The 70820-nt window shown below is 47.9% G+C and overlaps 1 protein-coding gene across 1 annotated transcript; it reads left to right on the top strand.

The window, feature by feature from the left end:
* Positions 1-10268: 10268 nt before the first annotated feature.
* KCNA6 (potassium voltage-gated channel subfamily A member 6) lies at positions 10269-49738 on the top strand. Its single transcript, XM_064142358.1, has 3 exons — positions 10269-16609; positions 16901-16987; positions 45947-49738. Exon 1 carries the CDS (start codon positions 10518-10520, stop codon positions 12075-12077), a length of 1560 nt encoding a protein of 519 aa, XP_063998428.1. The 5' UTR covers positions 10269-10517; the 3' UTR covers positions 12078-16609; positions 16901-16987; positions 45947-49738.
* The last annotated feature ends 21082 nt before the right edge of the window (positions 49739-70820 follow it).

Below are 70820 nucleotides of genomic sequence, written 5' to 3' on the forward strand. Positions count from 1 at the left end.
AGAAGGGTGACAAAGCTGGTGAGGGGCCTGGAACACAAACCCTATGAGGAGAGGCTGAGGGAGCTGGGAGTGTGCAGCCTGGAGGAGGCTCAGGGCTGACCTCATTGCTGTCTACAACTCCCTGAAGGGAGTCTGTAGCCAGGTGGGGGTTGGGCTCTTCTGCCAGGCAACCAGCAACAGAACAAGGGGACACAGTCTCAAGTTCTGCCGGGGGAGGTCTAGGCTGGATCCATGTTAGGAGGAAGTTGTTGTCAGAGAGAGTGACTGGCATTGGAATGGGCTGCCCAGGGAGGTGGTGGAGTCACTGTCCCTGGAGGTGTTCAAGAAAAGCCTGGATGAGGCACTTAGTGCCATGGTCTGGTTGACTGGCCAGGGCTGCTGTTAGGTTGGCCTGGATGATCTTGGAGGTCTCTTCCAACCTGGTTCATTCTATGACTCAATGTAAGTTTTCCACCTTCATTAAAGGCCTTTCCATGCCTTATAGTGATTTTCTGGCCCTTCTACACTTCTCTAGTTATTATTTTTGCAGAACCCATCACCCTTCAACTCTACATTGTTTGCCCTTCTCTCTCCCTTTCTCAATTTTTTTTTTTTTTTGGCTCTTGTAATTAATCATAGATTGTCAGGGGTTGGAAGGGACCCTGAAAGATCATCTGGCCCAGCCCCCCTGCCAGAGCAGGATCACATAGAGCAGCTCACACTGAAACACATCCAGATGGTTCTTGAATATCTTAAGAGAGAGAGAGACTCCACAACCTCCCTGGGCAGCCTGTTCCAGTGCTCTGTCACCCTCACAATGAAAAAACGTCTTCCTCAGGTTCACATTGAGGCACTGTCCCTGGAGGTGTTCAAGAAAAGCCTGGATGAGACATTTAGTGCCATGGTCTAGTTGATTGGACAGGGCTGGGTGCTAGGTTGGAGTGGATAATCTTGGAGGTCTCTTCCAACCTGGTTGATTCTATGAGGTTTGTGGAACTGAGCCAAACTTGAGAGAGAAGGAATAAGAGTGGAAGGGGCTGGGAAATGAGGAAGGGTAAAACAGTGAACTGAAATGGTTGGGAAAGGATAGAAAGTGGGAACAGGAGGATGGAACATAGGCAGCAGGCAAGGCACTGAGTGACAGTATAAACACTTGGACCAGCTCAAGGACTGTAGGACAGAAATCAGTTAAGAGATGGAAACTGAATGGTGAAGCAGAAAGGGTTGAATAGAACCAAAAGAAGACAAAGTCTAGAGGAAGGATGGGCAGACATCTAACAGTAGTTAGTTCTGTTGGACACCACAGAACCTGAAGTTAGAGAGTGTTTGCACAACTCAGTAATTTTAAGCTGCCTAGCAAATAGTTGCAAAATCCTCCTTTTTCTGGTGGTGGGTCTGCATAATGCTACTATCTTCTAACCCACTCATTCATGTGCTTTCACAGCACAGGGTTGTGTTGTGAGCCTAAAATTGTGACCATCTGGCAGGCCAGTATGCTTCCCGTCCTATGATAAAAGAGGTTTAAAAGTTACTCATCTGTTGGGTAAAAATGTGAGGAGTTTATTTTCAACGGTTTTGGCTTGTTTCTTTCTTTGCCCCTTTTGTTTTGGTTTGGTTTATTTGTTTTGTTTGGGAGGTTTTTTGGTGGGTGTTGGTTTTGGTTTGCTTTATTTGTTTTGTTTGCTTCTTTGGGTTCTTTTGGGGTTTGGTTTGGGGGCTTTTGTAGGTTACTGGTTTGGAGTTGTTTTGGTTGGTGTTGGTTTTGGTTTGGTTTATTTGTTTTGTTTGCTTCTTTGGGGCTTTTTGGGGGTTGATTTGGAGGCTTTTGTAGGTGTCTGGTTTGGTTTGGAGTTGTTTTGGTGGGTGTTTGTTATGGTTTGGTTTATTTCTTTTGTTTGCTTCTTTGGGATCTTTTGGGGGTTGATTTGGGGACTTTTGTAGGATTCTGCTTTGGTTTGGCAATTTTTGGTATGTTTCTTTTGGTTTGGTTTATTTGTTTTGCTTTCTTCTTTGGGTTCTTTGGGGGATTGGTTTGGGGGATTTCGTAGATTACTGGTTTAGTTTGGAGTTTTTTTGTGGGTGTTTGTTTTGGTTTGGTTTATTTGTTTTGTTTGCTTCTTTGGGCTCCTTTGGGGTTTGGTTTGGGGGCTTTTGTAGGTTACTGGTTTGGTTTGAGGTTGTTTTGGTTTGAATTGTTCTGATTTGGTTTATTTGTTTAGTTTGGGTTCTTTTTGGTTTGGCTTGGAGGTTTTTTTGGTGGGTGTTGATTTTGGTTTGGTTTGGTTTGTTTTGTTCGCTTCTTTGGGCTCTTTTGGGGGTTGGTTTAGGGGATTTTGTAGGTTTCTGGTTTGGTTTGTTGGGTTTTTGAAAGCTACTCACATGTAGAATAAGTCTGGGGGGATTTGTTTTCAGTTTTATTTTCTTGAAAGCCCAAGGCAAACACAGCATTAAGGGCACTTTAGGTTTACAGAGATAAGCTCGTGGAAGCTAGGGAAGGCTTGCATGGAAGTTTCTGGCTTCTTCTTTCCCTATCTGCTTTCCCTTGCCTTTCTCCCCTATATTTGAGTATTGTGACACTCTTTACTTACACAATGGTATATTTTTACCAGCACAAGAACCTATCCTTATTCAATGCACAGCAAAGATAGGGCTCGGGGAACAGAACTGGATGATAGAGTGAATGAAGCTGTACTCTTCAGCTTATCATGGAAGTGCAATTCTTCCTCCACCAGTGGTGGCACAAGGATCCTACCCAAAGCATAGTGTAGACACAGCCTGTGTAGTATTTCACAAGTGTGCAAGTATTGGAATCTGCAGACCATTTTGTTATGAAATTGCAGCTGTCACTGTAATGGTACCAGGAGACAATTGATTTGAGAGTGTCAGCCAGGTCCTGCACTTGGGTCACAACCACCCCATGATTAAGCTACAGACTTAGGGAAGTGTGGTTGCAAAGCTGTGACTTGGAAAGGGACCTCGGGACGTTGGTGACAGTTGACTGAATATGAGTCAGCAGTGTGTCCAGGTGGTCAAGAAAGCCAATGGCATCCCAGCTTTGGTCAGAAACCCTGTGGCCAGCAGGGACAGGAGGTGATCATTCTCCTGTGCTCAGAACTGGTGAGGCCACACCTCGAGTGTTGTGTTCAGTTCTGGGCTTCTCACTACAGGAAGGACACTGAGGGGCTGTAGCATGTTCAGAGAAGGGCAACAAAACTGGAGAAGGGCCTGGAGCACCTGGGCTGTGAGGAGCATCTGAGGGAGCTGGGGGTGTTCAGTCTGGAGAAGAAGAAGCTGAGGGGATACCATACAACTGCCTGAAGGGAGGATGGAGCAAGGAGAGGGAAGCCTCTTCTCCTTGGTAGCAAGTGACAGGACTAGAGGACAAGTTTCTGAGATGTGCCAGGGGAGGTTCAGGCTGGATGTTAGGAAATATTTCTTCACTGAAAGGGTTCTCAAACACTGGAATGGTCTGCCCAGGCCAATGCTGGAGTCACCATCCCTGGAGGTGTTCAAGCAGTGTGTGGACCTGGTGCTTACGGACACAGTTCAGTGCTGGATTGAAAGTTGGAAGTGGATGATCTCTGAGGCCTCTTGGAAGCAGATATATTTTGTGATTCTATGTGTGTGCACACATGTGAATTCATCGTGCTGCAGCTGATGCTGGGTGAGTACAATAATATCTCTACTGAGATTGCTGCCTTTTCTTGAAATGTGTAACTGGTGGGGAAAGAAGGGAACTTTGTATGGAAGAATGAAAGCACCTACAGGATGGCCAAAGGATCAGGCCCAGCCAGCATGGGTTTAGGAAGGGCAGGTCCTGCCTCACCAACCTGATCTCCTTTTATGATCAGGTTCCCTGCCTGGTGAATGTAGGGCAGGCTGTGGATGTAGTCTACCTGGACTTCAGCAAAGCCTTTGACACTGTCTGCCACAACAAGCTCCTGGCCAAGCTGGCAGCTCGTGGCTTGGACAGATTCACTCTGTGTTGGATCAAGAACTGGCTGGATGGCAGAGCTCAGAGAGTGGTGGTGAATGGTGCCACATCCAGTTGGCAGCTGGCACTAGTGGTGTGCCCCAAAGATCAGTGCTGGGCCCAGTCCTGTTCAATATCTTTATTGATGATCTGGACGAGGGGATTGAGTCCAGCATCAGAAAGTTTGCAGATGACTCCAAACTAGGAGCAGGTGTGGAGCTGTTGGAAGGTAGGAGAGGCCTGCAGAGGGACCTGGACAGGCTGGATGGGTGGGCAGAGGCCAACGGGATGAGATTGAACAAAGCCAAGTGCAGGGTTCTGCACTTTGGCTGCAACAACCCCAAGCAGCACTACAGGCTGGGGCCAGAGTGGCTGGAGAGAAGCCAGGAGGAAAGGGCCCTGGGGGTACTGGTAGAGAGTAGCTGAAGATGAGCCAGCAGTGTGCCCAGGTGGCCAAGAGAGCCAATGGCATCCTGGCGTGGATCAGGAGCAGTGTGGCCAGCAGGACAAGGGAGGTTATTCTTCCCCTGTACTCAGCACTGGTCAGGCCACACCTTGAGTGCTGTGTCCAGTTCTGGGCCCTTCAATTCAAGAGAGATGTTGAGGTGCTGGAGCATGTCCAGAGAAGGGTGACAAAGCTGGTGAAGGGCCTGGAACACAAACCCTATGAGGAGAGGCTGAGGGAGCTGGGGGTGTGCAGCATGGAGAAGAGGAGGCTCAGGGCTGACCTCATTGCTTTCTACAACTACCTGAAGGGACATTGTAGCCAGGTGGGGGATGGCCTCTTCTCCCAGGCAACCCGCAATAGAAGAAGGGGACACAGTCTCAAGTTGTGTCAGGAAAAGTATAGGCTGGATGTCAGGAGGAAGTTCTTCACAGAGAGAGTGATTGGCATTGGAATGGGCTGCCCAGGGAGGTGGTGGAGTCACTGTCCCTGGAGGTCTTCAAGAAAAGGCTGGATGAGGCACTTAGTGCCATGGTCTAGTTGACTGGATAGGGCTGGGGGATAGGTTGGCCTTGATGATCTCGGAGGTCTCTTCCAACCTGCTTGATTCTATGATTCTATGAATACAGATACCAGCTCAGAGAAAGATGGATAGGTGTTTTCCCATCAGAGAGTAGTCAGGGTTGCTTCTATTTTCGGGATAATTGGGAAATTTATCATTATCACTTCCCATTGAAGCAATAATGGAAACTGTGGAGTGATGGTACATGGGTATTGTTAGATGCCATCCGATTCTTTGATCTCTGCAGGTACACTAATTCATAGAATCATAGAATGGACTGAGTAGGAAGTGATCTCCAAATATCATCTAGTCCAACCCCTCTGCAGTCAGCAGGGACATCTGTGCTAGTTTGAAGCTAGCTAGAATGTTTTGGTGAGAAGGATTAGATCATAGGCTGTGAAAGAGAAACAATGGTGATGCCTGCTTCTCTCATAGGCTTGCTGAGATGTACAAGAACAAGAGTATAAACATAGATAAGGTATTCGGGTGCTCGAGCACTGCCTGGGCTTTGAGCTGCATTTTTCTCTCTAACCTCACCCTCTGGCTCTCTGATTAATCCACTTGCTTCCTAACTCCCCTGGCCAAACCTCCATTCTTCCTTGGAGCACAAGGCAACTTCTGGGGTAAGGTTGAGGGGTGGGAGAAGGTGGAAGGGTGGTTGGGAGCCCCTCCTGAGGACTCAGGTTTCTGGGAGGGCTGTTGTGTTTCTGCATTACCTTTTACCTTGTCTATTTCTGTCTATAACTGTATATACTGTAAATATCTGCTTGTCTATTGAGCTAAGCTGTAAATATAAGCTTCATACAAATTTCCAGAGCTGGCTGATTCTAGTTTGGGTGATTTCCAAAGTGTGAGGGGGCAGGGAACACCCAAACCACCACAACATCCTTCACTAGATCAGGTTGCCCAGAGCCCTGTCCAGCCTCACCTTGAATGTCTCCAGGGATGAGGTCTCAACTGCCTCCCTGGGCAACCTGTCCCACTGTTCCACCACCCTCATAGTAAAGAATTTGTTCCTTACGTCCAATCTAAATCTGCTCTTCTCTAGTTTGAAGCCATTGCCACTTGCCCTGTCACTGAAGGCCTTTGCAAACAGTCTCTCTCCATCCTCCTTGTAGCCCACTTCAGGTATTGGAAGGTCACTATTAGGTCTCCTCAGAGCCTCCTCTTCTCCAGGCTGAACAACCCCACTCCTAAAAAGTTCAGAAGATGGAGTGACTGGGAAACCCAGAAAGGCAGGAAGTGGATAAGAAGTTCTGCACATGCTAGACACAAACCTAGATACCCACTTGGGATATCTTAGCTTTTAGCTGAGTGCTTATCCTTGAGGGCCTCTTAGCCTTGGCTTTGCTGAAGAAAATGCTACATGCCTACAGTGCTGTGGCAGATGCAGTGCTGAGCACAACAAAGCCAGCAACAGGGAGCTAAAAGTAATCACAGTATCACAGTATCACAGTATCAATCCAACAGGTCATGGTGTTACCCAAAGTGCTGACTTGCATTCAGGGGTGCCCTGTGGTGGTTTGGGTGTTACCTGCCCCCTCACACTTTGGAAATCACACAGACTAGACTCAGCCGCTCTGGAAATTGAATGAAGCTTATATTTACAGCTTAGCTCAATATACAGGCAGATATTTACAGTATATACAGTTATAGACAGAAATAGACAAGGTAAAATGTAATACAGAAGCACAACAGCCCTCCCAGAAACCTGAGTCCCCAGGAGGGGCTCCCAACCACCCTTCCACTTTCTCCCACTCCTCAGCCTTACCCCAGATGTTGCCTTGTGCCCCAAGGAAGAACGGAGGGTTGGCCAGAGGGGTTAGGAAGCAGGTGGATTAATCAGAGAGCCAGAGGGTGACGTTAGAGAGAAAAAATGCAGCCCACAGCCCAGACAAAGAGTGACTCCCTTATCTATGTTTAGATTCTTGCTCTTACACCTCTCAGCAAGCCTATGAGTGAAGTAGACATCACCATTGTTTCCCTCTCACAGCCTGTGATCTAATCCTTCTCACCAAAACATTCTAGGTAGCTTCAAACTAGCACAGGTGCATATGGAAGTGTTTATCTTGTTGAAGCTGAGTGCCCCAGATTGAACCATGTCTGTAAGAGCCAGGCTTAGCAGAATGCAATGTCCTTCCAGCTTCTGCAGTAGGATGTGAGCACATAATCAGGCATCCTGTTGTGCTAGAGCCAGCAACAACTCTTTCCATGTGTCCCTTGAAGGGTCTCTTGTGCACCTTGGCATTAAGTGACTGGGGGAGGATGCAGTCATCCCAAAATCTTGACCCATAGCAATGTGCCATCCCTGAGCTTGGACATGTGAACATATCCACTGCCTCAAAGAGAAGCTTAGTGGCAGCTTTAGGTAGCATTAGTCTTGTGGAGCTGGTTTCAGATCTAGAAGCCAAATCACTCTCTAGAGAGTTTTATGGTACTGCTATGTCGCTTTCTGGAGGACCGCTTTGGGATTCACCTCTTGTCCCTCCCTGATATATCTGGATCTGCCATTGAAACGTTTGATCAACTGGCCAAAAGGTGAAGCTGTTCAACCTATCTTACACATTGGTGATGCCACCAGATGTGGCAGGCACTACAAAAAATAGAGAGGATGGAGCAGGTAACAGGAGAATCTTGATTTTTAAAACAATTTACTTGTCTATGGTTTTCAGTCTGTTTACTCTCTTAATGCATTGCAGACTATAGGGAACCTTATCACACTCTTCAACTACCTGAAGGAAAGTTGTAGTAAGGTGGGGGTCAGGCTCTGCTCCCAGAGAACTTATGACAAGACAAGAGGGCATGGCCTGAAGCTGCACCAGGGGAGGTTTAGGTTGGATGTTAGGACACACTCCCTGATGGAAAGGGGAATTACACACTGCTCAGGGAGGTGGTAGAGTCACCATCCTTGGAAGTGTTTAGGGAAAGACACTTAGTGCCATGGTCTAGTTGATGTGGTGGTGTTAGGTCATAGACTGGACTTGATGATCTCAGAGGTCTATTCCAGCTTCAGTAATTCTGTGATCATCCTTGCTGTTGCTCTCCAGCTTTGAAAATTGTGTGCTGTTGCAAGATGCTGGCCAAGCAAGATCCACATGGAGGCTGAATGGTGGCAGCTGGCATTGCCTCTTAATATAGAAGTGAGGGGTGCGGCTGCACAGGCAGCATAGTGTGGATCAGGTTGGGAACAGGCTGTGTGCTAAAAAGAGTTTAGCTGCAGGTTGCAAAGGCTCATGGGTTTAATACTGAGTCTGAGGTGCAGCACAGAAGGAAACACAGTGACTTCTTCAGGGCTTCCAGAAGCCAGCACAGGTGGTGCCTACTCAGAGATGGACTGTGGTAGGAGGTAAGCAGAGCGTGTAGACGTGGTGGGCTGGGACTGCAGCCTGCATGCAGGCACCTCAGTTATAGCTCAGGTAACGTGAAGACCGGAGCTGTGCCAGCACAAAATGTCTGTGTGGGCTGGAAAATCATCCTGCAAACCATTGTGGAGCTCCACACTGTCTGCTACACCGCTTGAAGCTTCCTCGTTTAAATCTAGTGCAGGATGAGCCCCGTCAAAGCAGTGATTGCAATGTAGACAATGTCCTGGATCCTCTTATAAACCTCAGGAGCTTTTTCCATCCCTCTTAAAAGGTGATGGGTTTTTTTTTTTCTCAGTAGCTAACCATGTGAATGAACAAACCATAATCACATTTCAAATAATCCTGCCAATGAGTAATTCACAATAGCTGAAAAAAAGAATCTCAGCAAGAAGCAATTTACTATAACAAAACCAAGCATTGATTTTTCTTTTAAATGGTATTTTTTTAAAAAGAAAAGGTGTATTTTCCCACAAAGTATTTTTCATCTGGCTGCCATATCCTAATTACGTATAAGATGAAGACAAATGACAGCCATGTTCATATAAATGAAAAAAAAAAAATAGGCTTCCTCTTGCACCAGCCATCTTCAGTGCTAATGAGTGAGGAAGGAATAAAAGGATTTAAGGGATGTTTAAATCATATTCACCTCCTTTCTGAGGACACAGCCAAACAAGGCAGCCACAGGCAGCTGGTCAAAATGTCCAGAGCCTGAACTAACTGACTATTTCCAGCTAGTTAGAGAGGAATTGGGAGGAGAGGTGAAGAGGAGAATGTTTTCTTCTAGGTCTGTGCTGCTAAGAGGTATTGTAGGCTAAGCATATGGCTCACAGCCAGGAAGAGGCATTGAATGCTATGATGATAAAAGCCTGGTTAATAATTAGCGCTGACAAAAGGCTTTCAAGGGAATGAAAGATTTTTTGTCCTGGAAAGGATGGAAGCAGCTTCACCTGTTAGTCCCATTTTCAGAGGCAGAAAGTACACTGTCATGGGTTTCTCTTTGCTTTGAGTTGCCAAGAACGGCAGAGCTGTATCAATCCACAGGCTTCTAAAGCCAAAAGAACTGGTAGCCTGTCTGTGAAATGCAGTTTTGGCTCTCAGGGAGACTAAGTGCTGAGTGTGTGGCGGGTGAAACACAAAAATGAGCAAGTTCACCTACTGAAGTACCTGGAAGAAGGGGCAAGCTCTATCCACCGCAAATGAGAGGAGAGAAACTGTATTTACCTGCACCCTCCCCAGATGCACTGTTCCCCGTGTGCCAGGTTGCCTCCATGAGTGGATGGTCCGATGTCACTGCCGTGCTTGCATCCATGGCAATGACATTTATAAATGGTGGTCCGCGAGCCACAGGCACGGAGCGACTGGCTCAAGGTCAACTACAGCCTGCGGCAGGGACGGGAACAATACCGAGGTCTTCCTAGTCCCACTGAAGAGCTCCAAGCACTGACCGGAGCCGGCGGCGTGTGACAGCACCCGTCAGAGTTTTGACTGAAGGGGCAGGGGCAAATTTTCATCTTGGAAAGGTGGGAGAAAGGAAGGGCTGGGGCGGTGCCACCCCCTGGGCAAGCTGTCGCGGAGCGCCTGGCCAGAGAACTGCAGCTGGCAGCGGGATCCTCTCTGGGGTACCTCTCCCGAAAGCCGGACACCCCTGAGCTGGGGCTGCTGCGGCGGGGGGCGAGCTTAAGTCTCCGTGCACGTCCACGGGTGCGTGCATGTGTCTGGCTGTGTGGGAGCGGGCGGCTGCCTGGATCTACGCGTGTCCGTGGGGGTGCTGCCTCTATCTGCCTGTCTCTGTCTGTCTGTCTGTGTCCGTGTGTGCCTCTGCTCACGGGCGCCAGCGTCCCCGTCCCCCAGTCCCTCTGTGGAGCTGCGTGTGTGCGTGTGCTCGCACCCCTCCCTCTCCTCCCCGTTCTCCCCCCTCCCGTGTGTGTGTACGCGGCGGGGAGGGCAGAGCCGGGCGCGCCGTGCAGCAGCGCGGTGCCCCGGCGCCGAGCAGAGCACGGAGGAGTCGGAACCAGGAGTCCCGCGGAGCCGCTGGGCGATTGCGGCCGCACCGAGGCGCAACAGGCGGGGCTCGGGGCGGGAGACGGTGGCAGCAGGGGCGGCGGGCGGATGGCGGCGGGTGGCGGCGGCAGCGGCGGGCTCTGAAGGCGAGGGGGCCGAAGGCTGTCGCGGCGGCGGGGCAGAACCGGCAGGATGCGGGCGGAGGAGCCGCTGGCGCTGGCGGCCCCACGGGCGGGCGGCGGCGAAGCGGAGGCGGAGGCGCCGGGTGAGGAGCGGAGCGGCGGCAGCTGCTGCAGCAGCGAGCGGCTGGTGATCAACATTTCCGGGCTGCGGTTCGAGACGCAGCTGCGGACCCTCTCCATTTTCCCCGACACGCTGCTGGGAGACCCCAGTCGCCGGGTCCGCTACTTCGACCCGCTCCGCAATGAGTACTTCTTCGACCGCAACCGGCCCAGCTTCGACGCCATCCTCTACTACTACCAGTCCGGGGGCCGGCTGCGCCGACCGGTCCATGTGCCCCTCGACATCTTCCTGGAGGAGATTCGCTTCTACCAGTTGGGCCAGGAGGCCATCGAGACCTTCCGGGAGGACGAGGGCTTCATTCCAGAAGAAGAGAAGCCCCTGCCCCAGCACCACTTCCAGCGCCAGGTCTGGCTGCTCTTTGAGTACCCTGAGAGCTCCGGGCCGGCCAGGGCCATCGCCATCGTCTCCGTGCTGGTCATCCTCATTTCCATCGTTATCTTCTGCCTGGAGACCCTTCCCGAATTTCGACAGGAGCCCAAGGGCACCCAGCCCGACTTTGGGGAGACGGCGCCGCTGGGCGAGGAGGCGCTGCTGCTGCCGCCGCCACCGCCACCGAGTGGGACTCCACCGCCCCTGCGCCCCGCTGCTGGCGCCGGCCCCTTCTTCACCGACCCTTTCTTCCTCATAGAGACCCTATGCATCATTTGGTTCTCCTTTGAGCTCCTTGTCCGCTTTTTTGCCTGCCCCAGCAAGCCCGAGTTCTCACGCAACATTATGAACATCATTGACATTGTGGCCATCATCCCCTACTTCATCACCCTGGGTACTGAGCTGGCCCAGCAGCAGCAGCAGAAGCAGCAGCCTGGCAGCAGCAGCAACAATGGGGGCCAGCAACAGGCCATGTCTCTGGCCATCCTCAGAGTCATCCGCTTGGTCAGAGTCTTCAGGATCTTCAAGCTCTCCAGACACTCCAAGGGGCTGCAGATCTTGGGGAAGACTCTCCAGGCCAGCATGAGGGAGCTGGGCCTCCTGATCTTCTTCCTCTTCATTGGGGTGATCCTCTTCTCCAGTGCTGTCTATTTTGCAGAGACTGATGATCCCGACTCCCTGTTCACTAGCATCCCTGATGCTTTTTGGTGGGCTGTGGTGTCCATGACCACTGTGGGCTACGGGGACATGTATCCCATGACAATTGGTGGCAAGATTGTGGGTTCCTTGTGTGCCATCGCGGGTGTGCTTACCATTGCCTTGCCCGTCCCTGTCATCGTGTCCAACTTCAACTACTTCTACCACCGTGAGACTGACCATGAAGAGCAGTGCCAGTACACCCACGTCACCTGTGGCCAGCAGCAGTCACCCTTCTCTGAGCCCAAGAAGGGGGACAGCAACCAATCCCTCAGCAAATCTGAATTCCTGGAAGCAGAAGACCTGGAGTCCATGAAATACTCCAATTTCATTCCTCCCAACAACCAAGGTTATAAAGAGAGGAAAATGCTGACAGAGGTGTGATCAATTTTGTTATGCTGGGTCCAGGCACAGAGCTGCAAGATGCTGCACAGCCGTCTTCCTACTAGCAGCTAGATCTGTTCAGCATTTACATGCCAGACTGTGAATTGTGATACCGTAAACAAAATGATTGTGGTGATAATGGGCTCTTCTGCCCTGATTTGCTGTTTCTCATTACCGTGTGCAGCCGGAAATGTTCTCGCTTTATTCCATGGAGTGCTAGCTGTCATCCCCGTGAATTTCTTTGTCTTGTTTTGGAAGACTGCTTTAAGGCAATATTTGCTCTGAAACATATAGCCTTTCTACTCCACTGCCGGAGAAGCCCTTGCCACTACTTCAGCTAAAGGATTCAGCAGGGACTAAACAGTTAAAGGGGCTACAAACATCTGGCTCAAGCTGTGCCCTTAGTTCCTGTGCCAGCGCAGTGCCCTTGGCTCTGTGATCAGTCACGCCTGCCATGCCATTGCCTTTGAATAATGGAAATGCTGTAGCCAGCATCTCAGTGAGGTCTGCAGCTGTAGGGGAAAGTCGGCAAGCAGATGCCTGCCTGCCTTCTTTGCAGCCTTAGACATGCTAAAGAGCCACTCGGTGTTTCAAAGAAGGTGCATAGTTCTGAAAGCTCTTTGCTGCTTGCTACTATATACCATTTACCAATCCCAGGCTTGTAGAAAGCAACAGGCTTGATGAAGATTCTCTGTGCTTTGAGCTTATTTCAACTTTATTTGTGCCAGTGCTGTGATGTTAACTGGCTTTCGTTGTACCAGCTTAGTTTTCAGAGTGGTGCCTTCTGATGCAAGGCACATCGGAGGAAAATTTTCTGTTATCTCTGCAGTCTGTCCCTGCATAGTAGCATTTAATGAGACGTTCTTCATGCTTCAGATATCCAGTTCTGTATTCAGGCATGTGAGAGCAATTGACTCCACTGTGTTTGTGTTGAAGCATTTCTATAGCTGAGGGAAGTTTTGTTGTCGCTATTTGGTTGATGTTGCTGAAGGACCCTGACCACAGACAATTACACTTGGTGCCGTCTGAAAATTGCACTGATTTAGCAGGGCACAGGCATAAATTGCCCCGGGGTGAGCGTGTCAGCATTTGAAGTTTAGACTGGAACAAGCTTCCTTAAGCCATCTGCACAAATCCCACTGGCATACCCCAGGCCTTTCAAATGAGAGGAGAAACAGCTAGCCTTGAAGAAGTGCTTTGTTGTGCCACTGATCTAGCCAGTTCTTGATATTTCATGGCTAGAAGACAGAGCAATGTGTTTTGTATGAGCTAGAAGACACAGCAACGTCTTCTGTGTGCTCTGGGTTGTTTTGAGAGCAGTTTATGCTAGCAATGCAAAATGCACAGTTTGGCCTGCAGTGCTGAGTTTTCCCAGGGACCAGAAATGTTCACATCTTGAGATGCACATTTTGATTCCCAGATCATTTATATATTTTTTTTTTCTTAAATCAGCTCTGCCTTACATCTTGAAAACGTTTCAGATGCTGCCAGTCCTCGACAAGGGGAAATGGATGCTTTCAGATTCCATTGGCAGATTTTCCTGCAAGGAGAAGTCTTTCCTGTTTTTCTTTTTTTAAATCCAAGTGTGTTTTCTGCATTCACATGTATGCATGTGCAGGAAAGCAAAGGCAGCCATTAATGCCTTGCGTCATGCTGTGTGATACGCACGTTAGAATGTACTACATATTGCATGTGACACATGTAATACATAAAGCAGGCATAATACCGAGGTGCAAAATGAATGCATTTTATTTATATGTATATATTATGCTTTTTTGAACCATAAAGCTAAGAAGTATGCTGCAGACATACACCTTCATGTAGACAGAACTGGCTACAGAGCTGATTGTGAGACAGGATCTGTTTGCATCTTTGTTGCTCTATTTGGTTTTTGTTGTCGTGAGATCTGGCTCCATGCCTACAGTGCTTTTATTGTGGCCTCTCCCCATCTGGGCCCTTGTCATACAGTAGAAGTTGTTTGTGTAAATCCTAACTGCTGCATTTCTCCAGAGTCCTGTTGTCTTCTCTAAAGATTTCTAATGTGCAGGGATCTCCCTTGGGTTCAGTGCACAACCATTACGCTAAAATCTCTGCTTTCTCTGTTGCTGAAATCTGTAGCAAAATGCCACTTGTCTCGTTTACTGCAGGTCAGTCTAGGAGAAACAAGTGTGATGAGGTGAGGGTTCTGTGGCTGAGAGGAGTTTACTTGAATGCATAGATGCCTAATTCCTCTTTGGTTCATAGCAACTGAGGCAAATGTCTGTCTGGACCTTGGGAGCCACTCTACATCCCTTGGTGCATGTAACTAGTCAGCAAGTTAGAGATCCTGGTGGTGTAAGTGGGACTGAGGAAGGATCTGCATGTGGCATCTCTGTTGATTTTGTGCATAAGGTTGGCTTGGTCGTTGAGTTACTTAAGTAAAAAGCTGCTGTTGTTCTTAGTTGTGTTCCAGGGTCTCTAGAACGAAGTCTTTTCTGTGGGCGCAAGAGAGCGACTCTCAGATTTTGTGTTGCTGTACCAGATGCGCTAGAAACTAGCAAGAGAAGCTGCTGTGTATGGGGGGTGTTTGAAGGCTGCTGCTGTCTCCTAGCAGAATGCCCATGTTTGGGGTTATTTTATGCCTGACCGTATCAGCTGATCAAAGTTTCCCCAAAGTTAAGATATAAAAAACTCAGGTTAAGCACAAGTCTGGGAGGAAGTGTGAGGTACACTAAGCCTATGTCAGAAAGTTCCTGCGCTTGTTTCTTCCCTTGGGCCTGACCCCATTGCTCCCTCCAGGCAGGAGCCCTGCCTGCTCGGAACAGGTTGTTCTCCCAGCTGAGCATGGAGTCTCTGGCACAAAAAAAGATGTGAGACAAAATGATTGGTGGCCCAGCATGCCTTGTAAAGATGTTCTTTTAGAGGGATGTCCTGCTCTCAGGTGATGTTCAGCCGTGAGCCTCTCACTGGAGCGCTGCCTGGATGTGGGCACGTGTATGCGTGCACATGCATACCCTAAGCGCTGCTGTGAAGGAGCCTTGCTGCAGACAGCTTTGTGCAGTGTTTTGCCATCCACGTTTTCCAACTGTGAGAAGAAGGTGTAAATGAAAATGTGTAAAACAGGAGTGGTGTTTGCTCCTTCTGAGTTTTCTGCGCTAGAAAGCAGCATTAAAAAAGCCACTAGAGGCTTGGAAGGTGTAACTGAGGCATGTAAATTCTTATCCAAGCATCTCCTTGAAAAGCAAGGCAGTGAAGTCCCACTACACATTACAGAACTTCTGAAATCTGAAGGTTTTTGATAAGGAGGCTTCAGATTTTTTTTTCCAAGTGACTAAAGTGGCATCCATGGCATTGACTTTAAGGAGGACTCGTGTCACCAAATCAGAGATGCTTTCAAAAGTCTTACCTCAAGTTCTCAGCATTTAGCTCCTAGATGTTCAAAATACTAATCTGTCTAGCTGTTTCCTTTTGAAGGCAGAGCACATCCTTGTGAAGCAAAGTAGGCACCTCCGGGGACTTGTTTCCATAACAACCTCCCAGACTGTTCCCTCTCTACCCGGTGACTTTGGCTACAAGCAAAAGCACTCGTTGAATATTTTCACTTCTCAGCTTATTAGTACCTTCTCTTTCCAGCTTCCTGAAGATAATCCCATCCCCTTATGTCATGTACAACTGTCCTGTCCAGCTCCAGACAAACAGTTACCATCACTTGAAAGCAGAGAATGCAAACCAGGAGATGGGGAGACATTTTATCTATATATCCTTGCACACAGAGAGATGGGGAGTGTGTGAAGGACACTCTGAGCACCCACAGTCAAGCATCTGAGGGACAATTAGTCTGTGAGTGTGTAGTGTCCTCAGGGTGCTTGGTGACAAAGAAATAGAAGCTAAAGCTTCACGTTAAAAGGAAAGCAAACTAAACCAAACCATACCCAGTTTTGCTGTAGAAGAGACTATTGCTCCTTCCTGAACCTTTGGCTTTTCTGTGACAATCAGTTCCGCAGAAAATTTTCCCATGTGATGTTTTGCACAAGAGCAAGACAGGGCAGAAATCATCTTGTTGGATGTAGGGAAGGAAAGAAAGGAAGAATTCCACAGAGGACATTTTATTTTTATCAGCAATTCATCATTCATCTAAGAGACCATAAGCATGAAAGGCTTGAAGAGCTGTTTTGCAATATTTCAGTCTGCATTACCAGTGCATTCCTGCACTTTCCTCCAAGATGAAATTCCTATTCTGCTGTTGTTTGGAAAATGTGGCAATTTGGGATTTCTGAGCCATTTCTGGTTTGGCCCTGTTGCTTTTGATCCAGCTTTCGTGGATAAAAAGTCCCTGCAATGGCAGCTGTGGGGGTGAAGGTGACCAGACTTGATATTCATTCTTAGGCTTCCTTGTTCAAGTGTACAGAGATCCATGCAGAGACAAAGCAGATGAGCATAAAGGAAATTCAGGGCATCAAGAGACATGGTAAGGATTGAAGTGTTGGAAAGATCATCAACCCTAAAAGCAAAGGAACAAACAGCTCCACTGTCTGCTGCCATAGCAGAAAGAGGTAAGGTTTCTTTCTCTTCTGTGAAATCAACAGCTAAAAGAGTTTCTTGCAACTAACGAGGAAGAATTTCCTAATTAAGATTTGCAGCCTAAAGGAAGAGTCTGATTCTAGGTGAAGAAAGAAAGATAATTACAAACTACAAAAATATAGTATGAGCCAGATCCTCACCATCTGCTGATTCAAGTTGGCAAAATTCCATTTAATACAACTACCTTGGTTTATATTGGGCTGCAGCTTCAATCTTCTGTACTGTTTCTTAAAATGCTTATTTTTGTTTATTCTTTTCTTGAGGTCCTGTTTTCATCAGGGAAAAGTCTGCAGATTCCAACAGGAGTTAAACACAGCGTTCCCAAAAGCTCTCATCTGGCTTGATTCCAAGTAAGTCAACACAACTCAGCAAAGTTAACCTTCTCTTTCAGTTTATACTGACAAAATGAGAGCAGCAGCATTTAATTTTTTAAATTTTAATTTAATTTACTTAATTTTATTGTACTTAATTTTATTTTACTTCATTTTATTTTAGTCTATTTTATTTTACTTTTACTTTATTCTATTTTATTTTATTCTACTTTATTTGATTTTAATCTATTTTATTTTACTTAATTTTAATTTTATTTTATTTTATGTTATGTTATTTTGTTTCTCAGTGGTGGAAATGTGCAGGCAACTTGGGCTCCCCAGTTGAAGAGGGACAGGGATCTGCTGGAGAGAGTCCAGCGGAGGGCTGTGAGGATGATGAGGGGACTGGAGGGCATGGCTTGTGAGGAGAGGCTGAGGGACTTGGGGCTTTTTAGTCTGGAGAAGAGAAGATTGAGAGGGGATTTGATAAATGTTTATCAATATCTGTGGGCTGGGCAGGAGAGGGGGAACAGGCTCTGCTCACTTGTTCCCTGTGATAGGACAAGGAACAATGGGTGTAAGTTGCAGCACAAGAGGTTCCACCTCAACACAAGGGGGAACTTCATTATTGTAAGGGTCACACAGCACTGACACAGGCTCCCCAGAGAGGTTGTGGAGTCTCCTTCTCTGGAGACATTCAAGACCTGTCTGGATGTGTTCCTCTGTGATCTGTGTGAGATAGTATTATCCTGCTGTGGCAGGGGGTTCAACTCGATGATCTCCTTGGATCCCTTCCAACCCCTAACATCCTATGAGCCTGTGAACTTCATAGAGAAGTTTAAGACTGAAAGATTCTGCCCTCAGCTGCAGCCCTGTAACCTTGCTGTTAATGAAAAAGCACAGTCTGAGCTCTTCATCTTTGCTCTTTGGAACTCATTCTCCAAACGAATCCTGTTCTGAAGACGTTTGTAGCCTTATTAGCAACAGGGCCACAGTCAAATCCCTGACTTGAAGTCATCTGCTTTGCACATAAGGAGGAGAGCAGGTGCTTGCAGAATAAAAAGTCTTAGTCCTCTGATAAAATGAGCCAGTGAATGCTGAGTGTCCTTAGCTGCCACCACAGACAGTTGGTGATGAAGTTGCCTGCCAATTACAGGAGCTCTTCTTGTGCAGGGTTAGATCTCTCAGTAAGGAAGGTAAACACAGAGGAATATTTCTGGAGGGAAGCAGACAGGGACTGCAGTAGCACTGATTTCTGGTGTAGCTTATGCTGTTGGTACATCTTAAATCTATATGCCTTGCCTAACTGGGTGGTTTGTCACTTGCTCCAGGAAATCTGGTCCTTGTTGGCTGGCACAAGAACATAGTTTGGGAAGCACATAACTGATCAGTGTGGGTTTTACATTCCTAACACATAAATATTCATTGATAAGCAGGTTGCCCAAGGAGGTAGTTGAGGCTCCATCTGTGGAGATATTCAAGGTGAGGCTGGACAGGGCTCTGGGCAACCTGATCTAGTTGAGGATGTCCCTGCTGACTACAGAGTGGGTTAGACTAGATGACCTTTGGAGGTCCCTTCCAACCCAGACCATTCTGTGAAACACTCAGCACAGGACATATCCCTGTTATCTGTAGACCAAAATAAGAGGGGCTGAAACTACAGATGAAACTTGCCTGACTGCAACTTTTTCTTGGTAAAAGAAAGGATTTAAAGGATTGAAAGGTCTCATTGACTTCCATGGTCACTTTGTTACCTATTCATTAGGGACAAGACTCAGGGGAAACCTTTGTCTTCATGCAAACCATCACTGAAAGGTCATTAAATCCTTCAGCTTCACTTTCACTGAGTGAATATAAATTTATTTAACCAGTGGTATAAAATTTTGGAAGACCCTTAGTCAAAACATGTTGTAAACCACAAATGTATCAGTTTATTTACCAAATTCAATTGACAGGGTTAATTGGTATTGTTGACATTGTTTAAGGAAAACAGGAGTCTTGATTCTGCTCTCTACCCAAGGTTAGATAAATGTATCCTTAAAGATATGGAAATGGTGTGACTCCTGATTTAGCTATTTACCTACACTGGCACAAGGTCCTCAATGGTCTGCAGATGGATATCTCCTCCCAGGCTGGACATCAGGTATCTACCATAGCCACTCTATCACTGTCATAGCCACTCTATCACACCTGTATCCAGGTGGGGGTTGGTCTCTTCTGCCAGGCAAATACCAACAGAACAAGGTGACACAGTCTCAGATTGTGCAGGGCGAGGTCTAGGCTGGATGTTAGGAGGAAGTTGTTGTCAGAGAGAGTGATTGGCATTGGAATGGGCTGCCCAGGGAGGTGGTGGAGGCACCGTCCCTGGATGTGTTCAAGAAAAACCTGGATGAGGCACTTAGTGCCATGGTCTAGTTGATTGGACAGGGCTGGGTGCTAGGTTGGACTGGCTGATCTTGGAGGTCTCTTCCAACCTGGTTGATTCTGTGATTCTGTGATGATTCCTCAGATAGAGAGGGGAGAGAAAATACAATAAAAAGTTCTTGCATCAAGATAGGGGCAGTGAGGACCCTCTGCAGTTACTGTCATGGGCAAACCAGATCTGACCTGGGGAAAAATCAGAGAAGAATAATGAGAAATTAAAACCAAACACTAAAAACACCTTCTTCCTGTCCCTTCTTTCTTGCCAGGCTTAACCTTTCCCCCATTCTTCTCTACTTCCTTACCCCAAATCAGTGCAGAAAGATGGGGAATGGGGATTGTGTTCAGTTCATCACACATTGCTTCTGCTGCTCCTTCAACCTGAGGAGGAGGACTCCTCACACACTTCTGCTCCAGTCTCTCCTATGTAATATGACAGTTCTCCATGAACTCCAATGAGTCCTTCCTGCAGGCTGGAGTTCTTCAGAGGCTGCTCCAGTGTGGATTATTTCACAGGGTGCAGTCCTTCCAGTACAGACTGTTCCACCACAGATTCCTTGCTGATTCAAACCTACCCCAGCATGGGCTTCTTCCTCCATGGGTCTGCAGCTTCTGCCAGGTGCCTGGTCCAGTGTGAGCTTGTCATGGAGTCACAGCCTGCCTCAGGAATATCATCTGCTCTGGCATGGGATTGTCCATGGGCTGCAGGTGGATATTTGCTTTATAGGCTGCAGGTTTCAACCTGCCTTAGTGTGGCCTTCACTACAGGATGCAGAGGAATCTCTGCTCTGGTATCTGGAGTACCTCCTCCTTTTTCACTGACCATGGTATCTTCAGAGTTGTTTCTCTCACATATTCTCACATCTCTCCTGACTGATGCAGCCTTTGCACAGCAACTCCTCCCTATTTTCAAACATGTTATCACAGGGGTTCAACTACTGTTGTTGATTGGCTCAGCCTCGGCTAGTGGTTGGTCCAGTTTGGACCCATCTGGCATTGGCTCTACAGGAGATGGGAGAGGCTTCTCAGAGAAGTCACCTCTATAGCCCTTCTGCTACCAAAACATTGCAGTGCATAGCCCAGTATGTCATGAGACAAGAATCATAGAATCAGCCAGGTTGGAAGAGACCTCCAAGATCATCCACTCCAACCTAGCACCCAGCCCTAGCCAATCAACTAGACCGTGGCACTGAGGGCCTCATCCAGGCTTCTTTTGAACACCTCCAGGGATGGTGACTCCACCACCTCCCTGGGCAGCCCATTCCAATGCCAATCACTCTCTCTGCCAACAACTTCTCCTAGCATCCAGCCTAGACCTCCCCTAGCAGAACTTGAGACTGTGTCCCCTTGTTCTGTTGCTGGTTGCCTGGCAGAAGAGACCAACCCCACCTGGCTACAGCCTCCCTTCAGGTAGTTGTAGACAGCAATGAGATCACCCCTGAGCCTCCTCTTCTCCAGCCTGCACACCCCCAGCTCCCTCAGCCTCTCCTTATAGGATTTGTGTTCCAGGCCTCTCACCAGCTTTGTTGCCATTCTCTGGACACTTCAACATCTCTCTTGAATTGAGGAGCCCCGACCTGGACACATTACTCAAGCTGTGGCTTGACCAGTGCTGAGTACAGGGGAAGAATAACCTCCCTTGTCCTACTGGCCGTACTGCTCCTGAGCCAGGCCAGGATGCCATTGGCTCTCTTGGCTATCTGGGCACACTGCTGGCTCATCTTCAGCTTACTATCTACCACTACCCCCAGGTCCCTTTTCTTCCTGGCTGCTCTCCAGCTATTGTGGCTAAAGTGCAGAACCCTGCACTTGGCCGTGTTCAATTTCATCCCCTTGGCCTCTGCCCACCCATCCAGCCTGTCCAGGTCCCTCTGCAGGGCTCTCCTACCTTCCAACAGATTGACACCTGCTCCTAGCTTGGTGTCATCTGCAAACTTACTGATGCTGGACTCAATCCCCTTGTCCGGATTATCAGGGAAGGTATTGAACAGGATTGGGCCCAGCACTGATCCTTGGGGCACACCACTAGTGACAGCTGCCAACTGGATGTGGCACCATTCACCACCACTTTCTGGGCTCTGCCCTCCAGCCACTTCTTGACCCATATCAGAGTGAATCTGTCCAAGCTATGAGCTGCCAGCTTTGCCAGGAGCTTGTTGTTGCAGACAGTGTCAGAGAAGGAGACCGAGAGAGGAGGGTTGTAAGTGCAGATGCCTGGAGCAGATCTCTTCAGGTGCTCTAGATACGCATCAGTCCATTCACCTCAAAGACTTGATAAACTTTTACACCATCAGAAGTACAAATTGGTTTCTTCTCCTACATTCTCTGGAGAGAAATTAAATGGTATTTTACAAGAAAAGTGGAGCGTTGCTGTCTCCTCTTGCTTGCTCCTTGGTGCATCTGTTGTTTTTGGTTAGCCTGATGGCATCCACTTTCAGGAAGCAGATGCTGCCCTCTTTTGCACTAGTGTCATTCTGGAATAACTCCACTGACGTCAGTGAAGTGACTCCAAATTTATCCCCAGTGAATGCAGAACTGGACCACAGTCCTTTTGGTTTGCTTTTCTGCTCTCAGGAAGTTGCACATTACCATGGGGCATAAGGGAAGGGTAAGCACCTGTTGACTGTGCCACATTCAGCTCTTTTATGTCCTTGACATCACACTCGTGCCCGGCTGGGGTGAGGTGTGTGCTGTCACCAGATTCTTTGTGTTGAATGGAGCAGTTGCTGGTCCTAGATTCATGACCACTTTCCCATTCTTAATTTCCATCAACTTCCTCTTGCTTGGATAGGAGACAGAGCTTTTTAAGCTAGCAAAATGTAATTGTAAGTCTTTGAGAGTATAAGAAGGGTAGCAGAGTTAGACATGGAGACAAACTTTACTCCTCCTACATTTTTTTTTGCTCTTATGGCTATGTGAAAAGTGTTGCAGCCCTAGCAGGTTGGCTGGCTATACATCTGCTGGGTTCAGAGTCTCCATTTTCAGAGCATCCTAAGTTTAAACAGATTGGGCTACTTCTTTCTAACACTGCTGATCTCAGTCCTGCCTGCTCTGAAACTGGACTAAAAGCTTAATCCAAAAGCCTTTAGTGTGCTGCATGGAAAAATACCACTTAAGATGAGGAAGATGAAGATGAGTAGAAGAAACAGAGTCAGTCAAGGACAGAGTAAGCGAGCACTGTGAGGCGGGAGGGAGGTTCTTAAACAAGTTCCTCAAGGATTGGGGGTTGGAGTAAATGACCTTTGGAGATCTCTTCCAACCCATACTGTTCTGTGTGATTCTGTAATTAGGCCTAATACTGTTTGTTAGCAGCAGAGCTGAGACTATGTGATTTAGCAATGAAGCAGCCTAAGCAAGAGCATTAAGGCTACAGTTTAGGGCACAGAAATAGAGTACTTGAAAATTTGACTTCAAGGAACGTAAAGATACTAGATAACACAGAAATGGAAGATGGTATAGGGATTTTGGTGACAAGCTTATCAGCTGGGGAAGGCATTAAAGTAAAAAAAAGAAAGACTGGGGGTGCCAAGGTCAGCCAGAGTGCCAGTGGCACTTAGTGAGCCACCAGAGCAATGCAGCCATCCAAAAAAAAAATGCAGGTGCAAGTCCTGGAAAGTCTCAGAAGGAGCATGTTGGGTACCACCTGGGAGATGTTAATTGTGTAAAGCCTCATCTGGAATGCTGTTTGCATTTTTTGGGCAACCTAAATTTGGTCAGGAAGGATGCAGGAAGGAACAGCAAGAATGATCAGGTGAATGGGAGCTGCTTTGCAAGAGGAAGCTGGTGGAAGAGCCTGATTTTTCTAGGCCAGCAAAAGATTGGCAAGACCTATAGTTAAAAAATGTGGAGGGCAGAGTAGACAAAAGAGTTAAGAGCTATTTATGCTAAAAAGGCAGTGTTGGTATTTGATGAGTAAATTTGCTATAAGTAAATTTACCCTGGAAAAAATGAAGATGCTTTTTAATGTAACAGACAAAAAAGAAGTGAAAGCTGATTGCAGATTGAATAGGAGAAACAAATGAATCTTGAATACCATGTTCAGTTTTGAGCTCCCCAGTTGAAGAGGGACAGGGATCTGCTAGAGATGGTCCAGTGGAGGGCTAGGAGGATGATGAGGGGACTGGAGGGCATGGCTTATGAGGAGAGGCTGAGGGACCTGGGGCTGTTTAGTCTCCAGGCTAAACAATCCCAGCTCCCTCAGCCTGTCCTCACAGGGCTTGTGCTCGAGGCCTCTCACCAGCCTCATCGCCCTTCTCTGGACACGCTCAAGCATCTCAATGTCCTTCCTAAACTGGGGGGCCCAGAACTGAACACAGTACTCAAGGTGTGGTCTAACCAGTGCAGAGTACAGGGGCAGAAATACTTCCCTGCTCCTGCTGGCCACACCATTCCTGATGCAGGCCAGGATGCCACTGGCTCTCTTGGCCACCTGGGCACACTGCTGGCTCATGTTCAGGTGGGTATCAATCAGCACCCCCAGATCCCTCTCTGTCTGGCTGCTCTCCAGCCACTCTGACCCCAGCCTGTATCTCTGCATGGGGTTGTTGTAGCCAAAGTGCAGCACTCTGCACTTGGAGCTATTGAACCCCATCCCACTGGACTCTGCCCATCTGTCCAGGCGGTCAAGGTCCCGCTGCAGAGCCCTTCTGCCCTCCAACCCAGTCACATCTGCCCCCAGCTTGGTGTCATCTGCAAACTTGCTGATGACTGACTCCATGCCCTCATCCAGATCATCTATGAAGATGTTAAAGAGGATGGGGCCCAGCACTGATCCCTGAGGGACACCACTAGTGACAGCCGCCAGCTGGATGTGGCACCATTCACCACCACTCTCTGGGTCTGGCCCTCCAGCCAGTTCCTAACCCAGCACAGAGTGTTGCCATCCAAGCCGTGGGCTGACAGCTTAGCCAGCAGTTTGCTGTGGGGGACAGTGTCAAAGGCCTTGCTGAAGTCCAGATAGACCACATCCACAGGCCTCCCCACATCCACCAAGCGGGTCACCTGATCATAGAAGGAGATCAGGTTGGAGAGGCAGGATCTGCCCTTCCTAAACCTATGCTGGTTGGATCTGAGCTCTTTGCCATCCCTTAGGTGCGCTCTTATCACCCCCAAGATAACCTGTTCCATCAGTTTCCCTGGCACTGAGGTCAGGCTGACAGGTCTGTAGTTCCCAGGTTCCTCCATCAGACCCTTCTTGTGGATGGGGACCACGTTGGCAGTTTCCAGTCTCCTGGGACCTCTCTGGTGAGCCAGGACTGCTGGAAAATGATGGAGAGTTTTTGTTTGTTTTTTTTTTAAATTGTCCCAACAGTGCAGCAAGACCTCCTCAGAGGTCTCATCCTGCCTGGAGGCAGCAGCTGTGCTCCATCATCCTACATGGTCATGCCACAGGACAGCAACCACAGTACAGCCTCATCCCCTGCTCTGGGGATCCTCTACCCCAGCTTACAGCAGCCCGAGGTGCAAAACTGGTGTTGAAACAAAGCCTGGATGAGGCACTCAGTGCCATGGTCTAGTTGACTGGCTAGGGCTGTGTGCTAGGTTGGTCTGGATGATCTTGGAGGTCTCTTCCAACCTGGTTGATTCTATGATTCTATGATTGGTTCTATGTTCAGCATAGATCTTCAACAGCTTCTGCTGACCAGCAAGTCAGAGCAGATGGTAACGATGGTGACGGTGACTCTGACCTGACGATGTTAGAAGAATCATTTCCTGTTCCAGGCACTGTTCTGGCAGATACAAAATAAAGCTTCACATTTCCTTCATTACCTCTTTCAGTTAATGTCACCCTGTAGGAATGTAAAAGCAAAATATCTGCTTAAGCTTGGCAGATGGAGCAGAGATTGACTAAGGTGGAGTCCATCCAGCTTTGTGTCAAAAAAAACCCAAGTAGATTCTCTCTTTATACTTTGTCCTTGAGCCTTCTAGCTTGTTGCTGCTCTGTGTTCACTTCAGTGAGGAAACCGTGACACTGTGACTTGTATCTGTATTTTTGTCTAGCTAGTTCTGCTCTTTTAACTTTGAAATGAGTGCTTTAAGTAAGGAAAAAGAAACAAAGCTAAGGAAAATGTATGAGTATCCATGCACATTATGAAAGCAGGGGAATGTGGACACCACTTAAGCTTTGTATCAGACATTAGCAAGATGGTCCTCACACATCTGATTGTCCATAAGTTGTCTTAAGGGCTTGTCCTAAGTGTTTGGTACAATTTCATGAGTTATGGGAGTAAGCCGAGTTAGGAAGGAATGATACCAAATATAGACTGAGCCAATGGGTTTCATTTGGAGCATGAACACAGCATTGCCTCTGTTTCTGAGCTCAGGTTGCTTTGAGATTGATGGAAGAAGTTGCCATCAGCATGTTTATGGACTTCATTTACTGCTGTCACTGAATCCTAGAATGGGTTGGGTTGGAAGAGACCTCAGAAGGTCATCTAGTCCATCATTCCAGTAGCTGGGGTCAAGATGACCTTGGGTGTGTTTAAAAGTTGTTTGGATGTGGTGCTTAGGGATATGGTTTAGGGTGAACCTTACAGAGTAGGGATATGGGTTGGACTTGGTGATCCTGAGGGTCTTTTCCAACTGGAGTGTTTGTGATTTCTGTGATTCCCCCTGCAGTCATCAGGGCCATCCTCCACTAGGTCAAGTTTCTGATAGCCTTGTCAAGCCTGACTATGGATATCCCTAAGGATGGGGCCTCAGCTACCTCCCTGGGCAACTTGTTCCGGTGTTCTACCACTCTCATGCTAAAGAACTTGTTCCTAACATCCAGTCTAAGTCTGGCCTTCTCCTGGCCTTCTCTCATTTCAAGCCATTGCCATCATCCTGTCACTGCAGGCCTTTGCAAACAGTCCCTCTTCAGCCTTCTTGTAGGTCCTCTTCAGGTACTAGAAGGTTGCTGTTAGGTCTCCCCAGATCCTTCTCTTCTCCAGGCTGAACAACCCCAGTTCCCTCAGACTGTCCTCATAGCAGAAGTGTTCCAGCCCCCTGATCATTTCTGTGGCTCTCCCCTGGACCTGCTCCATCAGCTCTACGTCCTCCCAATGTTGAAGACTCCAGAGCTGGATGCAGCACTGCAGGTGAGGTCTCAGGAGAGCAGAGTAAAGTGGCAGAATCACCTCTCTCCACCTCTGGCCACAGTCAGGGTTGGAAGGGACCACAAGGATCATCTGGTTCTAACCCCTCTGCCATGGGCAGGGACACCCTACCCTAGAGCAGGCTGCCTACAGCCTCATCCAGCCTGACCTTAAACACCTCCAGCCATGGGGCCTCAACCACCTCCCTGGGCAACCCATGCCAGGCTCTCGCCACTCTCATGCTCAACAACTTCCTCCTTACATCCAGCCTGAATGTCCCCACCTCCAGCTCTGCTCCATTCCCCCTAGTCCTGTCACTTCCTGATATCCTAAAAAGTCCTTCCTCAGCTTTTTTGTAGGCCCCCTTCAGGTCCTGGAAGGCCAAAATAAAGGTCACCTGGGGGCCCACTCTTCTCCAGACTCAACAGCCCCAACTCTTTCAGTCTGTCCTCATAGCAGAGCTGCTCCAGCCCTCTGAGCATCCTCATTGCCCTTCTTTGGACATGCTCCAGCATCTCCACATCCCTTTTGTAATGGGGGCTCCAGAACTGCATGCAGTACTCCAGGTGGGGTCTCAGCAGAGCAAAGCAGAGGGAGAGAATCACCTCCACCGACCTGCTGGCCACACTTATCCTGATGCAGGCCAGGCTCTGGTTTGCCCTCTGGGCTGCAAGTGCACACTGCTGGCTCATGCTGAGCTTCTGGTCCATCAGCACCCCAAGTCCCTCTCCTCAGGGCTGCTTTCCAGCCAATCATTGCCCAGCCTGGATTTGTGCTTGGCATTGCCTCGACCCAGATGCAGGACCCTGCACTTGGTCTTGTTGAACCTCCTGAAGTTGGCTTGTGCCCACCTCTCCAGCCTGTCCAGGTCCCTCTGGATGGCATCCCTGCCCTCCAGCTTGCCTGCTGCACCACAAACCTTGGTGTCATCAGCAAACTTGCTGAGGCTGCACTCAGTGCCACTGTGCATGGCACCGACAAAGATGATCCCAGGAGTGATCCCTAAGGGATTCCAGTTGTCACTGGCCTCCACTTGGGCCCATTGTCAGCCACTCTTTGGGTGCGGCCATCAAGCCAGTTCTTTATCCATCTTGTGGTCCACCCATCAAACCCATGTGTCAGCAGCCTGGAGACCAGGATGTGGTGCAGTACAGTGTCAAAGGACTTGCTCATGTACCTGTAACCTTTGGTTGTTCCTGATTATCAGCAATCTCCCAAGACTTCCTCTGTTTGTTCAGATGCTCCAAAAGGGATGAAAAGACAAACCAAAAAGTCTGGTTACTACAGCATGCATTAGCAAGTGACAGAAGGTATCACACACAGAATTACAGAATGGTAGGGGCTGGAAGGGACCTGCCAGAGAAAGATCACACAGGAACACATCCAGACAGGTTTTGAATGTCTCCAGAGCAGAAGATTCCATAACCCCTCAGGATGTTCTGGTATTTTCACTGTTGCTGAGGCAAGCCAGTTGTTCTTTTTTGGCAACTGGATGTGAGAGATCCTGTGTTGTTGTAGGCCTCATAGGCCCAAAATAGGCTTGTGCATGTCCTACCTTGCCTAGGCATGCTTTTCTGCTCCACCAGAGAGGCAAGCACAGAAAGGGACACAAAAGAACCTGGAGCCACTGAGTCTGGCCTGCCCAGGGTCCTGTGGTGTAAGGTACACACACTTAGCTTGTGCCTGCCTAGTGCAAGGCCTGTGCTTTTCCCAAATTAGGGAAAAGTGAGCCTGTGGCTTTGCCTAATATGGCATGGTTTGGCTAACTGCCATCCTGATTGTCTATTCTTGTGTTAAGGGCAGTTAATCTCGGCCCACATTGATAAAAGGAGATACGCAGGTGAACAGCCTGCTTTTGCTTCCCTACTTTGCTTCCCTGCTCTATGCTGTGCTCTCTCTGCTGTGCCCAGCCCTGCTGCTACTGCACACTGCCTTAGTGCTTGCCTGCTAAACTCCACTGCCGCCAGTTACCAGGAGCAGACCCTGGATGCCTGCATGCAATCGGCCTGTGTGGCCAGCGTGACATCATGCTGAGACTGCACAAGATCCTGCCTGCTGCACCTGAAGGTCCTGCCTGGAATCCTTGGACATATACACAGATTGTCCAGGAGAAGCCAGGAGAACAAGGTCAGAGATTGTCTGCGTCCTTTCCCGAGAAGCCAGGAAGATTCAAGCCTCAATGTCCAGCAAGAAAGAGTCCCCTGAAAGCATTTGGGCACTGTCTGGACTGTGGCTAGCCCCTGCGAGTGGGTAATGACAATAATCTATGAGTAAATGCTTAAATGCCTCTTGGTAACTCTCTACTGCCTTCTGCCATAGAGCAGAAAGAGCTTGAGCCCAGCTACTGGGCAGACAGGTGGCATATTGACCGCCAGCAGCATTTGACTGCAGAAACTTCTCTTCCAGTTCAATTCATGTTTCTATGTTTTGCTGGTTATTGCTAGATCTAGAGATTATCCAGAGAATGATTCCATGACTGTGTAAGAACCAAAATATTATTAAAATTAGTGGTTGGGGTGGTGAGAGTTCTGAATTGCAACATTAAGAAATAATATTAGTTTTGGAAAATCATCATCTCTCATCAACTGATTTCCCCTTAACAACATTCTGCCAAATCAATAATCTGTATTAATTCTGATCTCCAGACGATGATTGTGAGTAACTATGGAAAGTGTTTATTAACATTAAAACTCACCAGAAAACTTATTCACAAGGTTCAAAAATGCTCAGGTTGGAAATTTATACAGGCAGGGCACAGGTAAAACCAGAGCATTTATTTCTTCAAGTGGCAAATGCAAATATGATACTGGAAGAGGCTTTTAAGTATTTACTCACAAAATTATTGTTACCTGACTTGCAGAGGCTAGCCACAGTCCCAGACAGTGCCCAAACGCCTTCAGGGAACTCTGTCTTGTCAGCCACTGAGAGCTGACTCTTCCCAGGCTGCTGGGGAAAGGAGGCAGGCAATCTTTGACCTTGTCTCCTGGCTGCTCTGGACGATCTGTGTGTCTCCAGGACTTCTCATCTTGGCAGGAGACTTTCAGGTGCAGGCAGGATGTCTTGTGAGGTGCAGTCTGAGCACAATGTCACGCTGGCTATGCAGGCTGATCGCCTGCAGGCATTTAGAGCCTGTTCCTGGTAAGCTCTCCAGGCAAATTCAAGATGCAAAATGAGGCAGCAGCAGCCCCCATGCTACCTGCCTATCTCTTTTATCAATATTCAGCCTGAGGCTAATGGGGCATGGGACATAGATTAGCCAATCAGAGTGTCACTTTGCCAAACCTCACCAGGTTAGGTGAAGCCAGGGCTTTCGCCTTCCCCTCCCATGGTTGCCTCCCCCCAGCACTTAGTGCCATGGTCTATTTGATTGGCCAGGGCTGGGTGCTAGGTTGGACTGGATGATCTTGGAGGTCACTTCCAACCTAACTGATTCTATGATTCTGTGTTTGCCCTATCAGGCCTACCACCACACTGGAAGATGTCCGCAGTTGAAAAAGTAAAAGTTGTTTAATGAGTCCAGCCCGCTTTTACAATGCAAGTCTGACCTGCTAGAGCCTGATTTTCTACCAAGTCTGACTCACTAGAACCTGCCATTGTGAATTCTGAGCTCCCTGTGTTTCCAGTCAGCAGATAGCCTTTTAGGATCTTTTTACTCATAGATTATGAAATAGGAAAAAAGAAATGAGAGAAAAAAAAATATACCAACCAAAACCAAAACCAAACCCATCCCAGATTATTAGTGATAATTTTCTGAGTGTATTGGGAAGATTGGAAATAGAATGTGCTATGGCTTGTATCAGAAATAGTGTGGGCAGCAGGACCAAGGAAGTCCTTCTGCCCCTGTACTCAGCCCTGGTCAGGCCACACCTTGAGTGCTGTGTCCACTTCTGGGCCCTTTAGTTTAAGAAAGATGTTGAGGTGCTTGAATGTGTCCAGAAAAGGGCACCAAAGCTGGTGAGGAAGCTGGAGCACAGCCCTGTGAGGAGAGGCTGAGGGAGCTGGGGGTGTGCAGCCTGGAGAAGAGGAGGCTCAGGGCTGACCTCATTGCTGTCTACAACTACCTGAAGGGAGGTTGTAGCCAGGTGGGTTTGGTCTCTTCTGCCAGGCACCCAGTGACAGATCAAGAGGACACAGTCTCAAGCCATGCCAGGGCAGGTTTAGGATGGATGTTAGGATGAAGTTCTTCACAGAAAGAGTGATTGGCATTGGAATGGGCTGCTGGGGGCTGGAGTTGTTTAAAAGGAGGATGGATGAGGCACTTAGTGCCATGGTTTAGTTAATTAAAAGGTGCTAGCTGGTAGGTGGGTCTTGATGATCTCGAAGGTCCTCTCTAACCTATTTTATTCTGTCATTCTGTGATGTGCAGCTTGCTGTAGTTCACTTTCTTTTGTTGGCTCTTTAAAAGAGGAAGCTGCCCAGATTTGTGAACTGCCATTGACACTTAAGTGAATTTCAGGAAAGATGAGTAGTGAGCTCTTCTTTGCATTGTAACCATTAATCAACATTTCCATAGAAGATGTCTGAATACATACTGATGGAGCCAGCTGCAGCTGTGATATAGCTGTGTTGGGTTTGGGAGGCTGATGCAGCTTTCCTCTCTGCCATCCATCCCTGAATCATGTAACCTATGCAGCAGAAAAAAAATCACTCACTGGTACTTCTGGCCCTGACATTTCTTCTTGTTAATGAGCTGCAACAAAAGGTTCCTTTATTAGTTAAGAGACAGTAAGGTGAGATTCAATAAGACAAAGTGCAAAGTCCTGTAGCTAAGTTGGGCCAACCCTTGATATCACTGCAGGCTGGGGGTTGAAGAAATTGAGAGCAGCCTTGCAGAAAAGGACTTGGGGTTGCTAGTGGTTGAGAAGCTGGGCAGGAGCCAACACTCTGCATTTGCAGCCCAGAAGGCAAATGGCAGCCTGGGCTGCATTGAAAGCAGCATGGCCAGAGATGGAGAGAGTGAGTCCTGCCACTTTACTCTGTTCTGCTGAGATCTCACCTGCAGTGCTGCATCCAGCTCTGGAGCCCTCAACACAAGAGAGGCATGGACCTAATGGAGCAGTGCCAGAGATGATCAGAGGGCTGGAGCATCTCTCCTGTGAAGACAGGCTGGAAGAACTGGAGCTGTTCATCTTGGAGAAATGAAAGCTCTGAGAAGACCTTAGAGCAGGTCCCCTTCTTCCTGGCTGCACTTGGCCTTGTTCAGTCTCATCCCATTGGCCTCTGCCCACCCATCCAGCCTGTCCAGGTCCCTCTGCAGGGCTCTCCTACCCTCCAACAGATCCACAGCTGCTCCTAGCTTGGTGTCAGCTGCAAACTTACTGATGCTGGACTCAATGCCCTCGTCCAGATCATCAATAACGATACTGAACAGGACTGGGCACACCACAAGCACAGCTGCCAACTGGATGTGGCACCATTCACCACCAATCTGGGCCCAGCCTGCCATCCAGTTCTTGACCCATATCAGTCCTGCTGTTACCTAGCTCTGTGTTGGTTTTGGTCCAATGCTTTGGCCATGCTGGTCTGATTTTCAGGCTCAGACACAAAATATTCAGTGCAAGCCCCTTCCTTGTCACTCTGCCGCCTTGCAGGCTGCCTCTTAATTAAAGGCCTATGAAACATTTCTATCTGACAAAGCCCAGAGCTGACTTAATTCAAGGTAAATTGAAAGCCCATTGAATGTGCTATGGAGATAAGAGGCTGACATCAAATTTTCACAGCAAGTCCAAAAGAAGTAAATTTATGCAGAGATTCTTTGGGTCTTTCTTTCTTTCTTTCTTTCTTTCTTTCTTTCTTTCTTTCTTTCTTTCTTTCTTTCTTTCTTTCTTTCTTTCTTTCTTTCTTTCTTTCTTTCTTTCTTTCTTTCTTTCTTTCTTTCTTTCTTTCTTTCTTTCTTTCTTTCTTTCTTTCTTTCTTTCTTTCTTTCTTTCTTTCTTTCTTTCTTTCTTTCTTTCTTTCTTTCTTTCTTTCTTTCTTTCTTTCTTTCTTTCTTTCTTTCTTTCTTCCTTCCTTCCTTCCTTCCTTCCTTCCTTCCTTCCTTCCTTCCTTCCTTCCTTCCTTCCTTCCTTCCTTCCTTCCTTCCTTCCTTCCTTCCTTCCTTCCTTCCTTCCTTCCTTCCTTCCTTCCTTCCTTCCTTCCTTCCTTCCTTCCTTCCTTCCTTCCTTCCTTCCTTCCTTCCTTCCTTCCTTCCTTCCTTCCTTCCTTCCTTCCTTCCTTCCTTCCTTCCTTCCTTCCTTCCTTCCTTCCTTCCTTCCTTCCTTCCTTCCTTCCTTCCTTCCTTCCTTCCTTCCTTCCTTCCTTCCTTCCTTCCTTCCTTTCTTCCTTCCTTTCTTTCTTCCTCTCTTCCTCTCTTCCTCTCTTCCTCTCTTCCTCTCTTCCTCTCTTCCTCTCTCTCTTTCTCTCTTTCTTCCTTTTCTTTCTTTTCTTTCTTTTCTTTCTTTTCTTTCTTTCTTTTCTTTCTTTCTTTTTCCACCCCTTGAATTACTATCAGGGACCAAAGTATTAAAGCAGCAGGAGCAAGCACATTGGAGATGGGAGGAGTTCACCATCTCTCCATGGATTTGTGTTAGCTTCCCAAGCATGGCTGTGATTGGGATGCTGGCAGCTCAGCGGTACTGAGCAGTCAAATCTGCACTTTGAATCTGGCAAGATTTTGTGCAGATTTTTCACTGGGATTGTTAAGGACTAATCCTCCTAAGGCATTGCTGGTTTTTGTTCCTTTATAGTCTTCCAGAGGAGTATGAGGATGCACAGAACAGGTCCTTGTGATTTATATAGTCATGTATCAGTGATTCAGAAGCAAGCAGACCTGTCCTGGCCCCAGCCCTGTTCAGTGTCTTTATTGATGATCTGGACCAGGAGATTGAGTCCAGCATCAGTAAGCTTGCAGATGACACCAAGCTAGGAGCAGGTGTGGATCTGTTGGAGGGTAGGAGAGCCCTGCAGAGGGACCTAGACAGGCTGGATGGGTGGGCAGAGGCCATTGGGATGAGATTGAACAAGGCCAAGTGCAGGGTTCTGCACTTTGGCCACAACAACCCCAAGCATTGCTACAGGATGGAGTCAGAGTGGCAGAGAGCAGCCAGGCAGAAGGGGACCTGGGGGTGCTGGGAGAGAGTAGCTGAAGATGAGGCAGCAGTGTGCCCAGGTGGCCAGGAGAGCCAATGGCATCCTGGCCTGGATCAGGAACAGTGTGGCCAGTAGGAGTAAGACAAGGGAGGTTATTCTTCCCCTGTACTCAGCACTGGTCAGGCCACACCTTGAGTGCTGTGTCCAGTTCTGGGCTCCTCAATTCAAGAGAGATGTTGAGATCCAGGAATGTGTCCAGAGAAGGGCAACGAAGCTGGTGAGGGGCCTGGAGCACAAACCCTATGAGGAGAGGCTGAGAGAGCTGGGGGTGTGCAGCCTGCAGAAGAGGAGGCTCAGGGGTGATCTCATTGCTGTCTACAACTACCTGAAGGGAGGCTGTAGTCAGGTGGGGTTGGTCTCTTCTGCCAGGCAACCAGCAACAGGACAAGGGGACACAGTCTCAAGTTGTGCTGGGACAGGTCTAGGCTGGATGTTAAGAGGAAGTTGTTGTCAGAGAGAGTGATTGGCATTGGAATGGGCTGCCCAGAGAGGTGGTGGAGTTGCTGTCCCTGGAGGTGTTCAAGAAAAGCCTGGCTGAGGCACTTAGTGCCATGGTCTGGTTGACTGACTAGGGCTGGGTGCTAGGTTGGCCTGGATGATCTTGGAGGTCTCTTCCAACCTGCTTGATTCAAGATTCTGTGATTTTATGAAAAAGGCCCACATGGATCCACTTGCAAATTCCTTCCTGTCCTATAGTGTGTTTAGGGGCCTGAATCACCTTCCTGGAGATACTCCATGTCATGTCTGACTGCCCACCATGATGCATTAAGGGCTTTCTTGATGGACAAAGCATTTCAGCACCCTTACAGATTCAGATAGTTGGTTCCAGGCAAGCAGAGCCAAATTCTCATCTGATATTCCTCCATCAGCACATTGCTCTTCTGTGGTAGCACAGGGTGCTTCAGCAGTCTTTTGTGTTTCAGCTGGCCAAATTTCCCTGTGGTTAGGAAAAGAAACCTGTGATCTTGAATATTCAGCATCTTGAATATTCAGCATCTTGAATATTTAGCATCTTGAATATTCAGTATCTTGAATCACAGCTGAAGTTGTCCTTTGAATGTTTTTGAATTGTGAGTGTCAGATCTGCCCAGGGTGGTGCCAGTCTGTGGCCAGACTGATGCTCACGGGGACATTATGGAAACACAGAATTGTCAGGGATGGAAGTGATCTCAAGAATCGTCCAGTTCCAACCCCCTTGCCTTGGGCAGGGACATCTCCTGCTAGATCAGGTTGCCCAGAGTCTTAAAACCCATCTGAGGTTTGGTTTCCACCAGCTCCCTGGGCAACCTGTTCCAGTGTTTCATCACCTTCATGGTGAAGAACTTCTTCGTAACATCTAAACTAAATCTCCCCTCTTCTAGCCTGGATCCATTCCCCCCAGTCCTGTGACTACCTGACACCCAAAAAATTCCCTCACCACCTTTCCTGTCGACCCCCTTCAGATACTGGAAGGCCACAATAAGGTCTCCTCAGAGCCTTCTCCAAAGGTCTGGATCTGGTATAGAACTGACATTGCATATTTCTCTAAGTGTGGAGGGGAAATAAAGTCTCTCCTTAGTGTGCAGTTCAGTGTTTCTCAGTAATAAGAACCTATAGGAACAACCAATGGATTAATTGTTGAACTCATTTTTCTCCAGCTGATGCAAGTGACCCTTTTTCCTAGAGAGGATTACGAGCAGGTTGTGTGAGTCACAGGATCACAGGATGTTAAGGGCTGGAAGGTATCCACGGAGATCATCGAGTCCAACCTCCCTGCCAGAGCAGGACCACACAATCTAGCACAGATCACAGAGGAACACACCCAGGCAGGCCTTGAAAGTCTCCAGAGAAGGAGCCTCCACAACCTCTCTGGGGAGCCTGTTCCAGTGCTCTCTGACCTTCACAGTAAAGAAGTTCCTCATTGTGTTGAGGCAGAACCTCTTTTGCTGCAACTTACACCCATTGCTCCTTGTCCCATCCCAGGGAGCAAGTGAGCAGAGCCTGTCCCCCTTCTCCTGCCCAGCCCTCAGATACTTATAAACATTTATCAAATCCCCTCTCAGTCTTCTCTTCACCAGACTAAGCAGCCCCAGGTGCCTCAGCCTCTCCTCATAAGCCATGCCCTCCAGTCCCCTCCTCATCCTCACAGCCCTCCGCTGGACCCTCTCCAGCAGATCTCTGTCTTTCTTCAACTGGGGAGCCCAGACCTCCTGGGAAGTTGAACTTTTTGCAACTGGGGCAGGCTGGTTACTATGGGACTTTGAGTCAGTTTCTCTGTAAGCCTCTTCCTGATTTCACAAGGTTCTAACCTCCAGAAAGAGCATTGTTACTTTCACAGCGGAGATAAAAAGAATGTTGACTCTCTTTACTTGATTCAGGGACATTGTCTCTGTTAGGATTTCTTGGAAACATTTTGGTTGCAAAAGACTTCAAGATCATCAACACAAGAAGGACATGGATCTGCTGGAGTGGGGCCAGAGAAGGGCCAGAAAGATGATCAGAGAGCACTTCTCCTATGAAGACAGGCTGAAAGAATTTGGACTGTTCAGCTCAGGAAAGAGAAGGCTCTGAGGAGACCTTAGAGCTGCATTTCAGCATCTGAAGGAGACCTACAGGAAGGGTGGGGAACAACTATTTAGAAGGGCTTATGGTGATAGGATGAGAGGCTGTTGTTTGAAAGTGGAGCAGGGGAGATTTAAGTTGGACAGCAGGAGGAAGCTCATACAGTGAGAGTGGTAAATACTGTCACAGTTTGACCAGGGCTGTGGTTGAGGCCCCATCCCTGGACACACTGAAGATCAGACTTGCTTCAGCCCTGGCAGGAGCCATTCCAGGACGGTTGGGGCTGTTCCTACTGACTGCAGGGAAGTTGGACAAGATGACCTTTGAGGGTCCTTTCCAACCTATTGCAATCTGTGAATCTGTGAATCAAGTCCAACCAGTATCTAACTGTACCAAGCCTGATGCCAAACCATGTCCCTCAGCACCACATCTGTGTCTTTTAAACACTTGTGTGGGTAAGAATTCAACTCTTTCCATGGGGAGCTTATTCCAGTGTCTGAGAACCCTTTCAGTGAATAAGTTTCTTCTAACACCCAATCTAAACCTCCCCTGGTGCAACCTACAACTCCCTGTGCCACTTCATCTCTTCCACACTTTCCATCACTAATCATAAGCCTGACTACTGGGTCTTTAGGTGAGTAGTGGAAGTATAAATGCTTAACTCATCAGCTGGGAACTCAGAAGACACTAAAACTCTGATTCCCAGAAGTTTGGTGCATTAGAAAAACCTGCCTATTAAAGCCTAACCACACTATGACCATGGAGAGGTTTCTCTGGTGGTGATTTTCCTGAAACAGAGTTGAACCAATGTAAGCACATTTGAAAATCCTGCCTCTTGCTACCAGCTGGAGTAGTTCTTGACAGTGGTAAAGTGACAGGAGGAAGGGATCCTTTGAACCTAAATCATCCACTGGTACTGGTGAGCTGCTAATGAGGGCTATGAGGATGATTAGGGGTCTGGAGGGCATGGCTTATGAGGAGAGGCTGAGGGACCTGGGACTGTTTAGTCTGGAGAAGAGAAGACTTAGAGGGGATTTGATAAATGTTTATAAATATCTGAGGGCTGGGCAGGAGGAAGGGGACAGGCTCTGCTCACTGCTCCCTGGGATGGGACAAGGAGCAATGGGTGTAAGTTGCAGCAAAAGAGGTTCTGCCTCAACACAAGAAGAAACTTCTTTATTGTGAAGGTCAGAGAGCACTGGCACAGGCTCCCCAGAGAGGTTGTGGAGTCTCCTTCTCTGAAGACTTTCAAGGCCTGCCTGGGTGTGTTCCTCTGTGATCTGTGCTAGATAGTATTGTCCTGCTCTGGCAGGGGGGTTGGACTCGATGGTCACCTTGACTCCCTTCCAGCCCCTAACATCCTGTGATCCTGTGAGCCTGTGAACTTGCCACTTGTATTTGCATTGTTTGTCTCCAGACGATTGTTGTTGTGGTGATCCCTTCACTGTATGACCTTTCACACTCTCACATGTGCCTTCCTTCGTGGTGCTTTCTTGTAACTATGACTTTATTGAAGCAGGGTAATTCACCTATTAATTAATGCAGTTGGCTTTCAGTTTATTAAGGCTTTACCCTCCTGGATGCATTCCTGCGCAAACTACCCTTGGGTGATCCTGCTTTAACAGGGGCATGACATTGAGGGACATTGAGGTGCTGGAGTGGTGCAGAGAAGGACGTCGAGGCTGGGGAGAGGTCTGCCAAACATGACCTATGAGGAGTGGCTGAGGGAGCTGGGGGTGTTTAATCTGGAGAAGAGGAGGCTGAGAGAGGACCTTATTGCCTAAATGCAATACTACCTAAAAGGAGGTTGTAGTGAGGCTGGAGCTGGTCTCTTCTCCCAAATTACTAATGATAGGACAAGAGGAAATGGCCTCAAGTTGCGTCAGGGGAGGTTTAGGTTGGATGTTGGGAGGAAGTTCTTTCCTGAGCAGGTGGTCAGGCACTGGAACAGGCTGCCCAGGGAGGTGGTGGAGTCACCATCCCTGGAGGTGTTTAAAAGGAGAGTGGATGTGGTGCTTGAAGCTATGGTCTAGTGACTAAGGATGCTGGGATGAAGGTTGGACTGGCTGATCCTGGTGGTCCTTTCCAACCATAGTGATTCCTAGTGCTTAGATGTTGTGCTGAGGGATTTGGCTTAGTCAAGGACTTGTCAGTGTGAAACTGATGATTGGACTCAATGAGCTTGAAGGGCTTTGCCAATCTAACAAATTCTGTGATTCTGTGATGATTTCTGAAGGTCCCTTCCTAACCTCTGAGGTTCAGTGATTCTGTGATATTGTGCCAGCCTGATGTGTCCCAGCTGTGGAGGCAAAATTAAATATCCTGCATATATTAGGCCAGAGCTAAGGAACAGAGAGAAAGGTTGAACTGAGCCAGAGCAGCCCTAGAGACCCTTGGGAAGAGGTAAAGAGTGGAGATGGCTGTCACCAGTGCCACAACCATGGCAGCAGTTTCCTTGTTCCCAAGCCCCTTTTCACACCTATCAGCAGCTGCAAGCCTGGCTTCCCAGGATTCAGCTATGAGCAGTGCAGATAGTGCAGACTGCTGTTTCGGTGTCCCCAGCAACTTCTTGTCCTTAGCAACTGTTGTCTTTGGCTCTGCTGTAGACCCAGCTCTGGGGTTTTTTTTATGTGATTTCATGTGCTGGTTCCTTGAGTATATCCATAGTGCAAAAACAAAAGCCATTTAAAACAGCAACAAAGTAAAGCAGGAAAGGCTTTAACAAGGACTAGCAATTGAAGTTCAAGCTGGGAAGGAAGATTACACTCGAGGTAAAAAGCAGGTTACTCCCTCTTTTCAACTACTTCAAGCTGGAATAACTGACCTCAGTGATCCTTTCAAAGGTTTTAATAAGGGCAGGTATATTTGGTTGGATTTTAAAGTCATTGGCTGCAGTTCTCCCAGAATGTTTTTTTTAGCTTGAAGGGTTGCTTTGTAAGTCCAGAGAAAAAAATCTAAACCCTGTGTCACAGGATCCTCAAACATTGACAAGAAGCCTTTAAAATCTGATGCAAAGACTGAAATCGAATATGGCTCCACCTTTGACCCATAAATCCAAGAAACACAGAACTTTAGAGGTTGGAAGGGAGCTCCAGAGATCAAGTCCAACCCCCCTGCCAAGGCAGGATCCCCTAGGGTAGTTCACACAGGAAGGCATCCAGGCAGGTTTGGAAAGTCTCCAGAGCAGGAGACTCCACAACCTCTCTGGGCAGCCTGTTCCAGGGCTCTGTCACCCTCAATGTAAAACAAATTCTCCTCATGTTGAGCTGAAACCTTTTATGTTCCAGTTTGTATTCATTGCTCCTTGTCTTACTGCTGCTGACCACTGAAAAGAGTTTGGCCCCATCCAACTCCTTCTCTGGAGACTTTGAAGGCCTGTCTGGATGTGTTCCTCTGTGATCTGTGTTAGATAGTATTGTCCTGCTCTGGCAGGAGCGTTGGACTCAATGATCTATTTGGGTCCCTTCCAACCCCTAACATCCTATGATCCTATGATCCTATGAACTGCCCGAAGGTAAGTGTAGTCAGGCAGGGGTCAGGCTCTGCTCCCAGGCAATGTGTGACAAGACAAGAGGGCATGGTCTGAAGCTGCACCAGGGGAGGTTTAGGTTGGGTATTAGGAAGCACTTCCTCATGGAAAGGGTGTTTGGGTACCGGAATGCCTGCCCAGGGAGAGAGTGGAGTCACCATCCCCGGAGGTCATTAAGGAAAGGTCGGATGTGGCACTTGGTGGCATGGTTTAGCTGATCTTGTGGTGATAGCTTATAGGCTGGGGTTGATGATCTCAGAGGTCTTTTGCAGCCTGGGTGATTCTGTGAATGCCCGCAGCAAGCAGGTGGTGATCTTGCCAAGCAAAGGCACAGAGAGTCAGGTGGGAAGATGGTATGGGAGAACCTGTAGAATTATACTGAATTCCAGAAAGCCTGATAAAAAAATCTGTGTTGCTGCTGCCAGGAAACCCCACCAAAAGCCGGTGATGAGTTTGTGGGGTTGGACAGTGCCATCCTGTGGGCCACGGAGGCATTGGAAAAGGCAACACTCATGTGCGACCTGCACTGCAAAAGGATGTTGGCAGCTTCTGGCAGAGGGGAGCTTCATAGAATCATCATCATAGAATCAAGCAGGTTGGAAGAGACCTCCAAGATCATCCAGTCCAACCTAGCACCCATCCCTGTCCAATCAACCAGACCATGGCACTAAGTGCCTCATCCAGGCTTTTCTACAACACCTCCAGGGATGGCAACTCCACCACCTCCCCAGGCAGCCCATTCCAATGCCAATCACTCTCTCTGACAACAACTTCCTCCTAACATCCAGCCTAGACCTCCCTTGGTACAACTTGAGACTGTGTCCCCTTGTTCTGTTGCTGGTTGCCTGGCAGAAGAGACCAACCCCACCTGGCTACAGCCTCCCTTCAGGGAGTTGTAGACAGCAATGAGGTCAGCCCTGAGCCTCCTCTTCTCCAGGCTGCACACCCCCAGCTCCCTCAGCCTCTCCTCACAGGGCTGTGCTCCAGGCCCCTCACCAGCTTCATTGCCCTTCTCTGGACACGTTCCAGCACCTCAACATCTCTCTTGAATTGAGGACCCCAGAACTGGACACAGCACTTAAGGTGTGCCCTGACCAGTGCTGAGTACAGGGGAAGAATAACCTCCCTTGTCCTTCTGGCCACACATAAGGAGAATTGTCTGGTTCGGCATTTAAAGTATCCAAAGGGTTTCCTTTGCTGCTGGAGAACTGTCTAGCTAGCCAGTGCTGGGGGGTGTCACAGCAACTCTCTGGTAAACTACAGACTCAGGGATGTGTGGTTGGAAAGCTGTGACTCTTGAGAAGGACCTGAGGGTTCTGGTTGGCAGTCAACTGAGTATGAGCCAGCAGCGTGCCCAGGTGGCAACCAAAGCCAATGGCATCCTGGCTTGGATTAGAAACCCTGTGGCCAGCAGGGACAGAAGGTAATCATGCCCTTGTGCCCAGCACTGGTGATGCCACAACTCGAGTGTTGGGTTCAGTTCTGGGCCTCTCACTTGAGGAAGGACATTGAGGGGCTGGAGCACGTTCAAAGAAGGGCAACGAGGCTGGAGTACCTGGGCTGTGAGTAGCATCTGAGGGAGCTGGGAGTGTTCAGTCAGAAGAGGAGGCTGAGAGGAGACCTTATTGCTCTCTACGACTACTTGAAAGAAGGATGGAGCAAGAAGGGGACAACCTATTGTTGGTGGCAAGAGACAGGATTAGAGGAAATGTTTCCAAATTGTGCCAGGGGAGGTTCAGGATGGATACTAGGAAATATTTCTTCACAGAGAGGGTTCTCAAACATTGGAATGGTCTGCCCAGGGTAGTGCTTGAGTTCCTAGAGGTGTTCAAGTGCTTTGGGGACCTGGTGCTTAGGGACATGGTTTAGTGTTGACCCTTCAGTCTTGAGTCAAAGGTTGGACTGGATGATCTCAGAGGTCTCTTCCAACCAGATATTTTCTGTGATTCTGTGTGGAGCCTCCATGACATTCATGAAGCCCTGCACCCTACTTATGCAGAAGCAGAAGCCTTCCTGGTCACAAGAGTTTCAGCTGCCTTCATCTGAGCGCGGGCTGGCACTTCCAAGACGTGAGGGAGAATGCTGCTGTTTGTGCAGTGTGCAGGACCCACACTGCTAGGAGAGTCCTCTCACCACAGAGGAGGCTGGTTCAGGGGTGCAGCAGGATGTTTTTCTAGGGGCTGAGGCTTTGTGGGACATAAATTCAATAATGCAGAAGAGGAAATAGAGCTCCAGAATGAGACCTCCTTCTCTTTTTTCCTTCCTTCTTTCTTGGGTGAGAATTTTCCCACCAGCAACCTGGTGTATCTATCTTGTTTTGTCGTTCTGTCAGTGGATCTTGAAATTGGAACACTCTGCAATAGACCATAGAAACAGGTAGCTCTGGGAGCACCTGGTGGCCAAACTGCTAATGCCTGGAGTTTTGGAACTCTCCTCGGAAGCAAATGCAATAGAGGAGAGCACAGAAACAAGGTGTATGGTATCCTGCATGAGTGCCCTCATTCTTCTTTCATGAAAGGGAGCAACTAACCCTTACTGGCTCTTCTGTTATGGTGTGATGGGAGAGAAGAAAGCAGAAAAGGAGATAAAGAGGAAAAGGAGGTGGACACCAGGGGGAGGAAAAAGAAGGGAAGGAAAAGGAGGATTAAAAGGGAAAAGAAGAAGAAAAGGAGAAAAAGAAAAGGAGATAAAGAGGAGGAGAAGAAGGAGGATGCCAGGGAGAAGAAAAAGAAGGGAAGGAAAAGGAGGATTAAAAGGGAAAGGAAGAAGAAAAGGAGATAAAGAAAAGGAGATAAAGAGGAGGAGAAGAAGGAGGATGCCAGGGAGAAGAAAAAGAAGGGAAGGAAAAGGAGGATTAAAAGGGAAAGGAAGAAGAAAAGGAAGTAAAGAGGAAAAGAAGGAGGACACCAGGGGGAGGAAAAAGAAGAGAAGGAAAAGGAAGATTTAAAAAGAAATGAAGAAGAAAAGGAGAAGGAAGAAAAGGAGATAAAGATGAGAAGAAGGAGGACACCATGGGGAGGAAAAAGAAGGGAAGGAAAAGGAAGATTAAAAGGGAAAGGAAGAAGAAAAGGAGAAGGAAGAAAAGGAGATAAAGAGGAAAAGGAGGACACCATGGGGAATGAGAAAGGAGAAGAAAAGGAAGCTGCTAGGTGTGAAGCACACTGAATGCACAGAGAAGGACCTGTTGCTTAAGCTTTAAAGCAATAGATGTAGTGAGGTATGTGCTGAGGAGGTCTGAAGCATGAGGCAGCCTGAGTGACACTGTCACTTGCTATAGGGATGTGGAGCAATTAAATGTTTTCTACAGCCTGTGCATCTCCAGAGTTTGGTGGCAGCTGAGGACAAGTACTTATCCTTGCTATACTGGATTTAGACACGTAGAGTGGAATGGAGATGGGATATGGCCACATGAGCCATTTTCTGGAGCAAGTCAGTATAGTCTTTGCATGGTGTCATAAAGGACATCAAAGCAAACAATGTCCTTTTTAGCTATAAATGTCAGAATTAAACAGAACATTTACTTGGAAATTAAGGTTCCTCAGGGGAATTCCAGAGAGTGCCCAGGGAGAGCTGCATGCAGCCAGCACTGTGTGGGGTTAAACTGGGGATTTAATATAGGAAAGGGCAATGGAGCATTGGGAATTTCCCTGAATGTTTTGGAGCAAGCTAGTCTGACAGAAGGCAGTGCTGCATCCTTCCACTTGAACCACAAGTCCATTGCCTCAGTTTTCCTTTGCTGCAGCAGGACAGTGTAGTGCACAGCTTTATCCTCTTGTTGCTTACTTCACAGTTGCTCTCTCTTTTGGAATGGGCACTGTAAGCAAATTGGATCTGATCTGTTTAATCACCTCATCTGTATCCTTACATGGCTGCCACATGAGTCTTAATCATAACAAAAGTGAGCAAAATTTGCTACTGGGTTTATATCCATTTAAAGTAACTTTCCCTACTTTTTAGCTGTCCCCAGGGTTTTCAGCTATGGCAGGCACCCATTTGGCTTCATCTTCAGCTAACTTGCCAGTTCCTATGTGTAGACCTCCCTCTTACATCATCGGAATGGGATTGCATTGTCCTGCAATCATATGAGTCAGCAGTGTGCCCAGGTGGCAAACAAAGCCAATGGCATCCTGGCTTGGGATAGAAAGCCTGTGGGCAGCAGGGACAGGAGGTGATCATCCCCCTGTGCTCAGCACTGGTGAGGCCACACGTTGAGTATTGTGTTCAGTGCCGGGCCCCTCACTACAGGAAGGACATTGAGGGGCTGGAGTGTGTCCAGAGAAAGGCAACGAAAATGGAGAAGGGCCTGGAACACCTGGGCTGTGAGGAGCATCTGAGGGAGCTGGGGATGTTCAGTCTGGAGAAAAGAAGATGCTGGGGAGACCTCATTGCTCTCTACAACTGCCTGAAGGGAGATTGGAGCAAGGAGGGGGCAACCTCTTCTCCTTGGTGGCAAGTCGCAGGACCAGAGGAAATGGTTTCAACCTGCGCCAGGGGAGGTTCAGGCTGGATATTAGGAACTATTTCTTCACATAGAGAGTTCTCAAACACTGGAATGGTCTGTCCAGGGCAGTACTGGAATCGCCATCCCTGGAGGTGTTCCTTGTGTGGACCTGGTGCTTAGAGACATGGTTCAGTGCTGACCCTTCAGTGCTGAGTCAAAGGTTGGACTGGATGATCTTGAGGTCTCCTCCAGCTGGATATATTGTCAGTGATTCTGTGTGACTCATCACTGAGAAGGATTCAATAATCTTGTGTGGTAGCAAGAGGCAGCAGAGTTTTTATGTGTATGAAGATAATTGCATGTTTTTAAATCATAAATGCAAGAGGTGTCTGATGGGGGGGGGGGGGGGGGGGAGGGGGGGGAAATTGCCCAGAGCTCAATCTGGGTTTTTTTTTTGTTAATATCACTGCTTTTGGAAAGCCTCACTGAGGAGTTGGGAGCTGTTTACTGCAAACTTAGGCATCAGTATGTCTCTCAAAATTAAGGGCAATAACACATAGATAAATGACTTCTCCAAATGAATCCTTGGACTAGATGATCTTGGAGGTCTCTTCCAACCTGGTTGATTCTCTGATTCTATGATCTATGAGGCTCACAGTTAAAAAGAATTGCAGTAATGTGCTAGGATTTGTTTCTGGATGCCTGCCCAGGGCCTGCATTCTGAAGTTCAGTCCCTTTGGAGTGTCAAGGTGAGCATCCAGTGTCATTGTCCACTTTGGAAATTCTTGACTTAGTTTTGTACTTTATGTTGAAATAGTATTTAAAAGCAAGAAAGCAATAACTGAGCAAGGCATAGGCTGACAAGGAGCACTTGAGTATTTAATTTATCCTGCTTCAGCAGCTGCCTTATTTCAGGTGTGTTTCTTTTAGGTACTTTATTACTTTTACATGTATAGAATTATAGAATCATAGAATCAACCAGGTTGGAAGAGACCTCCAAGATAATCCACTCCAACCTAGCACCCAGCCCCTATCCAGTCAACTAGAACATGGCATTAAGTGCCTCATCCAGGCTTTTACTCAATACCTCCAGGGATGGTGACTCCACCACCTCCCTGGGCAGCCCATTCCAATGCCAATCACTCTCTCTGCCAACAACTTCCTCCTAACATCCAGCCTAGACCTCCCCTGGCACAACTTGACACTGTGTCCCCTTGTTCTGTTGCTGGTTGCCTGGCAGCAGAGCCCAACCCCCACCTGGCTACAGCTTTCCTTCATGTAGTTGTAGACAGCAGTGAGGTCAGCCTTGGCCTCTTCTTCTGTAGGCTGCACACGCCCAGCTTCCTCAGCCTCTCCCCATAGGGTTTGTGTTTCAGGCCCCTCACCAGCTTTGTTGCCCTTCTCTGGACACGTCCCAGCACCTCAACATCTCTCTTGAATTGAGGAGCCCAGAAATGGACACACTACTCAAGGTGTGGCCTCACCAGCACCTCCATATCCCTGTTGTATTGAAGTGCCCAAAACTGAACACAATACTCGAGGTGTGGCCTCACCAGAGCTGAGTACAAGGGGGTATATACATATAATTTCCAGCATTGGTAAGGAAAAATCCTTCTCCCATAAACCAAATCCCTCTAGGCACCAAGGTAAGCAAAGAAGTGTAGCGCTTTCCACTGTGGACAGCTACAGCTATACTGCAAAGGTTTCTGAAATTCAGTCCCTTCATACATGCTCACTAAGAAATGAAGCCTTATGCTGACATGTCTGAACTGTGACCCATGCAACATAATCACATTTGTCTTGGTTTTCTTTGTTTGTTTCTTAAACATCTAATGCATTTGTGTGTTTGTTTTCTTTGCTAGGCTGGATTCTGAATGCTGCAAGGCTGCCGTGTCAGGATGCTGCAGGAAGAGGTTGTTACATCTTCTGACTGTGGAGTTGGTGAAGTTTTCCCCTGTGTGCAGGGAGCACCACATTTATGGGCAGGAAGTTGTTTTCCTTGCTTTGCAGTTATCTCACAGCTGTTGTTTTTGCACGAGTTAACAGTCTTAGTTCCAGGGAATCAAAGCTGGGACGTGAACAGGACTTAGAGGCAGGAGGCAAGGAGAATCCCATAAAAGATTCCAATGTTTCTCATTTCTGGGAAAGCTAAATAAAGCAAGATTCCATTCCCCATGGCTTATGAGCAGCAATTTATAAGCTGCTCATTGAAAGCTGCAGACAAGCACCAAGTCCTATGGGAAGCTGAGAGTGAGCACTGGGCATCTCCAAAAGACTCTGTTATTGTAACTTTAATTTTAAACCTTTTCTTCTTCTTCTTTATTCTTTATTTATTTTCATTTTTTTCCCAAGTGGAGAAGCCAGTCCAGGCAAACATATAAGGTCAACCCTCAGAAGAGCAAATAGAGAAGTGAACCAGTGGCCAAAGTCTTTTCGCTTGTCTGCCTGTCTTTTGGCCTTTGGTTACTGTGCTGTTTGTTTTGATAACTCAGATCAATAGTAGATGTTTCACAGCTCTACAAGTAGTAATCATGCACAATAGCTAAGAAATGGGCCCAAGCTAGAGGTATTCCTCATTTACCTGTGAAGTGTCTTGCTTTAAAGTATGTGTAGTCAGTTCTTGTTATGAACACCTGAGTCCATTGCCTGTTCTAAAGAAGGTAGTGATTTAGTCTCAGTGGTTGTAGAGAGTTCCACTGTAGTAGCACTGTTTGTAGTCTTTCCTGTGATTTAGAAGGCACAATAGCTCTGAAAATGTAATCTAATTGTATGTAGCATTCCCAGAAAACTCTCTGAAGCCTTCTCCTGTTGCACCATTTTGCTACAAACCTCAGCTGGTTTTCAAGCTCCACAAGCCCACACTGTGCTGTGCTGTGCTGGAAAAAAAAACAAACAATTAGCACTGAGAAGTGAAGGGCAGAGAAGGATGCTCTGGCCTGTAATGCCATCCTTTTGGCAGCAGCAAAGGTCATGCATGAAGTCAAATGTCCATAACCACAGGTGGATCCACACTTGATGTGTTGCCAGCTCTGCATAGGAGGGTGGGTTAAGATAATTGATTCTGGGAGGGGAGAAACTGAGAGGAGGAATGGAGTAAAAAGTGCTCTGAGCATAGCAACTGGGATTTTCAGAAGGTACTCTTAATGAATGCTGGGCATTAGAGTTACCTAGGACTCTTTGTCAGTAACACCCTCTACATTTTCATGAGCAAGATTTAGCCTGGCTGCCTGTTCCCACGGTCAAAGTCTGAGAGAAAAGAGGTAGAAGGCAGCTCACCCTAATTTGGCAGCTCTCAGCAGCTGTAACAGGCTGGGACTGCTGGCTGATGAGCTGGGACTCAAACTGACTTGTAGGATTGGACTTAAAGAAACACTGAGGTGCCAGCTCCAAAGATATTTTTATCCCAGGTCTGCTAAGTAGTCCTGAGTGTGGACATGAGTCTGCAGTTCATAGGAGGCAATGTGCACTTCGTGTTTGTATTGTTTGGGTGCTGTCCTAGATTTAATCCAAGACAGACGCCCACGTCAGCCATGGGCTGCAGGCCATTAGCAGGTCTGAGCCAGCCAGCACAGCTGACTTGAGATGGCTACAGGTATGTCCCAGACCATCACCATCACACCGAGTATGAAGGAGAAAGTCTGCTGAGGAGGGGAGAGGTTCCTGGTTGGGCTTCTTTGCATCCTGCTCCTCTTTTTGCCTTCCTGGGTGTTGTGACTGCTGCACTGTTGCTGGCCGCAGTGAATGTTTCTGTACTTTGTGTTGACATTGGCATGGATTTGGCTATTTCCTTAAATCTGTTTTCATTTCAACCTTTGGGTTTCCTCTCTTTTTCCTGACTCCTCCTCCTCTGCTGGGGAAGAGTTGGTGGATGATAGAGTGTATGATGGTTTGGGTGTTCCTCGCCCCTCCCGACTTTGGAAATCACCCAGACAAGACTCAGCGGCTCTGGAAATTGAATGTTTATATTTACAGCTTAGCACAATATAGAAGCAGATATTTACAATCTAGACAGTTATAGACAGAAATACACAAATTAAAAAGTAATACAGAAACACAACAGCCTTCCCAGAAACCTGAGTCCCCAGGGAGGGCTCTCAACTGCCTTTCCACCCTCTACCCCTCTGCCTTACCCAAGACATTGCCTTACACCCAAGGAAGATTGGAGAGTTGGTCTGGGGGATTAGGAAGCAGATGGATTAGTCACACGGATGGCAGGTTAGGTTAGAGAGAGTTTAGCCCACAAAGCCTAGAGAGCAACTCTGTTGTCTATATTTATGTTCTTGTTCCTATACATCTCAGCAAGCCTATGAGTGTAGTAGACATCACCACTGTTTTCCTTTTCACAGCCTATCAGCTAATTCTTCTCACCAAAACGTTCTAGCTAGGCTCAAACTAATGTAAGTGACTGCTAGAGTTTAACTCCAGATATGGTCTAAACAGAGGGGTGCAAATAATATAAAGACCTACTCTATGTCTTAGTGCAGGCCACCTCGAAGTGTGGGGACTTCTCTGAATCGCTTTGTATGCTGATGTATGTGTGTGGCAAGGCCTTGTGCTTTGCCATTAGTAACCAGAGCTGCTGGGCACATTGCTTTCAGTGCCAACCTAAGTGCACGCTGACTTAAGGAAGATGTGAATAGGCTGCAGAAGTCTGAGTACCCTTTAGATATGTGGCATGTAGATCAAAGACTTTAGACTAGGCTGTGAGTAAGTACAAACAGCAGGGATGGTAGTTAGAAGAGCACTTTGCTTTTGCTCTAAAACCTTGCACCATAGCTTATTTTAAGGGACACAGTTGGGATATGCAGGCCAGGTCATGTAGTGAGAGAAGTAACTGGAGAAGAGGAGGCTCCAAGGTGACCTTCTTGTGGCCTTCCAGGATCTGAAGAGTGCCTACAAAAAAGCTGGGAAGGGACATTTTAGGCTCTCAGGGAGTGACAGGACTAGGGGGAATGGAGCAAAGCTGAAGGTGGGGAAGTACAGACTGGATGTGAGGAGGAAGTTGTTGAGCATGAGAGTGCTGAGAGCCTGGCATGGGTTGCCCAGGGAGGTGGTTGAAGCCCCATGGCTGGAGGTGTTTAAGGCCAGGCTGGCTGAGGCTGTGGGCAGCCTGCTCTAGGTAGGGTGTCCCTGGGCATGGCAGGGGGTTTGGAACTAGATGATCCTTGTGGTCCCTTCCAACCCTGCCTGATTCTATGATTCTGAGTAACTGCCTTATCAGAGCTTGGCTGATCAGTGCAAGTCTGGTCCAGCGTTTCTTGTGGCTGGTGGAGTTTTTCTGTTTGTTGCACTGGAAACATGAAACCTTTCAAGTGCAGCACACCTGGTGACCAGAGCTTTTAGATGGAACGTCTGCTTCAGGCTGTTTGGTGGCTTCAGACTCTGTGAGTATAAGGCCTTTAGAGAGAATCCTACATGCAGTGGGAGAAGAGATTATTTGGCTTGAAAGTTGACCAAGGAGATTGGACTCAGCTGAGGTTTGAACAGCCAATCATTGTCTGTATTGGTGATGCCATAATATCTATTTGGCTCAAAACAAGTGTTGCCCAGGCCAGACCCTGGTTAAACCACGTGACTAGGTATTTGTGATTGTTCTTACCAGTGTGATCCACTGTTAAATAGGTGAGACATGAATAAAGTCAATATTTTTTAAAGTCTGATGTGTTTCTTTTTTATATCTGAGACTGGTTGCACTTTGGGACCTTACCTTCATATGAAATATTTAATGCAGAATGCTTAGGACCATTCAGAGCCACTTGCAGAAGTTCACCTCTCCTTTCTCCCAAGAAGGCCAATGGTATCCTGGCCTGGAGTAGGAATAATGTGGCCAGCAGGACCAATGAAGTCATTCTGCCCCTGTACTCAGCACTGGTCAGGGCATACCTGAGTACTGTGTCCAGTTCTGGGTCTCTCAACTTAAGAAAGATGTTGAGGTGCTTGAACATGTCCAGAGAAGGGCACCTAGACTGGTGAGGGGGATGGAGCACAGCCCTGTGAGGAGAGGCTGAGAGCTGGGGTGTGCAGCCTGGAGAAGAGGAGGCTCAGGAGAGACTTTATTGCTCTCTACAACTACCCAAAAGGAGGCTGTAGCCAGGTGGGGTTGGTCTCTTCTGCCAGGCAACCAGCAGCAGAAGAAGGGGACACAGTCTCAAGCTGTGCTAGGGCAGGTTTAGGCTGGATGTTAGGAGGAAGTTCTTCACGGAAAGAGTGATTTGCATTGGAATGGGCTGCCTGGGAAGGTGGTGGAGTCCCCATCCCTGGAGGTGTTTACAAGGAGGCTGGATGAGGCACTTAGTGCCATGTTTTAGTTAATGAAAAGATGTTAGGTGCTAGGTTGGACTTGATGATCCTAGAGGTCTTTTCCAACCTGGGTAATTCTGTGGTTCTCACAGGTGTTCACTACAGTACAGCACTGAAGACCTGCCACAGGAAAAGATGTGGTGGGAACTTGTGTCCTCCTCCCTGTCCTTCAGAGGTTGCCCCATTTCTCTGTGAGAGCAGTTGAGGCTGCTTAAGCTTAATCCAAATGGTCTCATGGCTAGAAATCAGTATAGAGATGGTGAGAGGTGAAAGTCTGATCATACCTGCTGCTGCTTCTGTTGCTCCCCTTTCCTCGTGGCCCTACAGACATCAAAGGATGTATGTGTTTTAAAGGACTTTATCCTTTTTGAAGGTGACAGAACACTGGAACAGGCTGCCCAGGGGGATTGTGGAGTCTTCTCTAGAAGCTTTCAAAACCTGCCTGGATGCCTTCCTGTGTGACCTGCCCTAGGTGATCCTGCTCTGGCAGAGGGGCTGGACTGGATCACCTTTAAGGTCCCTCCCAACCTCTTAACATTCTGTGATTCAGTGAGCTTCTGAATATCCTTGGTGGTGAAAGCAGCAGCACAACAAATACCACCTTACTCATAACTTGCTATCTTTTCTTAGTGAGCTTTGTGAACTCCTTGAAACTAGTCCACAGACCCTTAAAGAATCATAGAATCAACCAGGTTGGAAGAAACCAAGCTCATCCAGTCCAACCTATCACCCAGCCCTCTCCAATCAACTAGACCATGGAATTAAGTGCCTCATCCAGGCTTTTCTTGAACACCTCTGGAGATGATGACTCCACCTGGGCAGCCCATTCCAATGCCAATCACTCTCTGGCAACAACTTCTTCCTAACATCCAGCCTAGACCTCCCCTGGCACAACCTGAGACTGTGTCCCCTTGTTCCGTTGTTTGAGTCTTGAGCAGTAGCCTGATGGACACTAGTGACACTGTGTAAACTTCATCCTTACTTTTTGAAGTAGGCAGCAAACTGTCGTTTCTGGGAAGCTAGGACACAATAGTGAGAGTTTGAAGTTCATGAAGAAGGGAGATGAGAAGAGCTCACCAATGAGAGATACGAGCTGCACGTGCATTTCTCTTTGTGGCTTGCACAAGTTTCTGTTCATTATTTACAGTGTCCAAAGAACTGAACTGTTCATGGTGACACTATCAGGTAACACAAGCTCTGTCTAGCACATGCTCTTCCTCTTTCAAAAGGGAGGAAATCACATTCCATTGCCCTGACCAATCTAAGCCAACATGACTGATGTGTTTTCCTCTGAATGGAGCAGGCAATCTGCCTGTGTATTGATTTTCTGCTCATTAATAGCACCTAATAGCCCAAGCCATTTCCTGAGTAGTAATTTGCATACTCACAGGGGAATAATTTCCTTGTTTATTAATGTAAGAATTCACCCTTTACACTATGTTTTGATGCTGACCAGAAAAAAAATACTACTTCAAGCCTGGAGTGGATTGTGAGGCCAACCTGATGTACTTAAGATCAGCAAGGGCTGGATGATCCTTGGGGTCCCTTCTAGCCCTGACAGTTCTATGATTCTAAGTTCAGCCTGTCCTGGGGGAGAAGCAGACTTGGCTTGCTGTGGTGATTTGAACTTTCTGTCTTGGCATGCAATTGTGAGGGTGAAGATGAACAGGACTCCTTCCCCAGTGGTTTGCAGGAAGCAGCTTGAGAACAGTGAGAGTTCCACTGGTTGGAAATCAATTAAACTAACATCCCAGAGTTGAATTAGTCTTGCCTATGATGGAAGTTGCTGAGGGATATTTTCCTGGCTTTATCTTGATCCACAAGCCTTTTGTTACACTTTTCACCCTCCTATCCAGCCAAGGAGAGCAGCTTGGTGGAGTGCTAGCGTCTAGCAAAGGTCAACCTACCCTATTAGACAGCATAAGCATTAGATATTGTTCCATGCAAGACCCTGCTTCTAAGAAGAGTATACTTCATACTTCTGAGTGAGCTGCTTCTTTGTGTTGCCAATCTGCTTTGTCTCTGACTATCCCAGGAATCAGTAGAAGTTTGCAAGGGAGTGCCATGAAGATGATTAAGGGAATGGAACATCTCTTCTACAAGGAGAGCCTGAGGGACTTGGGGCTCTTTAGCCTGGAGGAGACTGAGGAGTGACTTTGTGAATGGTTATAAAGATGTGAAAGGTGAGTGCCAAGACCATGGAGCCAGGCTGCCCAATGGACAAGGAGCAATGGGTGGAAGTTGAGGGTGAAACAGCACTGGCACAGGCTGCCCAGGGGGGGTTGTGGAGTCTCCCTCTCTGGAGATACTCAAAACCCTCCTGGATGTGTTCCTGTGTGATCTGGTGTAGATGATCCTGCTGTGGCAGGAGAGTTGGACTGGATGAGCTTTGGAGGTCCCTTCCAGCCCCTGACATTCTGTGATTCTGTGGGTAGCTTGCTGTATCATGGTAGTGGTGTTGTGATACCAACTGCGGGGCAGAAGTAGCTGCAGCAAGGTGAGCAGCGCAGGTACACTCCTGACTCTGAGGAACCTCCCCCAGATGCCAGTGGTTGTGCTGGTAGCACTCCTCTCCAGCACCACTGCTTGGACTGGTGCTTTTAGAACAGATTGGCACCATTCTGACTGATGCCAGAGATGCCTGCTGAAGGTTGTAGTAAATTTGCAATTGTGATCCTGCCCTCTTCCTTCACTGTGGTATCCCAGTTTTGGAGCCCTACTGTCTTTAACTGTGGAATGGGCTAAGCTAGCCCCAAATGCCTTGTTCATCCCTTCCCCTCTAGGCACCCTGTAGGGGTCTAACCCACATCATCAGCTGTTTGCTGCCTCCTGTGTAATCCTTGTATCATGTTCTAGCCCTTGAGCTTCCTCATGCCTTTTGCAGCCTTTCCATTCCCTTTCTCTCCACCTAAGTATGTCTGGGACTAGCAGAGCACTCCAGGAGAGGGGGCAGGATGCTTCAGAGATGAGCTGGAGAAGGCTTGAATGTCTGAATGCATTTTTTTATTCCTCTTTTCCTTCATCTTCTTTTTTCTCCTCTTTTCCTTCACCTTCTTTTTTCTCCTCTTTTCCTTCACCTTCTTTTCCTCTGCAGTACTATTTCAGGCTTGTGAATACCCCCATAGACTCTGCCTCTATAACAACCTCTATTCCCTCCCCAACCACCTTTTCAAGTACAGTCTAAGCAGCTGCTTACTGTTTTATTTCATAGAATCACAGCTGGAGAAGGAGTGAACTACTAGACATTCAGGTTGTAGTGACTGAATTTCTCTTTGGTGCCACTAGAGGATACCCAAACTGTTGCCAGCTTCTAAGAAGCAACTCCTGAACCACAGCTTCCTTGGAAATCAGTTGCTAGGAGGACGGAATGGATTTGGAGGAAACAGATGTTTGGGCACGTCTGAAATCTTTCCTTCAGGTTACAGCAGGACTTCAGTGACTAAAAGCATGGGCAAAGTAAAGCAGGGAATGACAGCAAACTGAGCTGGTGAGCTCCCTGTGTCTAAATGCTGAAGCTTCCTCAGTGTCAGAAGTGGCTGGTAGCTGTGAGACAGGACTGAGAGCTTGGTGATGGAGCAGCCACATCCTGTTGTGTTGCTGGACTGCATCCAGGTGAGTGTGGCCAGCATGACAAGAGAGGAGATTCTGTCCCCTCTCTGCTCTGCTGAGACCCCCACCTGGAGTACTGCCTCCAGTTCTAGTGTCCTCAGCATAAGTAGGGCACAGAGATGTTGGAGTGAGGCCAGAGGAGGCACAAAGATGATCCAAGGGCTGGAGAACCTCTGCTATGAGGGTAGGCTCCATGGAGACCTTATAGTTGCTATCAAATCATAGAATCATAGAATCAACCAGGTTGGAAGAGACCTCCAAGATCATCCAGTCCAACCTAGCACCCAGCCCTATCCAGTCAACCAGACCATGGCACTAAGTGCCTCATCCAGGCTTTTCTTCAACACCTCCAGGGACAGTGACTCCACCACCTCCCTGGGCAGCCCATTCCAATGCCAATCACTCTCTCTCACAACAACTTCCTCCTAACATCCAGCCTTTACTTCCCCTGGCACAACTTGAGACTGTGTCCCCTTGTTCTGCTGCTACAGGAAGACTGCAAAGGGACTTTTCATAAGGGTGTCTAGCAATAGGCCAAGGGGGGATGGCTTGAAGCTGAGGGAGAGCAGGGTTAGACTGGATCTTAGGAAGAAGTTCTTCAGCATGAGGGTGGTGAGACTCAGGAACAGGCAGCCCAAGGAGGTTGTGGATACCTGTTCCCTGGGAGTGTTCAACACCAGCCTAGATGGGGCCTTGAGCCACCTGGTCTAGTTGAAGGTGTCCCATCCATGTTGGTTAGATTTGGAGTAGATGATTTCTAAGGTCTCTTCCAACTTGAGCCATTCTATGATTTTATCAAGAGGGGTCAAATAAAAAATGAAAGATAAAGGTGATGTGGGTTTGGACTGTGAAGCAGCAGGACTGAACACAGGATGGAACAGGGACATTTGTGGGTCATGCAAGCCCTGGATGGATGGAGAGAGCCCAGAGGCGTCCAAATGCTTAATTTGGTGGTGCTGGGAGCTTCTTAGAGGAGAGGCTTCCTGGAGAGGTAGGTAGGTAGGTGGGTAGGTGGGTAGGTGGTTAGGTAGGTAGGTGGGTGGGTAGGTAGGTAGGAGAAGGGGTTACAGGTTGGTTTATTTATTGTCATCAGTTTTCTGTTTTGGAGAGATGCACTGCAGCACCAAGCTGATGTTGTAGTCTTGTCTTTGTGTTGCTTCTCTGGAGACAGGAGTCAGATGTGTGAAAGATATTTACATTATGTATGTGTGCAAGGATGTTGGAAAGGGGGACAAAAGGATGGGAAGAGGCCCTTACAATGACTTGAAATCTTTCTTCTTTTCTTGGTGTCATCCCAGGAGCATCCCTGTCTTCCTCTGCTGTTGCCAGTTGCTGTTCTTTGCAGCCTGGAGAATCCTGCAATCATAGTAAGGTTTGGGTTGGAAGGAGCCTTAAAGGTCATCTAGCTCCAACCCCCCTACCATGGGCATGGACAACTTCCACTAGACCACTTTGCTCAAAGCCCTGTCCAGCTTGGTCCTGAACACTTTCAAGGACAGGACTCCCACAACTACTCTGGGCAACCACCCTGACAGTGAAGAATTTCTTCTAATATCTAATCTAAGTCCCCTCTTTGAAACCATCATTCCTCATCCTATCACCACACTCCCTGATGAAGAGTCCCTCTCTAGCTTTCCTGTAGGTTCTTTTCAAGTACCAAAAGGCCACAAGGTCTTCCCAGAGCCTTTTCTTCTCTAGGCTGAACAACCTAAACTTTCTCAGCCTGTGCTTACAGCAGGAGTGCTCCAGACCCTTGATCGTTTTGGTGGCCCTCCTCTGGAGCCTCTCCAGCAGTTCCATGTCCTTCCCTGCAAGGGCTGTTTTCTGCAAACAGATGCTGCAGCCTTTGTCTCTGAAAAAGAAGGCATGAAGTGACCCAGGTCCTTACCCATCCATGCATGCTTCACCTCCCCTGAATGAGTCTGCAGGACAGCAGGAGAGGCAGCAGCCCACAGCCCTTCTCCCAGAGCAATGCCCTCCAGAGCAGTGCCCTGTGGTCAGTGCATAGCGTGAAACCTGGATGCTGAGCTCTGGGTTTCATGTCAAATTTTGTGGTGGAAAAAAATAGGCATTACAGGAGGAGATGGGGTATGGTTTGCTTTTGCTTCACCCTGGAGGGTGAGGGGTTTGATCCACCAACCCAGTAGAGGTAAGTGGTTGAGTGCTGGGCACCCTGGAGTACTTTCTTCTCTGGGAGTCAAAGTGTGTTGAAAGGCAAAGGGTAGCAGCCAAGCTGCAGCAAGCACTAAACATGCTGGCAACTACACCTTAATGTCCACCTGGAGACCAGTGCTAAGTGGCATCCTTCAGGGGTCAGTGCTGGCACCAGTGCTGCTTAACATCTTTGTCAGTGATATGGACAGAGGATTCGAGTGCACCCTCAGCAAGTTTGCAGATGACACCAAGATGTGTGGCACAGTCAACTTGCTAGAGGGTAGGGATCCATCCAGAGGGACCTGGACAGGCTGGAGAGGTGGGCTCAGGACAACCTTATGACATTCCACAAGGCCAAGTGCAAGGTCCTGCACCTGGGTCACTGCAATCCCAGGCACAGATACAGGCTGGGTGGGGAATAGCTGAGAGCAGCCCTGAGGAAAAGGACCTGGGAGTCTGAGGTGATGAAAAGCTCAACATGAGCTGGCAGTGTGCACCTGCAGCCCTGACAGCAACTGTGTGCTGGGCTGCAGCAAGAGCAGTGTGGCCAGCAGGGCAAGGAAGGGGATTCTCCCTCTTTGCTCTCCTCAGACCCCACCTGGAGTCCTGTGTGCAGTTCTGGAGCCCTCAGCACAAGAAGGACATGGAACTGTTAGAGCCAGTCCAGAGGAGGGCCATGAAGATGCTCAGAGGGCTGCAGCAGGTCTGCTATGAGGACAGGCTATGAGAGTTGGGGCTCTGCAGGTCGAGGAGACCTTATAGTGGCCTTCCAGTATCTGAAGGGGCCTACAGGAAGGCTGGGAAGGGACTATTGACAAGGTCTTGTAATGACAGGATGAGGGGTAGGGGTTTAAACTGGCAGAGGGGAGGTTTTGACTGGATGTTAGGAGAAAGTTCTTTCCAGTGAGGGTGGTGAAACACTGGCACAGGTTGCTCAGGGAGGTTGTGGATGCTGCCTCCCTGGAGGTGTTTGAGGCCAGCTTGGATGAGGCCTTGAGCAACTTGTTCCAGTGGGAGGTGTCCCTGCCTATGGTGGGGGGTTGGAGCTGGATGATCCTTGAGGTCCCTTCCAACCTAGACCATTCTGTGATTCTATGATTCTATGGTTATGGCAGTGGTCACCACTGCTCCCAGCAGAGCCACACAGCTGCCTGCAGGTTGGTGCTTTAGCCCACAGCTCGCATCTGCCCAGGTTGAAAAAGCTTTGCCCACCCTGGCTTCGTGCAGCTCACATCCATGGGTGATTGGGGGTCAGGCTCTGGCTGCCTGTCAGTCAGGATTCCTGTGTCAGGACTACTCTGGAGCATTGCCATTTTCTTTCTCTAGTTGCCTTTCCATATTCTCATTTCTGTTAATTTGGAAGTGTTTAAAATAAGCCCCACATGTAAAGTGGGAGCTTTCCCCTCTGCTCAGCTTCCCGGGACCGTGTGCTGTGCTCTGGGCTCCCAGATGCAAGCAGCGCAGGGAACTTCTTGGGAGGCTACAGCAAAGGCTGGGAAAGGGACTAGAATGTCTCTGTAAGAAGAAAGGCTGAGAGACTTGGGGCTTTGAGCCTGGAGAAGACAAGACTGAGGGAGGGGATCTTATCAGTGCTTGCAAATACTTAGAGGGTAAGTGGAAGGAGGATGGGGCCAGGCTTTTTTCAGCAGTGCCCAGCAACAGGACAGGAGGTAAAACACAGGAGGGCTCCACCTAAACACGAGGAGGAATTCTTTACCTTGAGGGTGGTGGAGCATTGGAACAGACTACCCAAAAGTGTGTTGGAGTCTCCTCTGGAGTCATTCCAAACCCACCTGGATGCCATCCTGTGCAACCTGCTCTAGGTGAACCTGCTCTGGTAAGGGGGCTGCACTTAGATGATCCCCAGAGATCCCTTCCAACCTCTTACCAGCCTGCGTTTCTGTGACACAGCTGGGGACAGTCTACCTCATCCCCACAATAGCTTGTCCCTCCCAGGAGCCCCCTGATTCCCTGCATCCCTCTTCATCCTGGCAAATAGCATCCCACAAAGCCTAACCAATGTGTATGTGTCCCAAAAAATAGAACTGGCAGCTTTTTTGGAGATTGCAATGCCAGCCAAAGCTGCTGTGCTCTTGTTTTTAAACACCTGAATACATTAGAATCATGGAATCAACCAGGTTGGAAGAGACCTCCAAGATCATCCAGGCCAACCTAGCACCCAGCCGTAGCCAGTCAACTAGACCATGGCACTAAGTGCCTCATCCAGGCTTTTCTTCAACATCTACAGGGATGGTGACTCCACCACCTCCCTGGGCAGCCCATTCCAATGCCAATCACTCTCTCTGGCAACAACTTCCTCCTAACATCCAGCCTAGACCTCCTCTGGCACAACTTTTGACTGTGTCCCCTTCTTCTTTTGCTGGTTTGCTGGGAGAAGAGACCAACCCCACCTGGCTACAGCCTCCCTTCATGTAGTTGTAGACAGCAATGAGGTCAGCCCTGAGCCTCCTCTTCTGCAGGCTGCACACCCCCAGCTCCCTCATCCTCTCCTCGGCCTGTACTTCTCCTGGTGGAGGGCATACATCTCAGCAAGCCTATGAGTGAAGTTGCCATCACCATGGTTTTCTTTTCACGGCCTATAGCCTAATTTGTCTCATTAAAATATTCCAATTAGCCGCAAAGTAGCACAGTGGGACCTAGGGCAGGGGTAGGAAATATGGTGGCAGTCCTTCAGACTTGAGTGACAACTCCTGCTCTTCCCTTACTTTGCCTGTACAACATTGCCCATGGAGGTTTGTACCCCAGCCTGAGCTAATGGTTAGGGCTCAAAAGGGGAGAACAGGTCTGCATTTTGGTAAGAAAGATGCAGTGTTGGTAGAGGGCTGTGTGGCATTGTCCAGCTTGAGTTCATGCAGTAATTCATGTTTGGTTGTAAGACTTGAATACAAATGCTGTAGTACAATAATGTGAGTGCTGCACAGCCTTTTTAGCTTCCCCCCCCCCCCCCCCCCCCCCCATCTATTCTTTCTTTCTAGGGCCTTAAGTCATGATATCTTGAAGAAGGCAAGAGGAAACTTGGAGGTAAGTAAAAATTTTGCTTGCATTTAATTCCATGATCTATCCTCGTTAGCAGAATGTGTTGTTGTGTCAATTGGAACTTCCAGCATTATTTGACTTGCTTTAGCTTTGCTTCCTAATCAAGTCTGGGTGACAGTGCAATAAATGCTCTGTAACCTCTAACCTTTTCTTAGGGTCATAGAATGGTTTAGGCAGGAAGAGACCTTGAAGATCATCTTGTTCCAACTCTCCTGCCTTGGGCAGGAACACCTTTTGAGTTCTTTTTGAGGGCTTTCTGAGACCCTTTTGTCCCTCACCCTCCTCAGCAGTGCTTTCTGGAACACTTCCCCATGCAGCTGCTACCTGAGTTAGAGAGTGATGCCATGGAAAAAGCCTTTCTGCTTACGGCAGCCTTGTCACTTTAATTTGAAGATCTGCTGAACACAGAAGCTTCTGTTTGCAGATCCTTTTGAAGCATTGTAGACCTGGGGTAGGGGCAGATTGCTGCAACTGAAGTACAGTAAAATATTAATAACGATTATTGCTTTCCTAACCAGGTCTCACCATCTGAGAATCAAAAATCACCTTTCTGTGCCAGCAAAAAAACCTGATGCTCTGGAGGAGAAAGTTCCACTAGTCACAGACAGGTCCTGGGATTGCTGTTCCCTTCTTTCTGCCTTACTATTTATTGAAGTAAAAGAAAAAGGGTGTGCAGCTTTTGTACAAAAGAAAGAGAAGAAATTAGAATAATAAGAAATATAAGGGGGTGGAAGGAGGGGGAGGGCCAGAGGTTAGGGGAACAGGGTGAGGAAAGGGGCAGGAAGAGAGAGCGAATCCGTGAGAGTGAGCGTCTGCGCGTCCGTATGAGGGAGTGAGTCTTCATGGAACACTCATGTGCCTTCTAGCTCCCCACCTACAACTCTTACCTGAATGGGTCTCAATCTTCATCTCAAATTATGGCTGCCAGGTTGCTTGCACCTCCAGTCCATCAAAGGACAGGAAAGCTCCCTGAGGTCAGGCACTTGATTGTAGCTGCTGCTGTTTAAGCTTTCCTGGAGCCCACAAGCCCAACAGAACAGAATTTAGGATGCCTGCCCCTCTCCCTCTCTCCCTGTATGGAAAAAGGCTAGGCAAAGCAGTAAAAGGGGTAAAACAACCAAAGAACAGCCTTGCACTGATTTAGAAGTTTTAAATAGTAATTTTAACAATAGATAAAAGGTAAAGGAAGGTTACAGAGGTGTAAGGGAAGGGAATAAATACAGATGTATATAAAAAAAAAGGTTGGGTGGCAGTGGATTATCTGAACTGAATCACAGAATCATAGAATCAACAAGGTTGGAAGAGACCTCCAAGACCATCCAATCCAACCCGGCATCCAGCCCTATTCAGTCAACTAGACCATGGCACTAAGTGCCTCATCTAGTCTCCTTTTAAAAGCCTCCAGGGATGGTGACTCCACCACCTCCCTGGGCAGCCCATTCCAATGGCAATCACTCTCTCTGCCAACAACTTCCTCCTAACATCCAGCCTAGACCTCCCCCACCACAACTTGAGACTGTTTCCCCTTCTTCTGTTGCTGGTTGCCTGGCAGAAGACACCAACCCCACCTGGCTACAACCTCCCTTCAGGTAGTTGTAGACAGCAATGAAGTCAGACCTGAGCCTCCTCTTCTGCAGGCTGCACACCTCCAGCTCCCTCAGCCTCTCCTCACAGGGCTGTGCTCCAGGCCCCTCACCAGCTTTGTTGCCCTTCTCTGGAAGGGCAGCATCACTGCCTTTTCCTCATCCTTTGTTACTATATTCCCCTCTCCAGCTGTAAGGAGTGGAGGTTGTCCTTGCCCTTTCTTTTGCTATTAATATAGAAATATCTTTTACTTTCCTTCACAGCAGTGGCAGCCTAAGTTCTAACTGGGCTTTCGCTTCTCTATTTTTTTTCCTACAAGACCTAGAAACATCCTTGAACTTTTCCTGGGATGCCTCCCTGTGCTGGATTGAAGCAAGCTAGAACGTTTTGGTGAGAAAAAGTAGATCATAGGCTGTGAAAGGAAAACAGTGGTGATGTGTACTCCTCTCAGAGTCTTGCTGAAGAAGAAAGTAAACATTAGATAACACTCTCACCATTTTGTCGCACTCTACTTTGGGCTTTGGCTGAGCTGCATCTCCCTAACCTCACCTTCCACTCACCTTTGCTTCTTAACCTCTTAGCCGAACCTCCATTCTTCTTTAGGACTGGGCTAAGGTTGAGAGGGGTAGGGGGAAGGTGCAGGGGTGGTTGAGAGCCCCTCCTGGGGACTCAGGTTTCTGGGAGGGGAGTTGTGTTTCTGTATTACCTTTTACCTTGTCTATTTCTGTCTATAACTGTATATACTGTAAATATCTGCTTGTATATTGTGCTAGCTGTAAATAAATAACTTCATTTATATTCCCAGAGCCGGCTGAGTCTAGTTGTGTATTTCTAAACTGTGGGGGGGGGCAGGGAACACCCAAAACATCACACTCTCTTTTTTTCCAAAGGTGATACACCCTCTTTTTCATCTTTAATTCCTTCATCAGCTCCTGGCCCATCCAGTCTGGCTGTCTCCTTGTCAGCTCATCTTCTGACATGTTGGCATAGCCTGCTCCTGCACCTTCAGGAGTTCTTTTCTGAAGTAGGTTCAACTTTCCTGGACCCCTTTGTTTCTAAGGGCTGTTTCCCAAGGAGCTTTCTGAGTTAGTTCCTTAAATAAGCCAAAGTCTGCCCTTCAGGAGTCCAGTGTGGATGTTTTGTTGTTACCCCTCCTGGTTTCTCTGTATATAGAAAAATCTGTCATTTCATGGTCACTGGACCCCAGGCAGCCTCTGACCACCAAATCCCCCATCAGCCCCTCTCTATTTGTGAGCAGCAGGTCAAGCAGGGCTGCACTCCTGATAGGCTCATGTAACAGCTAAGAAGTTGCCCTCCATACACCCTAAAAACCTTCTAGACTGTCTCTTCTTGGTAGTGTTAAAGTCCCAGCAGATGTCTGGCAGGTTAAAGTCACCCACAAGAACCAGGCCAAGTGATCTTGAGGCAGCCTCCATGTTAGGAGGAAATTGTTGGCAGAGAGACTGATTGGCATTGGAATGGGCTGCCCAGGGAGGTGGTGGAGTCACTGTCCCTGGAGGTGTTCAAGAAAAGCCTGGATGAGGCACTTAGTGCCATGGTCTAGTTGATTGGCTAGGGCTGGGTGCTAGGTTGGACTGGATGATCTTGGAGGTCTCTTCCAACCTGCTTGAGTCTATGATTCTATGATATGATTCTGTGAACTGAAGACTGAGATATTTGGTGGGAGAGAAATACAGAATGGACAAGTGACTCTTCTTACCAAGGCTTTTATAGTTTGGGATTTCCCAGAATCACAGACTTGTAGTGGTTGGAAGGGACACTGAAAGACCATTAAATCCAACCCCACTGCCATGGCAGGATCACCTAGAATAGGTGGCTCTCTGTTCAACTCTTTCAAAGCAGCTCCCTAAGCATCTTCTTGAACTAAGTGGCCCAGAACTGCACACAATATTCCAGATGTGGCCTTAGCAGGGCAGAGTAGAGAGGTAGGAGCCATGCCAGGTTTCACAACTCAGTAAAATTACATTTCTGTAGGGTTTTCTCCTGATTTCTGTTTTACCCATGGTGACATGACATTGATTAAAGTCTAGTGAGGTTCCTGGGAAATAATTCAACTCTCATGTTTTATATTCACCTTTTTTTTTGCATCTATGCATTCAGCTTGATTTTGAAGGCTCATGAGAGAAGGCCCAGCATGATCTGGAAGACTAATCTTGGATTGGTGTCCAAGAGTGCCAGTCCACTGTGCTTGCTGGGCACATGTGCTGGTTTGAGGCTCATTGGGATATTCAAGTAAGAGAAATTAGATCACTGTTTATAAAAGAATAATGATGAAATTTTAATTGGAGGAGGAGAAGTTCCTCAACCCATTACAGCACAACATTCTCAGGGCTGGAAACTCTGCAGAATGCAGCACCTCTTTGCTATTGGCATTGATTAGTAGGCTGGTAAAGTGTGGGCTGAAGCTCTCTAGGGAACTGCAGGCAGCTGTGGACCTGCTGGAGAAGGACAAGGAGGATGAGAAGGCCAATAGGACGAGGGAGGTTATTCTTCCCCTGTACTTAGTACTGGTCAGGCCACACCTTGAGTCCTGTGTCCAGTTCTGGGCTCCTCAATTCAAGAGAGATGTTGAGGTACTGGAATGTGTCCAGAGTAGGGTGATGAAGCTGTTGGGAGGCCTGGAACACAGCCCTGTGAGGAGAGGCTGAGGGAGCTGGGGGTGTGCAGCCTGGAGAAAAGGATGCTCAGGCCAGACCTCTCTGCTGTCTGCAACTACCTGAAGGGAGGTTGTAGCCAGGTGGGGTTGGACTCTTCTGCCAAGCAACCAGCAACAGAACAAGGGGACACAGTCTCAAGTTGTGGTGGGGGAGGTCTAGGCTGGATGTTCTGAGGAAGTTGTTGTCAGAGAGAGTCATTGACATTGGAATGGGCTGCCCAGGGAGGTGGTGGAGTTGCTGTCCCTGGAGGTGTTGAAGCAAAGCCTGGCTGAGGCACATAGTGCCATGGTCTAGTTGATTGGCTAGAGCTGGGTGCTAGATTGGCCTGGATGATCTTGGAGGTCCCTTCCAACCTGTTTGTTTCTATGATTCTATGATTACTCTGCTGCAAGGTGAAACAAATGACCACAAATTCACAGGTTGCATTGTGTTGGAAGGGACACTCAATAGTCACCTTGACCAACCCCATTGCAGTCAGCAGGGACACCTCCAACTAGATTAGGCTACCCAGGGCCACATGGAATCTGCTCTTGAATGTCTCCAAATGCTTAACCGGTTTTCAGATTTAAGAGCTGTTGAAATGGAGTTGTGTTGGGGGCAGGAAGTCTCATGAGGAGAGGCAAGGAAATGGCAGTCAATATGCCCCAGAGGTGAAGTCATACTGTCTGTTCCCACAGTCTGCAGGACGAGGAAGTGCAGATAAAGAAAAGAGCTGGTGTTTCCCTTGAGAATGCCTGCTCTACGTTTGGTGAAGCTTCCTATCCTTTGCTGTCTACAACTACCTGAAGGGAGGTTGTAGCCAGGTAGGGGTTGGTCTCTTCTTCCAGGCAACCAGCAACAGAACAAGGGGACACAGTCTCAAGTTGTGCCAAGGGAGGTCTAGCCTGGATGTTAGGAGGAAGTTGTTGTGAGAGAGAGTGATTGGCATTGGAATGGGCTGCCCAGGGAGGTGGTGAAGTCGCTGTCCCTGAAGGTGTTGAATAAAAGCCTGGATGAAGCACTTAGTGCCATGGTCTAACTGATTGGACAGGGCTGGGTGCTAGGTTGGACTGGATGATCTTGGAGGTCTCTTCCAACCTTGATTCTATGGTTCTATACTGCTTCTCCCAGGACCAGTGAGGGCTGGGGCAGGAGCATGCTTATGTACCTGTGCAGAGGAGCAGCCTGTAAGGGAGGGTTCTGCCACAACATCTTCAGCTGGAGCACTCCAGAGCAGCCTGGATCTGCTGCTCCGAGTCTGCTTATCTGGTGAGGACGTCACCAACAACCAGGGGATGTCAGGAGTTTCCATGGCACTTCTCTTCCACGGCTCCAGAAGTAACTCAATTTTCTTGAGTTTCTGGGCAAAATAATCAAAATTAAGGTAGTCCAAGTTCAAGGAAAACAACTCTAGACAAGGAAACCTGCTTTCTTTTGCATTAGACAGCAGTGAGCACAGGAAGTCACAGAAATAAGATAATCCCATAAATAGACTTTATCTCTCTCTACAACTACCTGAAGGGAAGCTGTAGTCAGGTGGGGGACAGGCTCTTCTCCAAGGCAACTTGTGACAGGACAAGAGGGCAAGGCCTGAAGCTTTGCCTAGCTTTTTAGGTTGGGTATTAGGAAGCACTTCCTCATGGAAGGGGTGATTAGCCACTGGAATGGTGGTGGAGTCACCATGCCTGGAGGTGTTTAAAGAAAGATTGGATGTGGCTCTTGGTGGCATGGTTTAGCTGATGTTGTGGTGGTAGGTCATAGGCTGGGCTTGAATGATCTCAGAGGTCTTCTCCAGCCTCGGTGATTCTGTGATCATAGAATGGTTTGAGGATTACAAAGGTGCATCACAGCTTCAGGAGCCACCATTAGGAGACCTTGTGACCTGGAGCCTCAGCTTTTGCTGAGTCCACTCCTTGGTTTATATCTCACTGTATTTGAGAGAGGACAAGTACACTTAGGCGTCAGTAAACAAACGTAGGCTCAAGTAAACAAAATATCTACAGCGAGCAATGGTTTGGAAAGCAGCTGCCAGAAGCAGGGGCACAATCTCATTTGGCTGAGTTTTGTGGCTACCTTAAAAGCTGGGGGGTGTGCAACCTCTGCTGTACCAGTGCCAAGGAGTCAAGCTAAGGTTTGGGTTGTTTTTTTTTCCTCCCCATAAGCTCTAAGTAAGGATGGATCAGGTTATTTTTAACGAGCGACCATGGCTGTTTAAAATTACTTCCCCTTTCCATTGATGAGGATAGTGATGAGGATAAAAGGTGGCCAGGGGTAATCTGTGGGCGAATCACAGATTTGACAGATGTGCCAGGATTTTAATCTGTGGGAGTCCACAGTCTGCACATCTGTCTGCTCTGACCGCTCCCTGCCCTGGTATATCCCACTGCCTTCAGCTGTCCAGTCCTTTCCATGCTATTTCTTGGCCCATGCCAAGGTGAATTAGGTCAGCTAACTTGAGAGACTCTCTTTAGTTAGTCTTCAGCAAGGTTTCCAGCACGGTTTTTGACCACTGGAGGGCTCCCGTTTTATTTCACAGCCATGACAGAACGCTACTAAAAACTATCAGTGTAGCAGGCTGAAAGGACGGGCTAAAAAAATCCTCTAGGAATCTGATGCCTTATCCCTAATGCTTGGTTATGCAAATTGAAAATGGGGTGCCCAGCTTCCTGCATCACAAACAATCAAGAATCTGGGACACTTGCTTAAAATGATTTGGGTTGTTACAAGGATGTTCTCAGCCTCCAGAGGTCTGTTTCTGTGCCAGTGCAGCAAGGATGTGCTCATAAAATCTCTTTTTTGCTGTTTTTGTTTTTCATGTGAGGGAGCATTGGCACTGGAGAACTGAGGCAGAACTCTGTGCCTGTGTGTGTGGGGAGAGAGAACTGTGGGAGAACCCAAGAGAGATCCATACCACTTCTGTGAGCTGCTTTTGTCCACGAGCAGGGATAGGAAAGGAGGGAATCCCCACAATTCTGTTAAAATTCTGCATTTTTCCTCTCTTATTCCCTCATTGAGGGACCAGTGAAGCACAAGAGGGAGTCAGAGAGGACTTTTTTTATTCATTGCAGAGCCCTGCAGTGCACTCATTGTGTGTCCTTGAGGGAACTCCACGTTTTGCAGCTGACCCTGAGCTTAGCACCAGGAAAGCACTTTCCTCCCCTCCCCACCTTTTTTTCATTCCCCGCACACACCCCCCCCCCCCCCCCCCCCCCTCCCGCCTCCCTCAGCTCTAGCCCTATTTTTAGAGCTTGCCATTTTCTCTGGGGCTTCACAATCTATTTTTAAACCACTTCCCAGGCTGCCAAACCATTGTCATTTTCTCTAGGGTGGTGTCAGTGCAGCTCCTGTAGTAAACACATCCAGCATTTGCAGTAGATATTGCATTAAAACAGCAAAACATTGCTATTCAATGTGAAAAAAAAAACTTTTGCAAAGGCAGCCCTGCTGTGAAGTGCTTTATTTCCACAGTGCATCCCTTTTGCTTGCCTCATGACTTTCCCCTTTTCTGGAACACCCTTGGTCTGACTGCCAAATTGCTCACTGCCGCATGAACCGATCTGTACATTATTAGATCATCTGGAGTGACTGTAAATCAGGTTTGGTCCCAGCCATCAGGTTTGGTCCCAGCCTTGCAGCATGGTTAATGTTTGTGTTTGTTTTTTTTTAAAGGTCCCCTTTTGTTGTTGTTGTTTTCCCCTTTTATATTTTGGGATGAGTTAAAGAGCACAGCTCTGAAAACAAAGCAAGGAAGAGTTTAAAAGGCTTAAAATATCAACAGCAGCAAAAAATCAGTTAATAATCATCAGGACATCATGAATGTTGGCAACATTTCTCAGGTGACTCTGGGATTATCACTGCTTCTTTTTACCTGTGGGGATATAAAAAAAAAAAAAAACACCAAAAAAAAAAGGAGGGGAGGGGGAGAAAGGGAAGTAGGGAACAGTTATGTAAAGATGTGGGAGCAGATGTACTGCTGGTGTAAGTTGGCACTGCTCCACTAATGTCAATCAAACTAGTTGATGTGGGGGAACATTTGTCTGCAAAGAGAAGCTGGTCTCAGATGTACCAGTGAGTTATGGTGGCTCCATCAGCTGCCACACATCAGTTTAAATGTGGGGTTTGCCCATGCCGTGCTCTGATTCCCCCACAGATGTGAGGGGACAATGTCTATATTAAATTTGTCATGGATAATTAATCCAGTGTCTCTTTCATACTGCCTGCCACAATTCCTGTTTTTCAAATCATGTGCAGTCATTCCTTGAGCTGTCGTAGTTCAATTGTGCCTTGGAGCACTGAGTTTACAGGCCAAAAACACTTGCAGAGCATCTCCCTTTGGGGGTTTGGACTCGATGATCTCTGGAGGCCCCTTCCAACCTCTAAGGTACTGTGATTATGATCCATCAGATTCTTGTGTGAATGCCATGGGAGTATGGAAGGAATGTCTCCATGGGAGGTGGTGAGCCACCCTTCTCCAGAATCACAAGGACATTTAGAAATCTAAATTTCCTTCTTCTGGTGAAATTGAAGAATGTGAGTATTTCTGCACCTTTGAACACTGCTATGCACTGTGTACTTTGCACCGATAATGCAAGGTGCAGGGCTCTGTTGTTTCCACAGTCCCCCTCTGGCTCTGTCAAACATCCAAGAGCTTCACAAGCTGGGCTGCTATTCATTTTAATTATCAACCTCCAAAGGCTTTCTCTTCCATGAATTTGTCTAGCTGTCCTGCTGAACCCTTTGTAAACAATCCTGATCCCCAAGAGCCTGAAGCAAGGGGACTCACAGCTCTGCGCTCCCATGTGGGGAGTCATCTCCTCTTGTTTGATCCTGCCCCTTCATTTGTTGTCTCCTTGCTTGGAAAGTGACCTTGCTAGGGAGCTTGAAAGCTCTACATTGCCAGGTATTCAGTTTCATTTCACGAATGGCCCATCTCAAGTTTACCAGGAGACCTCTAAACTTTTCTGAACCTAACCCTGAACCCTTGGGTTTGTAACCAAACCGGAGGACTTTTAGCCTAGGTTTGTATTTCACTGCAGATGCCTCTCACTCTTCACACAATCCTGCTGGGCAAAGGATGATCATTTGGAAGCCCTCAAGAAAAAAAGCTGGCTGACATTAAGATATCTTGGCACCAGCCCTTTGCACCATACCCTGAACTCTCAGAAGCCATTAATTTTTTGTTTGTGCTCTTGGCAGCTGAGCTGGTTGGCTGGTGTTGAAGGTGCAACTGCTGTAGCAGATGGTTGTGAGGTTATCAGTGAATTATTCAAAGCTATGCAGAAACCAGGCTGTCTTTCTTTGGAGGGGGAATGGCAAGCAGGAGCATGCTTACATGCCCACCTACATCTGCACACTAACATCCCAGCACTGCATGGTGACCATGGTAGGGGAAGAGACAGCCTGTCTGTCACACACCAACTCTTCTGTGCAGCTTTACCTCACACTCTGTGCCAGCTCAGTGGGGCTGTTGGCTCCATCTGCACTTGCTGAACAGTGGAGGTGTTTCATGAATGGGTGAACCTGCTCCGTGCATAAGGGAATAGCAGTGAAGTGGTGCAGAGCCTCCATCTTGGCTATCTTGTTAAGCAGCCTTCATAACCCATGTCCAGTCACTTTTATACTTTGACTGCAAGCTGGTTGCCAGCAGTTTGCAGCACTGCTGTTCTGAAGCAGAGGGCTGTAGGTGGTTCAATGTCTAATGGAAGTCACAGGGTTGAGATAAGAGGGTGGGAAGAATTTACTCTTTATTTGCCTGGGGGAAAAGCAACATATGTTGGATGTTAGTGTTACAGTGAAGAAAGCTGAGCAGAAAAGAAGCTGTAAGCTCTCCAGACATCTCCTCTAAAGTGTTTGTTTTTAAGAGCTGTGCATCTCCACTAGTTACTGAAGCAGATGTGAAGGAGCTTTGGTCAGAGCCTGTGAGGATGACTCAGCAGGTACTGGCATTTAAGCTGCCAGCTCATTGACTTCTTTCTTTAATCCTAGAGTCACTGCATTAATTTTTATCTTTCAACATTCCTGCTACATGAAAATAAACCACCACAAACTTCACTAACGGTACCAGCTATGAGTCATGCCAGCTTATTTGAATGCTGGTGTATTTAGAAGCAAAGCCCTTAGTCAGTATAAAGCAGCACTTGATAAGTGAAGTAGTGGTAGTAGTAGGCTATTTAGATAAGGGAAAGGGAGGTGTGGTATGCTGTCGATAAGTGCTTTGCACCTTGCAATATTTGCCCCCAAAGATGTTGTTGGCCCAGGGTGGTTTTGAAGGCAAGCTGAATTCCTTTCCTCAGGCTTGGAGGACATATCAGTGTTATCTGCCAGCTGGGAGACAGACAGAGATAATGAAGTGTGCCTTGCTTGGGATTTGTCCTTATCACTGCAGCTACTGAAGCCCATATCTGCTAAGTGATATGACTCATACATCACCTCTCTTTGTCCTTTTCACCTCAGGCTGTGATTGCACAATTAATGACTGCTGACAGGGGACCCGTGCAGCATTGGGTTATCCAGCAGGACCAGCTGGGTCTAATACAAGACATGGATGCTTATCACGTTTCTGCTCAGCTGTTGGTAGTACATATGGCAGTTGCTCACGTAGTTGCAGTCACCTGCTCTGACATGTGGCTTTGTGGGATGGAGTGGTGCACTCAAGTGAGCATACTGACTCTATGCTTTTGCTATGTGGCTGTGCCATTTCTGCTTTAGCATCAGGAGTCTTAAAAAAATCCAATCTCATGGAATCATAGAATGGTTTGCGTTGGAAGGAACTACCAAAGGTCATCTAGTCCCATCTGCCCTGCAGAAATCAGAGGCATCCTCAACTAGATCAGGCTGCTCAGAGCCTTCTCCAGGTTCACCTTGAATATCTCCAGGGATGGGGCTCCAACCACCTCCTTGAGCAATCTGTTAGTGTTCCACTACTCTTGTGGTAAAGAACCTGTTCCTAACATCCAACCTAAATCTGCACTTCTCTAGTTTGAAGGCATTGCCTCTTGTCCTGTCACTGCAGACTCTTGGAGTCCCTCTGCAGCCTTTTTGGAGGTCCTTTTCAGGTACTGGAACACTGCTATTAGGTCTCCTTAGAGCCTTCTCCAGGTTGAACAACCCCAGTTCCCTCAGCCTGTCATAGAATCACAGAATCTGTTGTTGTAGCAGAGGGTGCTTGCAATGAGAGGCCAGCCTCTGTGTGTTATCATAGAATCACCAGGTTGGAAGAGACCTCCAAGATTATCCAGTCCAATCTATCACCCAGCCCTGTCCAATCAACTAAACCATGGCACTAAGTGCCTCAGCCAGGCTTTGCTTCAACACCTCCAGGGACAGTGACTCCACCACCTCCCTGGGCAGCCCATTCCAATGCCAATCACTCTCT

Source organism: Pogoniulus pusillus, chromosome 4 (assembly GCF_015220805.1).
Source record: "Pogoniulus pusillus isolate bPogPus1 chromosome 4, bPogPus1.pri, whole genome shotgun sequence".
Taxonomy (NCBI): Eukaryota; Metazoa; Chordata; class Aves; order Piciformes; family Lybiidae; genus Pogoniulus; species Pogoniulus pusillus.

Excerpts from the sequence above, each read along its gene's own strand:
- KCNA6 (XM_064142358.1), top strand. The coding sequence starts at position 10,518 with ATGCGGGCGGAGGAGCCGCTGGCGCTGGCGGCCCCACGGGCGGGCGGC.